General features: G+C 39.1%; 1 protein-coding gene across 1 annotated transcript; it reads right to left on the bottom strand.

The window, feature by feature from the left end:
* Nucleotides 1-15,178: 15,178 nt before the first annotated feature.
* TMEM123 (transmembrane protein 123) lies at nucleotides 15,179-65,066 on the bottom strand. Its single transcript, XM_019712672.3, has 6 exons — nucleotides 65,050-65,066; nucleotides 64,276-64,811; nucleotides 59,303-59,359; nucleotides 21,172-21,528; nucleotides 19,863-20,016; nucleotides 15,179-17,705 (listed from the first exon to the last, which is right to left on the bottom strand). The coding sequence occupies exons 1-6, from the start codon at nucleotides 65,064-65,066 to the stop codon at nucleotides 17,681-17,683; spliced, it is 1,146 nt and encodes a 381-aa protein (XP_019568231.3). The 3' UTR covers nucleotides 15,179-17,680.
* Between the last annotated feature and the right edge of the window lie 4,840 nt (nucleotides 65,067-69,906).

Here is a 69,906-nt window from a genome sequence, read left to right as displayed (position 1 = left end):
TAAATCTGCAGTGAATTTTTAAAAAATAGTGTAATAGCTTTGTTGCATAGGTGTTGGTGGGATAAGGAGGTGGAATACAGGCAGTGGTAGCTCCTTTTGGGATTCAGTCATATTTGACCTTTCCCAGATCTGAGGCTATGGCAGACTTCTGAGGCCAAGTGGAAAGAAGAGCTAATATTAAAAACTCCATTTTTCTTCTTACTCTACAACTCCTTTAGATCCCTTTAAATAGAGAATACACTGGGAAGAGTGAAAATTTATCCTCAGTCTCTTCTCTTGCCTTTATTTCCTTCTTGATGCCCTGATTCATTTATTAAGTCCACAATGCATACATGGGGTGCAAGACCTCATGTAAATGAGGGGAAGTTTCTTCTTGCCATCATAGAAGGAATGTAAAGAGGAAATTCAGTCTTTTTAGAAACTGTTCTCTTTTTTTATATTTGCTTAGTAATAGTATAGATTGAGGATCCACCATGTGCCAGGCACTGTGCTAGATTCTTTCAACAATTAAGATGTGTTAGGGGCTGAATTGCGTCTCTACAAAATTCCTATGTTGAAGTCCTAACCCCTAGGACCTCAGAATGTGACTGTGTTTGGAGGTAGGGTCTTTAAAGAGATAACAGGTAAAATGAGATTATATGAGCCCTATCCAATGTAAATCGTCCTTGTGAGAAGAGATTAGGACCCACACACTCTGTGAGGACCATGTGAAGATTCCAAAAGAAGATGATCATCAAGCCAAGGTGAGAAGCCTCAGAAGAAACCAAATCTTCCAGCATCTTGATCTTGAACTTCTAGCTACCAGAAAATAAATTTCTGTTGTTTAAAGCACCTAGCCTGGTACTTTGTTACAGCAGCCCTCGCTAACTAATACAGGGTGCTAGATACATCAGAACATGTTAGCGCTACTCCTTTCAACAACTGCAAAGTAAAATTTGAACACAATCTGCTTGACTCCTTAGATTGTGCTTTCTGGAACAATTTCCTATTAAGCTATATTCATATTTTTTTTAAATTGCATGGGCTGCATCTAGCATAAGAACTAACTTTTTGAGTTCTGTTCATTTGAGAGTTTATCTTGGTTTTATTCAGCTAGTCAGTTTTAATATTGTACAATAACTGTTTTTTGCATTCAGTAAAAATATTGCATAATATCGAAGTAAATGCTAATGTAATTAATATTTTATCCACTTGCTGAATTCTGTGTACCTAGATTAGAGAGTAAGGTTTGAGTTTCTTATCCTTTACCCTCCTAATGATAATCAGTGTCGTAACAGGTATTCATCATGTTGAACAAATAAATAGATGAATGTCAGATTTTTTGTTAGGTTTATATATTGCCTTATTTAACCCTTAAAGTCCTAGGAGACATGTTATCCCTTTTTTGTAAATGTGGAAATTTAGGCTCAGTGAAATGATACAGATTGCTGGAGATAATTGGTGGTGGATTGTGAAATGTATATATGGTATGTGTGGGTATGACTCCAAAACATTTAACCTTTTTAAGTTTTAATCTGTTGTTAAACCACACTTCAGTTTTTGACTTTCCTACTTATGTTTGGAAATATTTCTCTATTTCTTTTTTTCTTAAGTATCCTTTTCTTAACTATCATTTGTTAGGTCTCTTGCTTCCGCATTCGTAGTTTGCCATGTTCTCTCTGAAGAGAGCACAAGTGCTGGAGTTGAATAGGGTTCTGTCTTCTGCTTCACACTGACAACTTAAGAGGCTCTTGTTGACTGCGATTCCGTAAGTCAAAGGACCGCTGTCTTTCTGCTTTGAAGACAGACTTAAATTTTTTTTCTAGAATTGGGAGATTTCAACCCCACTATAGCAGTATCCCCTACTATATATAAAATAAACCTGTTAGTGCATAGTAGCAGTTCTTAAACATTTTGGTCTCAGAACCCCTTTTACAATCCTAAAAATAATTTTGAGGACCCCAAGAGCTTGTGTTTATGTGGGTTGTACCTATTGATATTTACCATATTAGAAATTAAAATTTAAAAATACGAGTTCATTTAAAAAAATTTGCATGTTTAAAAAATAAAGCAATGCACATTACATGTACCTTAAGGTAGCACAGTAAGGTTAGACTGCTTTTTTATAAAAAATATTTTTAAAACTCAGAATTGCATTGTTTTATGTTTTGGCAAAGCTCTTTGATGTCTGGCTTAATAGAAGTCAGCTGGATTCTCCTATCTGCTTCTGCACCTAATCTTTTATAATATGTTGTTTTGGTTGAAGTATATGAAGACAGTTCAGCCTCTCAGAGTATGTATTTGGCAAAGGAAGATTTTTTTCAGATAATTGTGGATATTCGATGCTACACCAAAACTTGACAAGTGGGTAGTTCCTTAAAGATAGTTGGAGTGTGGAATCGAAAATCATATCGGTGATCTTTTAAGAAAATTAAGTTAAATTTTAAAAATGTATAATTTTATTTTTTAGAGTAATTTTAGGTTCACTGCAAATTGGAGCAGAAGAAACAATGTTCCCATATACACTGTGTGCCTACATGTGAACAACCACCCCCACTACCAACCTCCCTTACCAGAAGAGTATATTTGTTAGAATTGGTGAACCTGCATTGACATGTCATTATCACCCAAAGTCTCAGTTTAAATTAAGGTTTACTCTTGATGTACATTCTTTGGGTTTTGACAGATGTATAATGACATGCACCCACCATTGTAATATACAGAATAGTTTCACTGCCCTAAAAAGTCTCTGCTTTACCTGTTAACCCTTCTCTCCCAGCTAACACTTGTCAACCACTGATCTTTTTACTATTCAGTGAACTCTTTGTTTTCTGTTAGGATATTAAGATCCAATGGTGAATCTTGCACTTGGAATGGATCTTTAACCCATGCATAATGTTGTACCATCATGCATTGGTCATTTGGAAAATATCCATTTACTGAATTATGCAGATTTCCCAAATGTTCACACATTTCATTACTCAGTATCAAAAAAATCACATTTGTTCTCACCACCTATATCATCAGGGCAAGTCTAAATATTGGTAAGGCTCTTAAGCTCACAGCGTTGGATACAATTTCTAAAATTTTAATTTTTGCTGAAAAGCTTGATTTTTATCATTAGCTACAAAGACTGCCAGATTTGTCAGACACTTCTAGAGAATGACTGCCAAGTACTTAAGTCTCTTGAGTATTTTTTCTGAGTTAAAAACAAAAATTAAAAAAAATTACCACTGATATTCAATATATTAGTTTCAGATGTGTAACATAATGGTTAGACATTAATTTATGAAGTGATCCCCCTGAGAAGTCTAGTACCCACCTGGCACCATAGATAGTTATTATATTACTCACTGTGTTCCCTATGCTATACTTTACATCCATCTAGTATCTGTCAGTATTTCTGTCAGTTATTCTTTTACATAAAAGTGCTGTTCCATGAAAAAAGCAATTTCAGATTGCAGTTCAATCACAAGTGATTTTCCTTGAAACAATCATACTTTTGTATGTAGCATAAGCACTTTATGTGTACTTCCCATTTTGTCACATAAATTAAAATGTCTACCCAAGGGTCCAATTTAATAAAAATTTTACTGCTTTATCAAGAACATTCTTACATGCAAGTGGCAATTTTCTTACTGAGAGTATGTGACAGTGATGGATATAGCTACTATTGTACTTGATGCTACTACCTCGATTTATGCAAAGATATCAGCAGTTTTACCACCATTATATTTGCACCATCAGTGAAAATGGTAAATAACATATTAGTATTATTTTTGAATTTTCAGAGCCCCAAAAGTGTCTCAGGGACCCTCAGAGGTTCTTGGACCAGCCTTTAAGAAACAATGGTGCACGGTAACCATTAGTCTTATTCTTCACAAAAATTTAGGAAGAATTGTTTTAAAGGAGAACGTTTAGTCCTATCTTCTGAGGTTTCCTTCAGCATAGAAGGTGTTCTCTTTGCCCCTGCACTTCCCTTCTTGCTGTTTTTGTGGGAGAAACTCGAGTATGCCTAATAACTCAATCGCATCTTTATTCTTCTTCCTTTCTGGGAGCCAGCCTGCCTGAAGAGAGTGTACTATGCTTGTCTGTGATTCGGGCATCACAGGAACCAGCCTTGGTGTTTCAGTATGTCCAATGACAGAGTCGTAACGTTTGTTTCATTCTGGGATTCAGTATTAGGAAATAAGCGTTGTCCTCTAAAGACTTTATCAATAATAAAGGTGGTATCTGTGATGACTTCTTTCACCCTTTATTGGTTCCAAATTTGAGTAAATGAGGTGTTATTCATTGGGTCCTACAAACCCAATGGATTATACTGCCTGATTGGTCTGTTGGAATATGCGTATTTAGCATAGTAGAAATGGAAAATTCGTGATAATGATTGATAATTGTGCTAGGTCCTGTTACACCAGTATTTCTGGTATGATGATGTCCAGACAGGTTTAAGGCAATGAGTCCTTGGTGCTTTTAATCCTTAGCAGCTCTGACAATAAAGGGTAGTAGGTCATTATCTTGTTGAAAACCACATGACTGTTGCTCAGTGTGTTATAGTGAAAAGAGCCCAGAATTTCAAACCCAAAGACTTTGTCTCTAAGCTCAGTTCTACCATTTATAAGGCTTTCTCCAAACCCTTTCTAACTCTGATTCTCAGCTTTTCTATGAAGGTCAATTTCTGTCTTACTTCTTCCTCACAGATTATAAGTAGGTTCTAATGTGGGACTGCACGTAAGAACTGTGTTTTTCTATTAGCAGGCTGTGCTGATGACAATGTCATCCATCTGATCCCGGAGTAGCAAGCATCTCGTTTCCTGTCTGACCTGGACAATCTGAGTCATAGCATTGTGTTCCACTCAGTGTTTTGTTTGTTTGTTTTATTTAAAGGCCAAGTAGAACTTGAATACATACTTGTAAAAGATTTAAACAAGATAAGTGTAAAAAATAAAATAAGTTCTCCTTAATTTCTCCACTACTTTCAGTCTCCTTCCCAGTGATAATCACCATTAAATTGCAATGTATTCAACGCATGTGGGTGTGTAAACATACATGTGCATACATACGTGTGGTTATATGAATGTTTTTCAGGTCATTTTTTCAAAGATTTTTGCCTTGAAGTTTTTATCTTTCTATGTCAGTGGGTAAATATCCAATGCTTTTTCTATAAAAATAGACATCATCTCAGTTTCAAAGTTACAAGGAAACTAAAGATTTTTCTCTGTCCTTATCTGGTATATATAATCTTTGTAGCATTTCTGATAATTACACTCATGAGTGCAATCTCTGTTTCCACCAGAATTCACTATCTCTTGAGGAAGCTTATCCATTTTCATACTATTGTGATTGCTAGAGTAATTCACAGTATAGCCTAATTTGGAATAATGGGTATATTTTACAGACACTAAAGGTGAAAAAGCATGGGGGCAAGTATAGAGATTGGTGATTGGTTTAGCACTTGGAAAGGCACAGAGGTACAAAAGAATAAGCATTGTCTGAGAACAGGGAGATGTCCTATAATTTACATATCTGATTTACAGATATGGGATGCTAAGGCTCTGAGATACATCTTAATACAAAGTAGAGAATAATCGCCATAAGAGAGATTCATATACAACGCCATGGGGATTTTTTCAAAGAATTTTAGCTAAGGTAGTCATCAACTGGGTATTGAAGGTTAAATAGAATTAAAGTTGAAGAACAGAGGTATTGGGAAGTGTTTTCCAGGCCGAGGGGAAAATATGAAGACAAAAAATGCATGAAGCATTTTTGGAAAAAATGAATTATAGTAGGGTCAATGAAGGTGAATTATGGGACACCAGGGTGGAAAGGTTGGATGGGGACCAGGTTTAAGAGGACTACAAATTATGGGCTTTGCTATCTAGATGTCATTCTGTAGGTAAAGAGGAGCTATTGGTTTTTAAGCTGAGGAGTTACATGATCATTGCTGTTATTTATAAAGAATAGTGTAGTAGCAGAATTGAATTTGTATATAAAAGGGGTTTGGGAAGGCTAGGTGATTGGTCTTGAAGTTAAATTCTTAAAACATCATAAGTAATATTGAGAAAACATCAATTGTGTCAAAAACGGAGAAGGGGATGCAGATTATGAGGATGGCTGAAGCTCCCTTAGATAACCAGCAGCCCTGCTGCCATTGGGTGGCACTGGGTATAATGTATGGGGCTGCAGAGGACTAGGAGGGGAGAGCTCTGTAGGGATTTTCAGTCGTTCACTCGATAGTAAATCCATCTTTTCTGGCTTTAATTTCCTGGAACCGTTATTAACCTGAGAAAGGCTTTTGGATTATTCCCCTTGCCCCCTTTTAAAACTTAAGATAAAATTCACATAATATAAAATGAACCATTTTAAAGTGTATCATTCTATACCATGTAGTACATTCACAATGTTCTACAATCACCACTTTGCTCAAGTTCCAAAACATTTTCATAACCCAAAAGGAAATCCTGCATCCTTTAAGTAGGCAGTCCTCACCCCTCTTCCCCCTTGCCTCTGCCAAACACCATTTGCTTTCTGTCTCAATGGATTTATCTGTTTTGGATATTTCATATAAATGTAATCATACAATATGTGGCTTTGTGTCTGGCTTCTTTCTCTTAGCATGTTTTTGAGGTTCATCAAATTGTAGCATGCACCAGTACTTCATTCCTTTTTATGAATGAGTAATATTCCATTGTATGTATATACCATTTTGTTTATCCATTCATTCACTGATGGACTAAGATAGTTTCTACCGTTTGACTATTGTGAATAGTGCTACTATGAGTGTTCCTGTACAAGTATTTGTTTGAGTTCCCATTTCACTTCTTTTGGGTATATACTTAGGAATGGAATTGCTGGGTCATATGGTAATTCTATTTAACTTACTGAGGAACTGCCAGACTGTTTTCAACAGCGGCTGCACCATTTTATATTCCCACCAGCAACACACAAGGGTTCCATTTCTCCACATTCCCTGAAACACTTATTTTCTTTGTTCTCTTTCATTTTAAAATTATAGACATTTAGGGGATGTGAAGTGTTTTTTTATTGTGCTTTCGATTTGCATTTTCCTAATGGCTAATGACATGAACATCTTTTCATGTGCTTTTTGGACATTTGTGTAATTTTGAAAAATGTATATTCAAGCTCTTCGTCCATTTTAAAAATTGGGTTTGTTGTTTTGTAGTTGAGTTGTGGTTGTTCTTTATATATTCTGGATACTAGAACCTTTTCAGATATATGATTTGCAATATTTCCTTGCATACTGTAGGTTATCTTTCCACTTTCTTGATAATGTATTTTCGTGCAGAAGTTTGACTTTTAATTTTGATGAAGTCCAAGTTATCTCATTTTTACTTTGGTTACTCAAGCTTTTTGGTATCTAAGAAACCATTGTCAAATCCAAGGTCATAAGAATTTACCTCCATGTTTAAAGAGTTTTATAGTTTGGCTTTTATGTTTTGGTTATTGATTTTAAGTTAATTTTTGTATATTGTACGAGGTGAGAGTCAAACTCCACAGCATGTTTGTGTTGGAACAACTGGATATTTGTTGCAGAGACTATTCTTTCCCCATTTAATTGCCTTGGGACTCTTGTCAAAAATCAATTGGCAGTTGATGAAACAAGTTGAAGAAAAAAATAAATGGAAAGATATTTTGTGCTTGTGGATTGGAAGAATTAATACTGTTAAATGTTCATAATACCCAAAATGATACACATACAGATCAATGCAATCCCTATCAAAATTCCAATAGCATTTTCACAGAAATAGAAAAAAAAATTCTAAAATTTATGTGGATCCACAAAAGACCTTGAATAACTGAAGCAATGTTGGGAAAGAACAGAGTTGGAGGCATCACACTTCCTGATTTCAAATTATATTACAAAGCTATACTAATCAAAGCAGTATGGTACTGGCATAAAAACACACAGACCCCAGTGGAACAGAATAGAGAGCCTAGAAATACACCCAAGCATATATGTTCAATTAAGTTTTGACAAGGGTGTCAAGAATACATTATGGGAAAAAAGATAGTCTCTTTGATAAATAGTGTTGGGTAAACTGGACAGCAACATGAAAAATAATGAAATTGGATCCTTATCACACACGATTCAGAAAAATAACTAAAAATGGATTAAAGACTTAAACATGAGACCTGAAACTGTAAAAACTCCTAAAAGAAAAATAGGGAAAAATCTCCTTGACATTGGCCTTGGCTGTGGCACCAAAAACTCAGGCTGCAAAAGTAAAAATAAACAAGTGGGACTGCATCACACTGAAAAGCTTCTGCACAGCAAAAGAAACCATGCACAAAACAAAAAGACAACTTACAGAATGGAAATATTTGCAAACCATATACCTGATAAGCATTTAATGTCCAAAATATGTAAGAAACTCATATGAGGTCTGACAATTAAGTTTGCGAACTCATCCTGGAAAAAGTGCTACATACCTCATTACTGAATATCATTATGGTCACCTTTGAAGTACTCTCCTTGGGAAGCTATGCACCAGCACCTAGTCCACCCTTCAAAGCAATTTTGGAACACTTTTTCTGGAATGGCCATCAGAGCTGTCGTATTACCCTTGATGTCCTGAATGTCATCAAAATGTCTTTCTTTCAATATTTCCTTTATCTTCAGATAAAGAAAGAAGTCATTGGGGACCAGATCAGATGAGTAGGGAGGGTGTTTCAATACAGTTATTTGTTGACTGGCTAGAAACTCCCTCATAGACAGTGAGCTGGTGCATTGATGTGATGCAAGAGCCATGAATTGTTGGCGAAAAGTTATGGTTGTCTAGCTTTTTCACACAGCCTTTTCAGCACTTTCAAATAGTAAACTTGTTTAACTGTCCAGTTGATATGAAGTCCTAATGAATAATCCCTCTGATACCAAAAAAAGGATAGCAATGTTGTTGCAACAAGTTCTTAAACTTAATTGTCAGACCAGATACACCTCAATAGCAGAAAAACAATCCAACCAAAACATGGGCAGAGGAACTGAAGAGATTTTTCCAAAGAAGACATACAAATGGCTAACAGGTGATACGAAAAGGTGCTCGGCATCACTAATCATCAAAGAAATTCAAATCAAAACCGCAATGAGATATTAACCTTATACCTGTTAGGATGGATATTATCAAAAAGACAAGAGATAAGAAGTGCTGGTGAGAATGTGGAGAAAAGGGAACCTATGTATTACTCTTGGGATTGTAAATTAGTACAGCCACTATGGAAAACAGTATGGCAGTTCCTCAAAAAATTAAAAATAGAATTACCATATGATTTAACAATTCCTCTTCTGGGTATCTACCCAGAGGACATGAAATCAGTGCCTTGAAGAGATAGATATCTGCACTCCCATGTTAATTGCAGCATTATTAACAAGCAAGATATGGAAGCAACCTCAGTGTCTATTCATCAGAGAGTGGGTTAAAAACGTGTGTGTGTGTGTGTGTGTGTGTGTGTGTGTGTGTGTGTGTGAATATGAATATTATTTAGTCTTGAAAAAGAAATTACGCTATCGCGACAACATGGTTGAGCCTGGAGGACATAAGTGAGATAAGTCAGACACAGAAGGAAAAAAAGCATGATCTCACTTATATGTGGAATTTAAGAGAGTTAAATACATAGAAGTAAAGAGTAGAACAGTGGGTGCTAGGGGAGGGGAAGTGAAAAAAATGGGGAGATGTTAGTCAAAGAGCACAAAATTGTAGATCTGTAAGATGAAGAAGTCTAGACATCTAATGTGCAACTTGATGACTATGGTAATGTACTGAACACTGGAAATTTGCTAAGGGAATAGAATCAGGTACTCTGATCACACACACACACACAAAATGGTACGTATGTTTTTTATGTAAAAAATAAAGTTAAAAATATCGGGCACTTGCCATCCAGTACACAGCAAAAAACAAACCAAAAGAAAGGTTTATTCCTGGGCTCAATTCAATTCCATTGGTCTCTATGTCAATCTTACGCCAGCACCACGCTCTTTTGATTCCTATAGTAGTTAACTTTTTAAATTGGGATGTGTGATCCTCCAACTTTCTTATTTTTCAAGATTGTTTTGGCTCTTTGGGGCCCCTTGTGATTTCATGTGATTTGGAGGATAAAGCTGTTGGGATTTTGATAGAGATTGCGTTGTATCTGTAAATTGCTTTGGATAAGTATTGCCGTCTTTACAATATTAATTCTTCCAATCCATGAGCACAGAGATTTTTCCATTTAATTTCAATAGTGTTTTGTAGTTTTCAGTGCATACATCTTTCACCTCCTTGGTTAAATTTCTTCCTATATATTATATTCTTTTGGATGTTCAAAATGAGATTGTTTTCTTAATATCCTTTTGGATTGTTCATTGCTAGTATATAAAAGCACAACTTGTTTTTGTGTGTTAATCTCGTACCCTGAGACTTTGTGAATTTTTTTAGCTCTAGATTTCTTGTTGATTTGTTGGGAATTTCTGTATCTAGAATCATGACATCTATAAATAGAGATAGTTTTACTTCTTTTCCAGGTTTGATGCTTTTTTTTCTCACCTAATTGCTTTGGCTAGAACTTTCAGCACAATGTTGAACAGCATTGATGAAAGTGGGCTTCCTTGTCTTGTGCCTGATCTTAGAGGGAAAGCTTTCAGTCTGTTACCATCGAGTACCTTAGCTGTGGGGATTAAAATAAATGCCATTTGCCAAGTTGAGGAAGTCACTTCTATTTCTAGTTTTCTGAGTGTTATCATGAAAGGATGCTGGGTATTGTCAGATACTTTTTCTGTATCAAGGTCACATGTTTTTCCCTCCCTTTGTTTTTATTAATGTGTTATATTACATTGATTTTGTTATGATGAACCACCGTTGCATTCCTGGGATAAATTCCATTTAGTCATTGTGTGTGGGGACAGAGCCCCAGAAAGCAGTTTCCAGGCTCTCGGCCTCACATGGAAAGGTGCTGGCTCAGGTAGTGGATGGCCATCAACTGTGATTGGATGGCCATCAGGTGTGGCTAGTTGGCTGTCAGCTGTAACCAGTGAGCCATTGGCCACTAATATAACTGCTGTGGCTACGCTAGCAGCAAATGGGGGCTAGCAAGAAGATGGTGGCTGAGCCTGCAAACGGTGCAGTGAGGGTTGCGAACAGTGTGGCTCCTGCTTCCTGTGTCTCCAACCCAGCCGCCAGAGAGAATATACTGGTATGACTCCCCCACCTATGGCTCCGAGGGTGTTCCTTTTTGGCCTCACCGTGTCCTGCGTTTTTATGTGGGGAGCGGGAGCAGAGACCCCGCCTGACACCCTGCACGACATGGTGTATAATCCTTTTAATGTTATTGGATTCAATTTGCTAATATTTTGTTGAGGATTTTTGCATTTATATTTGTTAAGGATATATTATTTTGTTTTCTTGTGGTGTTTTTCTGGCTTTGGTATCAGGGTAGTGCTAGCCTCACAGAATGAGTTAGGAAGTGTTCCACCTCAGTTGATTTAAAAAATTTTTTTTTTATCCTTTGGGTGCAGAGCATTTGCGGTTCCCAGAAATTTCCTGCCTGATCCCACAGCAAAAGGACAGGATGACATGTTCTGAGATTCCTTTTGATACATGCTCTTCTCTCAACTTTTTGAAGCAGCAGCAAGCAGAGAACACAGAATAGAAAAAAGAGCAGGCTTGGAGACATGAGAAAAATTCTATATGAAAGAGATGGCGCTTTGATTTTTAAGAAAGGGTTAAAAATTATGATAAATGTTTTATTAATAAAGACAGGCAAGGCCTTTGAATAGTTCAAAGTGATAAATCCAGACACTTTGGGGCAGTAGTCCATCTCTTTCTCAGATGGGAAGGCAACGGGTTAGTTAGGATGGATGGGTGTGTGTAGGGGAAGTAAGTGTGGTGGTGCTGGTGCAGGAAAAGGACAGGAAGTTGAGTATTTTCTATTCCCAGTAGAAATCTTCCAGGACTTAATCTCAGATCTCCAACTAACTTTCTTCTTAGTTGTCAGCTATTTATATCTAGAGATGTCCATTAAATTGTGTTCTCCATGTACTACAAACCTACCAATGAATTTGTAAGATTGCGTTAACAGCGGGCTAGACATAAAATGTTTATATTTATCAAATGTTTCTTTTTACGTATATTTCTTAGTTTAATGTAGTCCTAATTTTGTTGCTTGTGTTTTTGTTGTCATAGCCAAAAATTCATTGCCAAGACCCATGTCAAGGAGCTTTTTTCCCTACGTTTTCCTCTAGGAGTTTTATGGTTTCTGGTCTTACATTTAAGTCTTTAATCCATTTAATTTTTGTGAGTGGAAAAGGATAGGAGTCTAGTTTGATTATTTTACATGTGAATATCCAATTATCCCAGAACCATTTACTGAAGACTGTCTTTTCTCCATGAAGTACTCTTGGCTCTCCTGTCAAATATTAGTTGACCATATATGCATGGGTTTATTTCTGGGCTCTTTTGTTCTATTGGTCTATGTGTGTTTTTATGCCAGTGCCATACTGTTCTGATTACAATATTTTATTTAAATTGTTTTTTTCCCCTATCTCCTCATCACCTCCCCTTTGGCAACCACATATAGCTTTACAATATGGCTTGAAATCAGGAAGTGTAATGCTTTCCACTTTATTTTATTTTTTTCTCAGGATTGCTTTGGTATTTGGGGTCTTTTGTGGTTCCATACAAATTTTAGGATTCTTTTACTTGTTTAAAAAAAATGTCCTTGGAATCTTGGGGATTGCATTGAGTCTGTAGGTGGCTTTTAGTAATATTGACATTTTAACAATATTAATTCTTCCAGTCCATGAACTTGAGATACCTTTCCATTTGTTTCTTCTTTGATTTCTTTCATCTGTCTCTTGTAGTTTTCAGAGTAGAGATCTTTCACCTCTTTGGTTAAATTTATTCCTGTGCATTTTACTGTTTTTAATAGTATTATAAATGGAATTATTTTATTTTTCAGATAATTCATTGTTAGTGTATAGAAATGCTACTGCTTTTTGTAAATTTTGTTATTCTGCATCTTTACTGCATTTGTTTACATCTAACATTTTTTTTTTGGAATCTGTAGGATTTTCTATATATAAAGTCACGTTATCTGCAAATAGAGACAATTTTACTTCTTCCTTTCCAATTCTGATGACTTTTATTTCTTTTTCTTGCCTAACTGCTCCAGCTAGGACTTTTAGTGCTATGTTGAATAGGACTGGTGAGAGTGGGCACTCTTGTCTTATTACTGATCTTAGAGGAAAAACTTTCAACCTTTCATGAGTATGATGTTAGCTATGTTTGTAATATGTGGCCTTTATTATGTTGAGGCACATTCCTTCTATACTTATTTGTTGAGTTTTTATCATGAACAGATGTTGAATTTTGTCAAATGTTTGTGTGGCTATTGAGATGGTCATGATTTTTTTTTTTTTCATTCTATTAATGTGATGTATCACATTGATTTGTGGGTGTTGAACAATCCTTGTGTCCAAGGGATAAATCCCACTTCATCATGGTGAATGATCCTCTTACTAGTGTGTTGCTAAATTTGGTTTGCTGGTATTTTGTTCAGAACTTTTGCATCTAGATTCATCAGGGATATTGGACTGTAGTTTTCTAGTAGTGCCCTTTTCTAGCTTTGGTATTAGGGTAATGCTGGTCTTATAAAATAAGTTTGGGAATGTTCCCTCCTGTTTGATTTTCTTTTTGAAGAATTTTGGAAGGTTTAGCCTTAATTCATCTTTAAATGTTTGGTAAAACTAGTGAAGCCGTCTGGTCCAGGGCTTTTCTTTATTGGAAGATTTTTGATTACTGATTTAATATCTGTACTAGTAATTGATTTGTTCAGGTTTTCTCTTTCTTCCGGATTCAGTCTTGGTAGGTTGTATGTTTCTAATAATTTTTCAATTTCTACTAGTGCTATATTCATCAGTGGGCTGGGCTGCCTCAGCTCCCCTGACCTAACAGGGGTAGAATAGGCTCCAGGGCTGGTAAATCTGCATCCCAAGATATTCCCTGGTCAGACTGCACCACGGACTTGACTACAGATGAGCAAAGCCACTGCTTGGGGTTACTACTTGGGCATTTCAGGTAGGAACTCTGCCAAGTTCTGATTGCAAATGGTTGCAAGCCCTTGCCCCCTTCTCCACTAGATTCCCAGTGGTCAAGCCCCACAGATTTCCGGGGTGAGACAAGAATGGGAGCTCATGAGAAGTGACCCCCAGTTCTGGGGGAGCGGATATCTACCCTGGGCAACCTTTTCCCAATGGGGGAACTGCAGGTTCAAGGGAGACCTCTTGGCATGGTGCTGTGATGGCTTGGGGAAGGGGCAGTGCAGTCAATATGTAGCCGCTCTGACCCTTCTAATGCAGTCTGTCTTGGTCTCTTATCCATGAAAATAGTTTAGTTTTTCTTGTGAGGGAGAGCAAAGTCAGGAATGCCCTATGTTGCTATCTTGGTGACGTTACTCTCTGCATTGTTTTCTATGTATAGCATACTTTAATTTTTAAAAACTATTTAGCTGAAACTTTTTAAGGGGTATTTTTTAAAACAGATACACTACTTATTACATATACTCCCATACCACTGGGTCAAAAGCAACATACCCAAACCTGAAGTTGGTGGGGGCATAAACTGTGCCAGAATGAAGCGAAAGCAAGGGTAAGGAGGAAGAATTGTATACAAATAATACTAGGCCAGGGTACTTTTTATTATATACAGGGTTTCCTGAAGACTCCAACCTCTCGCCTTGATTACCTTATAATAAATATTTGTTATTCTAAGATAAAGTTAAATCATATCCAGTTTTAAAGAAAAAAGAAAACTGTTGAAAACAACCACACTATACATTAATGCATTTGCAGTTGATTTATATAAGGAATGGGAGTTTTTATTTCTACTATGAATATATATTTTTTAAAGGTTCTACCCAGCATAATTAAAGTAGTTTGAAATGAAAATCCTTTGAGCAGTGCTTCTCAAACACTGGTGTTCATCAGATCAGTCACCTGGTAGGACTGTTAAAACAAAATACTGATTCTGTAGGTGCGGGGTGGAGCTCAGGAATGTGCGCTGCCAAATTTCTGGGTGATGCTGAAGCTCCAGGTAACAACAACAGTGTCAATTTAGCCCCAACAACCTGCCTTTTTATTTTGGGTTTTTCCTATCCTGTTAATTCCTCTTGAGTATGATGAAATGAAGCAAAATCACACACATGAAACTCTTGGAGAACAAAATTTTATTCTAAAAATATATCTCAGTAACAATGAAATATCAAAAGCTGGTCATTGTAATAAAAAGGAAAAAGAGCAGTTTGCTTTAAATGTTTTTCTGACGTATACAAAATTATCACTAATATATTGCCAACTCTCATTTATCTGTATTTGAATTATTCATTTTATGGATTAGCCAAGGAAATTTAAAAATCATTGATTAGACTCTGCCTAGTATTTAGATATACATCTGGACTGCTTTTCAAGTAAATACATTCTCAAGGAATGCAAATAAAACTGAACATTTGCTTGAGTAAATATAATTAGGAAGATAAATTTATGTTTAGGAAATGGGCTCCAAAGCTAAATATTGGTTGCATCACTGTTTCTTTCAATTTTTGAACATAACCGAAAAAAAGCTGATCTGCATTGAAGTACTGGTATTTGAAAGTAACAAATTATACAACTTATATACAGAGAAAAGACAACTAAATTATTTCAAACCCAAAGCACAGGAAACTTTAAAGGCATATAATGACATTTAAAACTTTAAAAAAAAAAGTGGTTGTTTTAACTTCAAAGTGCTAAAGAAACAAGTATTCAAGAAAATTTCAAGCCTATCTACAAAGTTCTGACTGATTTGAAGTACTGAAATATAAAGAATGCAAGGGACAAAACAAGTTATATTTAAAAGGTGCCCATTACTATAAAATGTATCTTAAGTATATTTTTCAAAGATACAAAAGCAGTAGTTGAAAGACCAGTTAGGGCGAAGTTAGTAACATACAACTTACCTATCAGCCCCATCTTTTTTCAAACTAATATAAACACATGTTTCATAATAATTCTTCCACTCTGTGTGTGTCAATACATCCTGTCATATTCATACTTTAGATAATTTATCATCCATATTCATCCCATCAATTGGCCACAATGCACAGTAAGTAGAAATGCTTCTTTTATATAAAAATTCTTGATACATGACATTCTCTGTAAACCAAAAGCTGATCACAGAAGTTATATTTAATTCCTATTAAATGTTGGTGCATGTTCATTAGGACATCTTAGCTCATTTTAGACTATTAATTGGTGTGATTTACTTTGAGCATTCTGAGATAGAAATATTATCTTAGTATTTACATTTAGTTGACTAAATATATCTTTTGTCAAAACTGGACCCTGAGTTTTGAGTGCTGGCATATAAACTGTAAAACTGAAACCCTCCCAAACCCGCTGGCTAATATTGGTGTCCCTGCAGTGCTGTGCTTTTTCTCTCCATTAACGTAGTACATATGAAAAGTGCCTCGTCTTCAGCAAAGGAGGAAGAAGAGTGGTCTGAAGAATTCCCAAATAAGGCAGCAATAAGTTTCCTGTCTTAAAATTTTCTGTTTTAAAACTTCATGAGCATTTATTCCAAAATACATTGGTGTTCTGGTGTGAAAATGTTGTTTCCCCCCAAGTTTTGAGTGAAATAAGCAGCGCAGGAAAAGGCAGACTTTCATCCTGTAGGTTTAGTAGCCCAAGGCGAGCTCCACAATCCCTGGCCTGATAAACAGCATTCACCTCTAGTTGTGACTATACAGAGCTCTAAATGTGGTTTCGGAATTCAGAAGGGGCTTTTTTTTTTTTTTTTAAGTTAGGTGTGTTTACACTACATTAAACATTTCTAGTTATTGAAAGTAGCTCTACATACATCTCAAAAATAGTCACTAAATATATAATAGCTGAATATAAAATAAAGCAGTTTCCAGTGGTGATGATATCCTCACAGTAGCAAATAATCTAACTTCTTATTTAATACTAAGAACTAACTCTTTAAAACATTATCATGTTAAACATTGAAATTTGCTGAAATTACAGAGGAAAAAAGATAGTTATATCAACTGCCATTGAAAGCGCAAAAGAAATTATTAATAAAAACACAGGCTCTCCAACAGGGCTAACAAAGCCCAGGTATTGTTTCTGCTGGTTTTTTTTTCGGGGTGAGGTGGGGTGGTACATTTTGTTTCTAAACCAAGTACTAAGCTTTCAAACATTAAAATATTGATGCTTTCTGAAGAGACACTTAAACTAAAATTATGCATAAGATCTGGTTTACTCATAAAACTTCCGTCGTGTGGCATTGGTAATTAGGATATACCCAGCCCTGAACAGCATGGAAGTTCTCTGTGTGAACCACTGTGTGTGCGGAGATGGCATTGTGCCCTTTAGTGGTGTCTTCCAATTACTGGTCCTGTGAGACCAATGCCACAAACAAATGGGACAGGACATGTTTGTCTTACATATTTTCTAGAAGCGAACGTAACCATTGCATTAACTGTATGCTCCAAATGTTCATTAAAAACCCAAAGCAAGCCCTTTTTACCTTTAGTAATCATGAGGCACCTTTACATATTTATATATTATACATTATATGCATGGCCTGTTTGTACTGTTTTCAAAAAGAGAATATCGTCTTAAACTAATTGATAGGGTTGCATCAATCTTCTCTCCATTGGTCCTTGGATTTCCTTAAATGATGGCATCATGTTCATCGCTGTAATATAGCAAAAGTTAAAGTTACTTTGTTTTGTATTTGTCAAAACTACTTATATATTTATAATTTTAAGTAAAGTAACAACTTCAAGTTTTAGGATCAAAATTAATTGTGATTGCTTGTGTAAAGGTTCTTAAATCAAAGTATCTGGTGTACAGTACTGGCTAAGGATTCAAACTGTGGTTCAGGTTGTCAAACAGACCTGCACTCAAATCTTTGCTCTGCATTTTGGTAGGTGTGTGACTTTTCACCAGTTAGCTATTATAACCCTCTTTAAAAAGAAAACCACCATTATTTCTTGAGCATTTACTATGTGCCAGATTAATACTGTAGACTTACATCCTTAACTCAGTTAATTATCACAGTAGCCCTGTGTAGAGGGCACTTTTATTTATTTGCTTTATTTATTCATTATCCCATTTTGCAGATCAGAGATGATCAGAAGCTAATCCAGCACGTGAACTCTCGACTTGACCACTATCCACTATGCGCCTCATTTACATAAGCATGGAAGGCACCCAGCTAGTCAGCAGTCAACTGGACTCAAAACTAAGTCTGTCTGCCCTAGACCCCATCTCTGAACTATTTCACTCCACTGTCTCTCCATGCAACTGCAAGAAACATAGGAGCTAACATTTTAATCAGTTATTACCCAATACATGAAAACTAGAAAGGCTCATTATTACTAGACATAGAAGGTCTCAGTTTCTTTAACAGGACAAACATTAACTCCTTACTTATGGAATGTCATGATTTTTTATAACTTCAAAGGAACTACTAGCTTTAAAATCCACTATTTTTTTAGTAGCACTAAGAAAAACACAGCCAATTAAACTACAACACAGTGCTTTCTCATCGCATAAACTCTAAGATATATTCTAATTTCAGAGGGGTTAAAATGTGGAAAAAAACAAAATTGTGTACATAGACTCAACTAAACATGGTATTTTCACCATCTACTTTTCCTATATGAAAATAAGAGTCCTATTAAGAGTCAAATTCTGCTTCTGCCAGCACAGTTCCCTTAACAGCAATGGGGATTCTGGACTCTGACTTATTCCACAGGTATGCAGCATGTGGTCACATATATATGGAAAAAAAAATTAGCCCATAATGCTAAAATTCCATACTTTGTAGTTAAGGCAGTTTAAAAGGAAAATCGCACATCTTAATTTAACTGCTTCACTATTTTATAGCCTCAACTATATCAATAAATACTGATGGCATAGAAAAATGTGGCATTTAATTTACTATAATCAAAATATGCCTTCTGGTTAACTGATTAAATTTACCAAGAAAACAGATGATAAATATTTCTAGGAACATGTAGTGTTTTTAAAGAAACACTGCAAATTTTAACGCTTAATCAGTATTTCTCAAATGTTTCTGACATGAAAAGTCTCTGTGAGATGCATATGGGTACAAAAACTTAAAGAACAAATTCTGGAAAATTGTCATCTATTCTATGGTATTTATATATACTAACAATCAAATGAATGAATTGGTGGTATTTGTACATGTAAGACGTAAAAGAAAAAAACAAAAAGATGTTGTTGGAGTAAGAAAAGCCGGGAGAGAATACCTCTAAAAATCATTAAGACCTACAGAATTATAAGAAGGCTCAACATGGTTTGGTTATCAGGACTTGATAAAACTCACCTAAAAAAGATAGTTTTACTACAGATAAAATAACGTATATTATACTAATAACTTATTTGATAGAGTAAATTATCAGGGAAAATGTGGCTGTCAGAAGAATTCCTTTAGTTGCTTTCTTTGTCATAGAAAGCAAAAACCATGTTTTTAGTGCTACTGACAAACATAAGACATGCTAGTTCAACAGCCACATGATAAGGTATTTCTTAACCATTAGAGCTATAAGCAAGTGAAAAGGGTTGACTTAACCTGGTGTCTGCTAAAAAAAAAAATGTATGACAATAAAATACAAACATTTTGATAGGTATATATGTCTATTTTTGTTTGTAAATAATTATCATCAGAAGCTGTACATAAACAATTTACTTTGATGGGAACATAACTCATAAATGTATAAATTATCCCCGAGATGAACACTGCCCCTACTCTGATATTTTGTCATGATATTTAAAGAAATACAGAAATAATAATAAAAAAAAGTCTTGGCCAATCAAAACTCACATGGTTCTATACCGAATGCCTCTTCTTGAATAGTATGTTTTACATCCAATGTAAAGAACAGACAAAATTCCCAGTGTTAATGCAATACCACCAACAAAGCTGCCAATATCAAATTTTGATCCTTTATTGTCTTTAGAATTTACAGTTGCTGTGACTAGAAGAAAACAGAACAAAATAGGCTTTAGTGCTTTTTAAAAACATTGTAATAAGCTAAAACTTTCTGAATTTCTGTATCAATGAATGCTGAATTGGGGACAAGAGGGACTGTAAGCACAGAAAGTTCCTCTCCAGTATGTCTAGTGACTTGCCTCGCTCTAGTTTTCTTGTTTATCCAACACATTTCTTAAAGAAAAACCCCTAGTATCTGCAACCCCAAGATCTTAAGGTGTTTGATGGTGTCGGACTTGGACAGTCTACCAAAACCTCAGAGGCAGCAGGATTTTGGGAATATTTTTCCTTAGGAATCCTCTTAAGAGTTCATGCCTTAACAAAATAGGTCTGGGTAACACAGCTGTAATCTTGTAACTGGATCCAATTTGAAGAAATGTTTCTGAGATTTCTCCTTTTTGAATAAATTGGGAATTTAAACTTTGGTTTTATCATGGCAAGCGTCCCTGAGACATTAAAGTTGATTTCCATATGTAAATTGTACTAATAAAGAAAATAAACTAGATGGAGTAAAATAAACACACACAAAAGAAACCATAGTCTGCTATTTGTTCTGATAAATTGAATCACTAGCTTTCAAACAGAACTTCAATGTTGGATAACTAAAAAGACAATCTTAGGGTTTCGGAACTCATCGTTTCACAGGTATTATATTTTTAAAAATGCAAAAAATAGAGTGCTGAGGCTCTTGATACTACATACGTGATTATATCTAATACCATGTAAAAATATCTTTATGGCACAAATGAATTAAAACCAAAGTTCACCATGATTTTGGTTCAGAAATCATGTAGATTGAACCTGCCTAATTCCTTCCTATAATGAGGGGGAGAGAGAGAAAGGTGTAACAAATTCTCAAACAATGTAAAATAAAATCCAGTTAGGATAAATTATTTATTCACAGATGACCCTTATAAAGTCATTATTTGGCATGATTAAGTTGGAATCCTTTTTTTTTTTTTTTTAAGGGACAAGAACACTAAGTCAATTGACTCTTTTCCTGATCTCTACCACTAATTTATTTACTAGGAAATCATTGTCTAAATTCCTGTATTTATTTTACAGAATGGAATTGTGATGTAAAGGTGGCATTTAACAACTATCTTCAGCATGGGAAACACAGGTCAGTTTTAATACATACTTGTTCCTGATGAAGCAGCAGATGTCACCGAACTATTGTGGGTTGTGGTCATCGTGGATGTTGACATCTGGGTTGTGTTTTGGGAAAGACTTGTTACTTTGGTCGTAGACTTTAAGGTGGTAGAAGTCACATTTGTTGAGACCTGTGTTGTTGTCTTTTTGGATGTTACGGGTTTCAAGGTGGTGACTGTCCCATTTTTTGAGGCTGAGGAAACTGAAGTTGTTGATGGTTTTGTTGTGGGTTTTGAGGTGGTGACTGTCCCATTTTTTGAGACGGAGGAAACTGGAATTGTAGATGGTTTCACAGTGCTTTTGAAAGATTCATCTGTATGGCTCGCAGGCACATGTGTGGTATTCCCTATAAGAATAGCAAGAAACATTAAAACTGGAGCTATAACTTAGGGAATTAAGATCCCACATCACTGTGACTTTCATGGTCACATGTAAAGGAAGAGGTCTAACAAATACAGTGGAATGAAAGATACCTGGTCCATTAATACTTTGCACTATATAGCAATAAAATCTCTTAAAGTAGTAAAATACTCAATAGGAACCAAGCCTAGATTTACATAAAGTTAGGAATTTTTGTGAAGATATGAAAAAAGTAATTGAGTTCCAGAGGACTGAGTTCCTTCGATACAGTAATAATCTCTTGACCATCTCTGTCTGAACATCTTGCCATACTTCCTGTCACAGATATTAGTTGAATAGATGAATAAATTAATGGGTGTAAGGGTTTTTAAAGTTTAAAGTTTCTCTACCAGATCCTTCCAAGGAGTTTTGAGCATGTTTCAAATTCCTGTTACATTTTCTCAACTTTGAGTCTCTCTGTTGTGTGGTCTATTTGGGTCTCTCATACTCTTGCACTGAGTATTATCTAATATTTTTAAAAGGCGAAAAGGAATGAATACTTTTGTACTATATAGACCAATAAGTTATAATTTTCAAGTTGATGATACAAATGCTATGAAGTTGAACTAATCTTTTATTATTCAATTCTGAATGCTCTGCGTAAATACACTTTAGCATGGAAATAATCACCTTTTATTTAAAACTAGTGAATGAATTCTATTGCAGTGCAATTAAATACAGCAAGGAACCAGCGTTTATACCATATCTTTAGAACAGAATGATCTTTGCAGAGTACAACGATGAACAGTGCTGCTTTGGGATTCAGCACACACACAGCCCACTCCCTTTTCCCTGCCCAAATCAGAAATTCTTCTGATACTACACAAAGTCACATGGGCAAAAGTAGGGAGTTATAAATAACAGGTTAGTTCTCCACGAAGAAAGTCCAAATATGTTAAAGAAACAAAGCCACTGAAAATATCTACAAATTGACAAAACAGGCAAGTAAGTTTTGTATTAGGCTGTGTTTCATGATGTTTAAGTGTGCAAACTGCAATGCGAGGATGCTCTCCTCAAGGTCAGAACTCACATCTGGTGACCCAACTCCCTGTCTGTAATGTAAGTAAAGGTTATTCATGCTGCTCCACAAATGATACCATCCCACCATGGAAGTCCGGATGTCTCCCTTCTCCCTTAACTGTTCAGTTCTGCCTAGTACACCTGCAGGAGTTGGCAGAGTTAGCACCTGCAAAGGGTTGCGCCTGACCAGACTTTGCCAGGCAGTCAGCCATTCAGTCTCCTCCAGCCTCTAAGCAGAAGTTGTAAAGGCATGGGGGTGCGTGAAATGGGTGAAGGGGTTAAAAGGCACAAACTTTCAGTTATAAAATAAATACAAGTCAGTCACCGGAATGTAATGTATAGATGGAGACTGTATTTGAAAGTTGCTAAGAGAGTAGATCTTAAAAGTTTTCATCACAAGGAAAAATATTTGTAATTACATATGGTGATGGATGTTAACTAAACTTATTTTGGTTGATCATTTCACAAATATGGAATCATCATGTTGTGTATCTGAATCTAATGTCACATGTCAATTATATCTCAATAAAATGAAAAAGTACTAAAAACAAAATACAAAAAAACTAAAAAAAGTTGTAAAGGCCGGGAGAGGGTAAGTTACTGGAGGGTGTCACTGATGTATGTCCACTCCCGCCTCACCCATGGAGGAAAAGAGGTGAGCACCAACCCTCATTTCAAACTAAGCTGGAAAGGCTCCAAGGGAACCACTTCAAGGGCAGGACCAGGATTGGATTCCAATCTCCTGGATTGGAAGGGCCACAGACTAGGATTTGACTCAAGCCTGAAAAGTAACAGCTAAAGGTGAGATGGTGTGGCTGAGCTGTCTCTCTACCTGTCAGGAGAGTTTAAAACGCTGAACTGGGAGCAGACTATTTCCACTAACAGCCAAGGTGCTTGTTTCTCATGAACTAACTCAGGCCCCATGGCGTTGCCTTAAAAGAAGCCTCCCGAGAGTTCTTCAGAGGGTCAGCTGGGCGTGGGGGGATGGGAGGCCCCACTGCAGCATCAGGGGAACTAAAGCGGTGGAGGCCCCACGTGGAGGGTCTCCCAGGAATCTACCTAAAGAACCAAGTCGGCCATGAGGGCACCTATGCCAGCTGAAAACATCCCAGCCTTCACCCAACTGGCTTTCTTCCCTAAACCCCTTGTCTGATCCTGTAAGGGTCAAAACAGCAGAAGTGAGGGAAAAAGGCAGAGCAAGGAAGGAAGCCACCAATGTCAACTTTCCCACTGCAGGCTTCCAATCCGGAAGCAGGCCAGGTCGGTGGAAAGAACTTCCAACTTTGAATCACTGTAGAGTTTTATTACTTTGGTATTATTCTGGAAAGGAGAGGCTCCCTACCAACCTGTTTCCCCGAAAATAAGACCTAGCCGGACAATCAGCTCTAATGCGTCTTTTGGAGCAAAAATTAATGTAAGACTCAGTATTATATTATATTAATTATATTATTATATTATATTATATTATATTATATTATATTATATTATATTATATTATATTATATTATATTATATTATGTATTAAGGACCCAGTCTTATATTATACTAAAATAAGACCGGGTCTTATATTAATTTTTGCTCCAAAAGACGCATTAGAGCTGACTGTCCAGCTAGGTCTTATTTTCGGGGAAACACGGTAAATACAACTCATTCAATAAACTGTACATACTATGGATAGATAACCCCTCAGTGTAGGTGGAAGGGTGGAGTTGCCAGGGACGGGGTGTATGTGACATACAGTTTTTGATGCTTAGAGTTATGGGTTGAACTGTGTACCCCCAAATTCATGTGTAAGTCCTAACCTTCGGATGTTACCTTATTTGGAGATAGGATCTTTACAGAGTAATCAAGTTAAAATGATGTCATGAGGATGGGCCTTATAAGGGGAAATGGGGGTTAAGTAACACTTATCCTTATAAAATGGGGAAATTTGGAGATAGACACACACACAAGAAGAACGCCACATGAAGATAAGGCACAGATCAGGGTGATGCTTCCATAAGCCAAGGAACGCCAAAGATTGCCAGCAAACCACTAGAAACTAGGCAAGAGGCATGGAGCGGATTCTCTCTCACGGCCCTCAGGAGGAAGCAGCCCTGCTGACAATGCGATCTTGGATTCTAGCCTCCAGAGCTGTGAGACAATAAATACCTGTTGTTTAAGCCACACAATTTGTGGTCCTTTGTTATGGCAGCCCTAATAAACTAACACACTCAGGTGCACAGTTTTCTCATTTCTAACAAAATGTGTCTGTTGGCAGCTGTATGACACTCAGTAGTGACTGTGCTGCTGGTTCCTTTCACAGATCTTTGAAACTAATCACTGTGGGATGAACTAAGTCAGTCAATACTTGTCAAGTCACTCTCAAAACTTGTTTTGAAATCATCTATAGATTTCAGAGAATTTCTCAGTCTTAACTCCTAATTACTAACGTAATTACAGAGAAATGAAAGGGCTGTAATAACGGTATCTGTGCCCTTCTTTCCCCACAATTGCAGTGCTCAGGAGGAAAAGAACAAGATAAAGAACGTACGTATGGATATGGGTGATGTTTTGTCACTTCTGTAAAAATACAATAGTCCAATTAGCTCTCCATTTTTGTTTTGCGATAAGAGAACTATTTCTCGTGCATGATTTCTCTATGATAGAATTAACTCTTCTCTTGATCAGGTGTCGGTGATGTTTTCCAGACACGGTGGGTATGAGCTCAAGCTCTGGATCAGCTCAGCCATTTACTTGGCTGGGTTACCTTAGACAAGCTACTTAACCTCTCTGAGATTCACTCTCTTTCCCCATTTATAAGAAGGGATATCACAAGTATTTGGAAGAAACTGAGATAATTTGCACCGAGCACTTAGTACAGTGCCTGCTACAGAGAACATGCACAAAGAATGTTCTTGGTTTAGCATTAGTTTTATTAAATCTATCTCCCCTACAGAGCTACACTATAAAGTTCCCTACAGAAGTCTAAAGAGTAGGCCTGGCCAGATAGAGCCCCTATTTCCATGGTTATCATTGCTGCCATCTGAATAACATTATATTGAAGAGGAGATTTTCAGTTCATCGATGTAAATATCCAAGAAAGAAAAAAAGTGATGCCCCAGGCTTTTTGTTCTATTAATACCTATTGGCCACCTTCTTATTACAGCAAGGCCAAGGACAGTAGAAAGCAGCCTGCATTTTCTAGTACACGTAAAAGTACTAGAAAAAAGTACTCATCCTCTTCAAAGTCTGCATTTATTCCAACTATCTTTGTATAACGCTGTTGTGCTGAAATTACTTTCCTTTGTCCTATACCTTTGAGTCCAAAAAAACCTAAGTGCCATATTTTTCCCTTTAAATGTTTCAAACTTAACGGTGACAATTTGTTTGCATCAAGGCATGAAATACACACTGAAACCAGAGCTGAAAATACATCTCCAATTTTTTAAAATTTCAGTTATTTTAAAATGGCATAGTAGTAGCTTTTTCCCCCCTATTACAGTTGCTCCAAATACTAAGCTATTTAAGACATGGGCCATAAATTTCTAGTATCAGAGTTATTTTGAGGAGTCTGTGACTCTAAGCACAGTCTGCAGCTTGAGCAAATTAAAAAATAATTAGTCTTGTGTGTGGCTCTGGGAATATTTTTAAACTCTGATAATAACCCTGAGAACCTCTTTCCTAACTAAATATCAGTGTGGTCCTTGAAATATTCATTATTTAGGAAGCAAAGAAGCCAGCATACGATGTCAACAGACTCATTCGAAAACATTCTTCTGAATTCAAATTACCTGCAGACCAAAAATCCACAGAACTGAAAAATCTAGATGAAAGAATCTAATAAGAAAATTGGGCTTAAAAAAAAATAGTGTCATCATAAAGAACTGTTCATTTTTCTGAAAATCAATATATTTTTACAAGTTCCTAAATTTACACTTTTAAATTCCAAAAAGGAAAACAACTGTATATGCATGAACACAGAACAATAACAGCTGGAATGTTTTAAGTAAGTTATAGTATATCTGCAATAAATTTTATTTCCACATTTCAGTTACACTATCTTTCACTCTACCTAAATCTCTTACTAATATAAACAGGATGTTTGTTTACTCTGGCAAGAACTGAAAGAGGTATTTTTAGTCAACGTAATTATCTGCCTAAGGACAGTGGGAGCTAACAACTGTGAGATGCAGTTCAGGTTTGTTAAAGGAAATTCAGTCTGATGGGCGATCCTGTTCATTCCCAGAGCAATATGGAATAAAGCAGCAGAGCAGAGAGGGTCAGAAAAGCAGCAAGGTTTCTCAAGGCTGTCAGACTGCCAAGAGATTAGGCCGGAGTTGGCTGGGGCTATGTAGACAATGTCCAGGTTTTATTATGTTTTTGCCACAGGTATCATGCATTCTATTCCATTACCATAGTCTCAACCTGCAATTAGTAACCCTGCTAATTACAAACAAAAAAACAGGAATCACAGTCACAAGGGCATCAGACAAGACTGATAGTATTTTTCCTCTGTTTCTGCTCAAAACCTTGCAAGCTTCTCATCCTGGCAATCTTCACTCACCACACAACAGAATAAACTGATTGTTCTTCTCTCCCAACACACTCCAGGTAAGCCTAGCTTCTCACTACTCAAGAACCAGCCACTCTCATTCCTCCCACACTTGTCTAGGACCTACTCCATACCAAGAACTATGCTAGGAGGCTCTGCAGACACAGAAAAGATGCAATCCTTACCTGAAAGAGGTCATGGATGAGTAAGAAAGACAACGAAACAATAATGTTACAGTATGGTGTATCAGAGGCCATTTCCATTTTGACCTCCTTCCCATGCGTCTCCCTTTTGATTGAACAACTATTTTTCATTTTTTGAATTCTTAATTGTATTATTATTACTACCATAAAAATTAATGTCTTGTTTTGTCTTTTCAATAGAATTAGCTGGTTATTAATTGCAAGAACTATATCTTGTATTTTCATTTTGTTCTGCAAAAGTACCATGCAGTTTTGAGAGAATTTGATCATTTCTAGCATGTGTTCCAAACTGTGGAAGGAATAGAGGTAAGACCAAAAAGGTGCTAAACTCGTCACCATGACAGACAAGGCCCACGTTTCCTCCGCTGCCTAATCTTCTGCCACTTCTTTTGCCCCAGCAGATATAATTACTCAACTTTACCCTGGCATGGAGTTCATTTCTATGTTTCTGTTGCTTTGTCATATTTTAATTCCTCTGTCTGGAATGTTTCCCACCCATTTTCAGCATGGTGAAATTCTATTAACGTTCAAGGCCTAGTCTAGAAATCACACTAAAGCTACATTAAATGGACTAAACAGGTCCCTTAAAAGATAAAGATCATCAGATTGGATAAAAGAAAAACAAAAACAGTTTACAAATGATATATCTTAAACATAAAATACAAAAAAGATGAAGTGTTGAGTAATTCTTATTCAAGATGATGGCAGGAAGATTCTAAACTCACCTCTTCCCATAAATACACCAAATCTACAGCCACATTTGGTAAAATTTCCTCTGTTGGGGGGGGAACCCTCAAAAATTAGCTAGGTTAACATTCACATTATACAGTTCCCAGAAAGAGAAAAGGGGACAGAAAACTTACTGGAAAAATAATGGCTAAAAACTTCCCTAGTCTGGGGGAGGACAGGCATCCAGATCCAGAAAGCCCAGGAAGTTCCAAATAAGATGAACCCATAGAGACTCATACACATTATAATTAATGTGTCAAAAGTTAAAGACAAGGAAAGAATCTTAAAAGCAGCAAAAAAACTTGTTATGTGCAAGCCCCTCCCCCACCCTTCAATAAGACTATCAGCAGATATTCATCAGCTCCAGCTCGTTGTCCTTCAATCTAGTTGTGGAGGGCCCAGCTCACTGGTCCATGTGGGAATCGAATCGGCAACTTTGTTTTTCAGAGCTCACACTCTAACCAACTGAGCCATTCCATCCGGATGCTCCTATCAGCAGATATTCAGCAGACACTTTGCGGGCCAGAAAGGAGTGGTGTGATATATTCAAAGTGCTGAAAGAAAAACTTCCAACCAAGAATATTCTAATTGGCAAAGTTGTTTTTCAGAATTGATGTACCGTTTTCCAGAAAAGCAAGTTAAAGGAGTTCATCACCACTAGACCAGCCTTACAAGAAATGTTAAGAGACTTCTTTACACTGACATGAAAGGGCATGAACTAGTAACAGAAAAACACATGAAAGAATAAATTCACTGGTAAAGGTAAAATTCAGAATGATCTAATGTTCTAAAGGTGGTGGTCGGAAGCTAATATGAAGGTTAAAAAACAAAACTAGTAAAAACACAACTATAATAATTAGTTTAGGATTACAAAACATAAAAGATACATGTAACACCAAAAACAAAATCTGGGGGGAGAGTAAAAATGCAGAGCTTTAGAATGCATTCAAACTTAACTTGTTATCAACCTGAAATAACTATTATAAATATAGGTTGTTATATGCAAACCTCATGGTAACCACAAAGCAAAAATGTATTGTAGATAGATAAAAGATACAGGAATCTAAGCATACCATTAAACAAAATCATCAAACCACAAAAGAGAGCATGAGAAGAAAAAAGAACAGAATTACAAAAAGCCATAAAAAAATTAACAAAATGGCAATAAGTCCATACCTATCAGTAATTACATTAAATGTAGTTGGACTCAATTTTCCAATCAAAGACAGAGTGGCTGAATGGAAAAAAATCAAGACCTATCTATATCCTGTCTACAAGACATTCACTTCAGATGTAAGTACACACACAGACTGAAAATAACGGGATGGAAAAAGATATCGCATGGAAATGGAAACCAAAAGAAAGCTGGAGTAGCTATACTTACATCAGACGAAATAAACTTTAAAACTGTAGTTTTAAAGGCTGTAGTAAGAGACAAACAAGGACATTATGTAATGACAAAGGGGTCAATCAAAGAGGATATAACATTTGTATATATTTATGCACCCAACATAGGAACACCTAAATATATAAAGCAAATAGTAAAAGACTTAAAGAGAGAAATAGACAGCAATACGATATCAGCAAGGAACTTTAATACTCCACTTGCATCCATAGATAGATCATTCAGACAGAAAATCAGTAAGGAAATATCAGCCTTAAGCCACGTTAGAGCAGATGGACTTAAGATATATACAGAACATTTCATATAAAAGTAACAAAATACACATTCTTCTCAAGTATACATGGAACATTCTCTAGGACAGATCATATGTTAGGGTACAAAATAAGTCTTAACAAGTTTAAGAATAATGAAATTATATCAGGTATCTCTTCTGTACAGTGGTATGAAACCACAAATTAATTATAAGAAGAAAACTGGAAAATTCACTAATAGGTATAGATTAAACAACATGCTACTGAACAACCAATGGGTCAATGAAGAAATCAAAAAATACCTTGAAACAAATGAAAACTGAAATACAACATACCAAAAATTATGGGATGCAGCAAAGCAGTTCTAAGAAGGAAGTTTGTAGGGATGAATGCTTACCTCAAGAAACAAGAAAAATCCCAAATAAGTAAAATTATACCTCAAGAAACTAGCAAAAGAAGAAGCAACTAAGCCCAAAGTTAGCAGAGGAAGGAAATAAAGATCAGAAAAGAAATAAATGGAATAGAAACTAAAAAGAAAATAGAAAAGATCAGTGAAACCAAAAGCTGGTTCTTTGAAAAGATAAACAAAATTGACAAACCTTTAGCTAAATTCACACACACACACACACACACACACGGACTCAAAATAAAAAAATGAAGGAGGAGATATTACACATCGTACTACAGAAATACAAAAGAGACTACTATGAACAATTATGTGCCAACAAATTGGTAACTCAGAAGGAAGGATAAGTTCCTAGAAACACACAATCTTTCAAGACTGAATCATGAAAAAATATAAAATCTCACCGGACTGACTAGTAAGGAGATTGAATCAGTAACCGTAGACCTACCAACAAACTAAAGTTCAGGACTAGATGGTTTCACTGGTGAATTCTACCAAATTAATACCAGTCCTTCTCAAACTCTTCCAAAAGTTGAAGAGGATGGAACACTTCCAAACTTATGAGTTATTACCCAAATACCAAAACCAGAGACCACAAAAGAAAACTTATATGCCAATATCACTGATGAACATAATCCTCAACAGAATACTAGCAAACCAAATTCAGTAGCACATTTAAAGAATCCATTCACCATGATCAAGTGGGGTTTATTCTAGGGATATAGGATGGTTCAACATCCATAAGTCAATCAATATTATACACCACATTAACAAAATGAAGGCTAAAAGTCATATGATCATCTTAATAGATGAAGAAAAAGCATTTGACAAAATTCAACATTTATATATGATAAAAACTCTCAACAAAATGGGTATAGATAAAACATACCTCAACATAATAAAGGCTATACAGACAAACCCACAGCCAATATATACTCAATGGTGAAAAGCGGAAAGCTTTTTCCTCTAAGATCAACAAGACAAGGGTGTCATTATCACGACTTCTATTCAACACAATATTGAAAGCCTTAGCCACAGCAATCAGACAAGAAATAAAAAATATCCGAATTGGAAAGGAAGAAGTCAAACTCTAAAGATTTCCAGATGACATGATACTACTATATATAGAAAACCTAAAGATTCCACCAAAAAACTATTAGAATAAATGAATTCAGTAAAGTTGTAGGATACAAAATCAATATACAGAAATCTGTTGCCTTTCTATACACCAATAATGAATTATAAGGAGGAAAAATTAAAAAAAAATCCCATTTACAATTGCATCAAAAAAGGAATAAATTTATAGCTAGAAGTAAATTTAATTAAAGAGGTGAAAGACCTGTATTCTGAAAACTATAAGATACTGAGATCAAAGTAAATCAAAGTAAATGCAAATAAATGGAACAATATACCATGCTTATGGATTAGAAGGATTAATACTGTTGAAATGTTCTTACTACCTACTGCAGTATACAGATTCAATGCAATCCCTATCAAAATACCAACTGCATTCTTCTCAGAACTACAACAACTAATCCTAAAATGTATGTAAAACTACAAAAGATTCCAAGTGGCCAAAGAAACCTTGAGAAAAAACAAAGTGGGCAGTATTATGCTCCCTGATTTCAGACTATACTACAAATCTACAATAATCAAAACAGTATGGTACTGGCATAAAAACATATATATATATATATATATATATCTCAATGGAATAGAATAAAGTGCCCAGAAATCCTTGCTTATATGGTCAACTAATCTGTGACAAAGGAGGCAAGGACATACAATGGGGTAAAGACAGTCTCTTCAATAAGTGATGCTGAAAAAACTGGATAGATACATGCAACGAAATGAAATGGGATCAATTTATTACACCATATACAAAAATATACTCAAAATGTATTAAGGACTTAAATATAAGACTTGAAACCATAAAACTCCTAGAAGAAAACACAGGCAGTACACTCTTTAACATCGATTGGTCTTAGCAATATCCTTTCCGATAGTTCTCCTTGGGCTAAAGCAACAAAATAATAAAATAAGCAAATGAGGCGATATCGAACAAAGTTTTTGCACAGCGAAGGAAACAATCAACAAAATGAAAAGATGACCCACTGAATGGGAGAAGATATTTGCAAATGATCAATCCAATAAGGGGTTAATATCCCAAATACATAAGGAACTTATACAACTTAATATAAAAAAATCCAATTAAGAAATGGACAGAGAATCTGAATAGACGTTTTTCCAAAGAAAACGTACAGATGGCCAACAGGTAAATGAAAAGATGCTCAGAATCACTAATCATCAGGGAAATGCAAATCAAAACCACAATGAGCTATTACCTCACACCTGTTAGAATGGCTATAATCAAGATGAGATAACAAGTACTGCCGAAGATGTGGAGGAAAGGGAACTCTTCTGCACTTTGGTGGGAAAGTACACTTTGGTGGGAATGTAATTTGGTGCAGCCACAATGGAAATCAGTGTGGAAATTCCTCAAAAAATTAAACATAGCTATTATATGATCCAACAATTCCATCTCTGGGTATTCATGCAAAGGAAATGAAAACACTAATTCGAAAAGATACCCACACCTCCACGTTCACTGAATCATCATTTACAATAGCGCAGACATGGAAACAACCTAAGTGTCCAACGAAGGATGAAGGATTAAAGAAAATGTAGTATAGACTCGCAATAAAATACTATTCAGTCATAAAATGAAGGAAATATGGCCATTTGTGACAACACCGATGGACCTTGAGGGCTTTACGCTAAGTGAAATAAATATGCAGAGAAAGAAAAATACTCTGTGATCTCACTTATATGTGGAATCTTAAAAAAAAAAAAAAAAAGTTCATAGGTACAGAGAACAGACTGATGGTTGCCAGAAGTGTGCGGTGGGAAGTGAGTGAAATGGGGTCAAAAGGTATAAACTTACAATTATAATAAATAAGTCCTGGGGATATGTACACCAGCACGGTGACTACTCAATAATACTCCAAATGTGTTGTACATTTGGAAGTTTCTCAGAGGGTAGATCTTGTAAGTTATCACAAAAAAAATTTTTTTAACTGTGTGGTGACAGATGTCAACTAGACCTATTGTGATCATTTTGTAATATATACAAAAATCAAATCATTATGCTGTACACTTGAAATAATGTTATATATGTCAATTATCTGTCAATAAAAGAATTACCTTTGCATATTTTTAAATTAAGTTTTATACAGTATGTTTATGCAACAAAGTAAAACAGATTCCATACTCCCCCTACCAAATTTGCCACTTAAAAACATGCTCAAGATTGTAAGATAATTCTAAAGCTTGATTTATTTATTTATTTATTTATTTATTTATTTATTTATTTAGAGGTTTCTAGCAAGTTCAAAGCAAGAAAAGCTATAAATGCAGGCAGAAAATAGTTGTGATATATTAAAGGAATAATTAATAAGTACCTGCCATGAATAAAAAAGGAAAAGAAACAGATGAGACAATGATAATATCAGCCAGATTATGACTGTAAATAAATTTTACCTGGAACGCAGTCATGCATGCATTTACATATTGCTTATGGCTGTTGTCACGCAACGACAGAATTGAGGATAGCTACAGCTGAGACGCTATGGGCCCCAAAGTCAAAAATAGTCTACCTGCCACTTCACAGAAAAAGCTTGCTGACTCCTGATAAAGGTTGTTGGTCTATTTAATAATTGTTAATCGTCTGTAAAGGTTCCTGTGAGGATCAAACATATAAAAATTACGCACTACTAACAGACTCTTCCCTAACAAGAACTTGTGGTTTCACACCCTAAACCATTATTGCAATAATTTTAGCCTAGAAAAGACGCGTGTTGGCCATAAACGTTTTTTCTTGGGGAAGTACCCACAGCACAAATAGCTTAGATAACGTCTGGTATTCTATCCAAGATAAACTCGTTGCAAAAGGTACTCCTAGGTCTCTAGATGGGGAAACATACTGTATGGCAGCGGTTCTCAGCTCCAGCTGCACATTAGAGCCACCTGGGTAGGTAACACCCAACACTCATTTAACTACTCCAGGGTGGAGCCAGTGTTGAGAACATTGCTGTACAGGATTACTAGTTACAGTAAACCAATTTATAAATTGGGAAGCATCTACAGAAGTGATTACTTTGGTTTTGAAACCATTTATATTTGCAGCTGTTCATTCTGACAGATCCAGTTATATACTACGACCACTCTAACATAATGATGACAAAACGATGCCATCTACCTAAAAGAGTTCTTATGTATTTATTCTAATGGGAAGGATGCATCTAATTCCTCCCCACAAGTATTAAATTATAAAAAAATACAATTTAAACAGAAAGGGGCAAAGGTGAAGACAGGACAAGAGATACACACTTATGTTACTCAACTGCAAATTACTGTCTCAACCATATATATATGGCATCAAAAGATCTCATTTAGCTCTAGCTCTTGCATTAATATTAAGACACATTGTAAGCATCTCAGGCAATACAGCCCATACTGTCTTTCCTAACCAGAGACAAAGGCTAAAAAAGTCCAAACAATCTGTAAATGTTCTGCATTGTCCCTGAGTTTTTCTACAAGGTGGTACAGGCGACAACAGTGGTCAATGTCTACTCTTGGAGTAAAATATTCATTTGAAAGGTCCAGTCCTGTAAGAAATGGGCATATGTCTTAGACAGAATCTATACTGTATAGTAAAACTAAAGGATCTATAATTTAGGGAGGGTAAAAGGGTTGTGCTTTTAAAAAATGGGATACACAGTGATCCAAAACCACCCCCCTTCAGAAATGATAAAGGTAAAGAAACTAGAAAGGGTGAGTGCCTCCACTGGAGTGGCTGTGGAGTTGGGACATCTTCCTTGGGCGATCTAGTGGGCTTAAGTTTAACAAACAAGAATTCAATAGGAGGGAGAGTTTTTAGATCCAGAGCCTTGCCTAAGACCAACTTGGGTTCCAGACCATCTTAGTTTCCTTTTGCTGTGTAACAAATTACCACAAACCTGGTGGCTTAAAACACCACCATTTATTAGCTCCCAGTTGTAGAGGTCAGAAGTACAGACACATGGGCTCAGCTGGGTCTCTGCTCGCATCTTACAAAGGTTAAAATCCAGGTATGGCTGAGCTGGGCTCTTACCTGAAGTCTCTCGGAAACAATCTGCTTCCAAGATCATTCAGGCTGATGGCAGTAGCCTGATGGTCCTTGAGCCTGTGGAGCTGGGGTCCCCATCTTCTTGCTGGATGTCAGCTGGGCCACTCTATGCACCCAACCCCACCTGCATTCAAGTTGCCCCCTCCATCTTCAAAGCCAGCCACAGCATATCCTTCCTCAGCCTTCAAATCTCTCCGATTTCCCCTTCTGCCACCAGCCAGAGAAAACTCTGCTTTTCAAGGGCTCATATGATTATGTTAGGCTCATCCAATAATCTATCTTAAGGTAAGCTGATTAATAACCTTAATTATATTTGCAAAATCTCTTTTGCTAGGTAAGACAACATAATCACAGGAATGATGTCTCATCATTGTCATGCAGGGTGTCATGTGGGGTCTCAGCTCCCGTTCCCCACATAAGAACTCAGGATATGGTGAGGCCAAAAAGGAACACCCACGGAGCCATAGGTAGGGGAGTCATACCACTATATTCTTGCTGGCGGCTGGGTTGGAGACACAGGAAGCAAGAGCCACACTATCCGCAACCTGCCGTCCACTTCTCTCTGCCAACCAACCTCACTTGCTAGCTTCAATCCGTCATGCTAACTGCAATCTCCGCTTGTAGCTCCGCCCCCATCTTCTTGCTAGCCCCATTTGCTGCCAGCGTAGCCACAGCAGTTATATTAGTGGCCAGTGGCTCACTGGTTACAGCTGACGGCCAACTAGCCACAGCTGATGGCCATCCAATCACAGCTGATGGCCATTTACTACCCGAGTGAGCACCTTTCCACATGAGGGCGAGAGCCTGGAAGCTGTACTCCTGGCTCTGTCCCCACCATCATGTTCTCACAAGGGAGGGAATTATGCAAAGAGTCACCAGAGGGTCATCTTAGAATTCAGCCTACCACACAGAGTTCTGGGCCAAGTTGATCTTTCTTTGTAAATGTGGTAAAATGAAATTCCTAGCTGTCAAATGGGAGAGAGCATAAGTAATCTCTCACTAAATTCAAAGGTTTGAAAGTCAGGAAAACAGAACTGGCCACCAACCATAGGCAGGCTAAAGTTCTCCTACGTGAATTTACTGAACATACTTTTTTTGTGTTTCGGAGGCTACAAAACCTTCCCAATAGACTTTGAATTTCATAAAAGCCATGTTTTCTCATGTCCTGAATTAGCTACCAAGAGCTACTTGTCCAACCAGAGTTAATCGTGTCCCTTGTGTATCTGGACACAGACAATCCAACGGTGTGAGGCAAGAGCGCATCATTCTCAAGGCTGCAGGGGAGGGATTTTAAATGGTCTTCCAGCAACAAATCACAAAGAGAACAGACAGCCCCTCATCCACCACCTCTTAGCCACCTCAACTCCCCGGGGCAGCTCTGTGCCTGGACTATTAGACAATGGTCTCTTTTTAAGCATTCTTTCACCTACTTTTCTTATTCAGTATACACTGTATTACATACCAGCATTACCTTCCCTTGAAGAATATTCGAGTGGGCTCAGTGGGGCTGTACTAGAACAATGAGATGACTGATTTAGGAATAGATTTATGAGTCTAAACAGAGAATTCAATTTAGTTATAAACAGAAATTATTGGTGCAAATTAGAAAAACTTGGTATAAAGATTGGGGGAGGGCAATTCTGCCTTCATTTCTCACCCCCTCCTTCTTCTGCCTCCCTCCCCCAACTCCGGTTCAAGCTGTTTCTCAGTCTAGTTGTGTAGGACACAGCTCCCTGGCCCATGCTGGTATTATGAGCCTTGCACTCCCCCTGCCCCTGGTTGAGGCAGTAGGTTGCCGGTGAGAGCAGCTCACAGCAGCGGCAGCAGCTCACGGCAGTGGCAGCAGCTCTCGCCGGCTGCCGGCCACTCAGGTTGGCCACCAACCATTCATGGCGGCACATGGTAGCCCACGGCAGCACATAGCAGCTCGCGTCTGCCTTCACTTCTAAGTGGCAGGTAGCATTATGAATCCTGTCCATCAGCTTTTTTAACACTTCCTACCATGCTTGGAATGGCTTATCTGGATTAGATAGAAAATGAACTGTTTCACCCTTGTTTTAAGTCTTGGAATGGTAATTCTGGAAATATGTTTTAAGTGACTGTGAGAATTTTATTTTCATTGTAGTTACATGCTGAGACCAAATTTCTTTCTGTAGACACCTAAAAAATATATTGGAAGATAATGAAAAAGAATGGTTTTTATGTAGCAATATGCACATATATACATATTACAAGTACACTATATATAAATATGCACTAAGACACTCTATCTTAGAAACTGATGGATACTTTGTTTGTCCCTCCAGATCCCTTCCCTCCCTTGTCCTGCTTGGTAATTGGAGAGGGGATCCTTATGAATTGCACTGATAGGCTCCCTAGCCCCCTAGGCTTCTGGTTTGTTTTGGCCCAAGGAAAAGCATTCTTAGTTAATGCTTTAGATTCCTCCTTAGTCTTATTAGCTTGCATAACTAATCTGATTGAAAGTGCAGTGTCTTTTACTGTTTGGGGATAGATCCAACCAGGAACGAGCTCACAGAGCTAAGCCAAGTCCTGTGTGCACTGTAGCTGTCTGTCCACACGTATTTATTTAATGAATACTTCAATAATATTCATTTGGAGCCAGACACTGCTCTAAATATCTTATAAATATTACAATTTTTGTAATTATCTTAGGAGGTAAATGTTATGGTCATCCCCATTTGACAGATTAAACTAACACATGGAAAGGTTGGTAACTTGAGCACAAGCTAGTAAGGGGAGGAGACAGGATTTGAACTTTGGATCAAGAGTCTGTTCTTACTCACTATGTTAGGTTGCCAGTCCAAAAAGTAGTGTGTTGCGAGGGGCAGCCTGCGGGGTCTCAAGCTATAGTCTCACTGGAGGCTGGAGCCACATGACCTGCAACCTGCTGTCCGCTTTTCTGCCTGCCAACCAACCAACTCTCCAACCAGCACAGCCGCGGCAGTTATATCAGGGGCTAACTGGCTAACTGGTTACAGCTGATGGCCAACTAGCCACAGCTGACGGCCATCTACTACCCAAGCCAGCACCTTTCCACGTGAGGCCGAGAGCCTGGAAACTGCTCTCTGGGACTCTGTCCCCACACTCCACCCTTACAGGGTCACATCTCACAATCTACACAACAAGCGTCTTCCACGAGGGTCCCTGTGCAAGGAGCCTGGAGGTGAACACAGTATGCTGGACACAGCCAGGGTTTCTCAGAGCACCACCAGTCCTTCTGGGCACAGCCAGATTTCCTGGGCTTCTTAGCGTACCACCAGTCTCCTCCTGCCCTCCTGGCAGGTGTTACTGTAGCACTGTAACCACGCATCGGGGCTGCGGCAACACTTGAGGAGGGTGGTGAGCATGCCCGCGTGTCACCGCTTTCACCACCCGGATCCGGAGACGGAACTCTCCTACCGATGTCTGTAAGCTGAGGCCATGTAGCACGTCCACCCCTAGAATATACTCCGGAACGGGGGAGACATAAATCTTGTAGGTACCAGGGGGAAGCCTTCCTATACCCAGTGGTAAGGAAATGGCTTTTACAGTCACAGTCTTCCCCCCCGTATCCATCCATGCAGATTGCTGGTCCGGGGAACACAGTGCCACCAAGTCAAAAAGGTTCAGATGGGATGGGTGAGTGATTGTTTCACTGCCCCACTGTTGACCTTCAACATATTGCTGGATAAAGACAAGCTAGTAAATGGATTTTAGGCAGAAAAAATAAACATTCTCAGCATTACTCCAAGTATTTAACAAGCCTCAGCTGGGTATGTACCGAATACTCTTGATGTTCATGTTCTACAAACTTACATACAGGAAATACTGCCAGTCTGTCTGCATTATAAAATACACATAAAACAGTAACAACAACTTCTCATCCCCTGAAATATCATTTCATTGGTATTTAGCAGGGCTAAAATGTGTGACAAAACAAGTCTGAAATATTCTGAAATAACATTATTAGAACTGTATTTGCAACCTTAAAAGGCTGTGTGGGTGGTGCTGTCACTCAGGTGCAGAAGATTTACGGCCAAAACATGAGAATAAGCGTGTACAATGTGCAGCTGCCACATAAGAATTTGGTCATTAATAAGCTCAAAGCACCACAACAAAGAGATATTCAGTCAGCAGAAAAAACCTGTCTGCTCAAATGTCAGCAAAAAGAAATCCCTAGAGATGACAGCTCTACAGTTTAGTAGCCACTACGTAGTAAATAATTTTAATTCATCATGTAAAGGTATTAGAAAATTTAATATTTAATACTGAACATTTTTCCTGCACAACCAAAGAAAAATGCAAACTTTGCAATTCCTAAAAATACACGCTTAAAATGCTAGAAATGTCCCAGAGTCAAGATGGCAATAATCTGTGGGAATATGAAGAAAATACTGAACATCTGCTGTGTGCTAGTCACTGTACTAGATGCTTTTCATATTTCAGTTTTTAAAAAATGTCATGTGATCTGTATAACAGCACTGAGAAATAGGTTTGCTCCCTACAACCTACAGAGAAGAAAACTGTGACTCAGAAGGTTAAGTAAACATTCTACTAAATTGCTCGCTGTAAGAAGGTGGTCAGCAGACCTGAACACAGGTTGTTGGATTCCTCCAGGTTAGGGATTTTTCCATGTATTTGCTGTTTCCTGATGAAAATCCACCTGAATTCCAGAGCTTCTTGTATTTATTTTGGGTACAATTTTACCATTGACTAGCTTCATTGCACTAAAATCACCATCAAAAAACAAATGTATACACTTAATATCAAAAGTTAAAGCTAAAATAAGAGTTTCTAAGATTTTTAAAAATTTAAATTTAAAAATTAAGAGCCTCATGTAATTTTCATTAAGCAATACTGAAGACTTACAAAAAGGTACAAAGAATACAAACATCTGAGTTCTCACTATTGTGATTAAGAAATAAAACTTTGGGGGCCGGCCCGGTGGCTCAGGTGGTTGGAGCTCCGTGTTCCTAGCTCCGAGGGCTGCCGGTTCGATTCCCACATGGGCCAGTGGGCTCTCAACCACAAGGTTGCCAGCTCAATTCCTCGAGTCCCTCAAGGGATGGTGGGCAGCGCCCCCTGCAACTAAAAATTGAACACGGCACCTTGAGCTGAGCTGCCTCCCGGATGGCTCAGTTGTTGGTTGGAGTGCGGGCTCTCAACCACAAGGTTGCCAGTTCAATTCCTCGACTCCCGCAAGGGATGGTGGGCAGCGCCCCCTGCAACTAAAAATTGAACACGGCACCTTGAGCTGAGCTGCCGCTGAGCTCCCGGATGGCTCAGTTGGTTGGAGTATGTCCTCTCAACAACAAGGTTGCCGGTTTCGACTCCCGCAAGGGATGGTGGGCCGTGCCCCCTGCAACTAGCAACGGCAACTGGAGCTGAGCTGCGCCCTCCACAACTAAGACTGAAAGAACAACTTGAAGCTGAACAGAACCCTCCACAACTAAGATTGAAAGCACAACAACTTGACTTGGAAAATAAATAAATAAATTAAAAAAAAAAAAAAAAAAGAAAAAAAAAAAAGAAATAAAACTTTGCCAATTAAGAAATCCCTGTGGGTGACTGGTTAGCGCAGTTGGTTAGAGCGCAGTGCTGATTACACCAAGGTTGCCAGTTCGATCCCCGCATGGGTCACTGTGAGCTGTACCCTCTTTAAAAAATAAACAAATAAATGAACGAGAGAAAGAGAATTATAAAAAAAAGAGAAATCCCCCAAAGGTGTACCCCGCCTCAATCACAGTACTGTCAGAGTAACCACTATCCTGAATTTATCAGATTTCTTTATATTTTTACTTTACACTGTTTCTAAGCAAAATACTGATTTTCGCATGTTTAGATTTTTATATAACTAGCATCATGTAAGAAGTATTTTGCTTTTGCTTTTTGTATTCAACGTTATGTTCATGAGCATTATTCATGCTGACATCTATACTTCTAGTTCATTTCTCATAGTATTTAAATTTTTTTATTCTGAGAATTATGTTTTGAGATGTTTTCTGTTTCTATGAAACTGATTCCATGCAATGACTAACTCCAAATACCTTTCTAAACAATCTATCCAGGACACAGCTGAATGGAAAAACATGTTTGTATAAGTTCAGGCTCTCTAGTTACAAGAGATCTATCCCCTTGGGCCCTCACTCAGACCCCAACAACTACTGACATAATAATTCCACTTCTAGGAATCTAGCTAAAGTTTGTAAAGGTATATATGTGTGTTCACTGCAGCACTGTTTAGAAGAGTAACAATATCAATTAATTGGGGCGCAGTCAAGAAAATTATGGTACATCCACATTACAGAATATAATACAAACATGGAAATGATTCAGAGGGAGCTATACATACCATGGTGGTTTTAAAAAATATCCACAAATTCTTCGATATATCTCTCTTCAAAAGGTGAAGCCTAATTCCACTTCCCTTGTATGTGGACCTGAGTGACTTGCTTGGAATCTCTAGGATTGCTCACTCTTGGGAAGCCTTCCACCATGATGTGAAGATACTCAAGCAGCGCCACCGTGTTTCCCCCAAAATAAGACCGGGTCTTACATTAATTTTTGTTCCAAAAGATGCATTAGGGATTATGTTCAGGGGATGTCATCCTGAAAAATCATGCTAGGGCTTACTTTCCAGTTAGGTCTTATTTTCGGGAAAACACGGTATCCTGTGTGAGGAACGGAGGCTCGCCAATTGCCAGCCTGTGAGTTATTTCACTTCCAAAGTGAGTCCTTCAGCCTCACTCAAGCCTTCACGACTGCAACTTCACAGACGACCTCCAGCTAAGTACCCAGCGAAGCCAGCATGAACTCACCCGCAGGAACCGTGAGATAATAAATACAATTTTAAACCACTAAGTTCTGGGGCTCTGTTATATAGCAATAACCTATAACGTACTAACACAAAAAAAATCAGTATTTCATAGTTCAGTCAAAAAAAAGTAACCAAGTTAAAGAACATTATGTATATGCCCATTTTGTATATTCTTACCAGCAAACAGAATTATATCTAAAGATTTATTGCGAAGGGAAAGGGAAAGCAGATCAGATTCTTTTTTCATTTTATATGCTCTTGCATTGCTCGAAAGATTAAGCACATTCATTATTAATGTCTACAATTTTTTAAGCCTATAAAGACTTAAAAACATGAAAACATTTTAAACCAATAGCGATAAAAAAATCCCTTAACCCTTGTTAAAGAACAAAATTACCTTAATTTTAGACACATTGCTAAGAAGTTCTATTATGTGGTTTCCTAGTTGATTGTTGATTAAAAGCAGCATATTGAATGAAGAGTGGGCTATTAGAGGGAGACATAATGTTAATACAAAGACATGACAGTTGAGTCTGTTAGTAAAAAGGGGACAAAAGCTAAAATAAGCCATCTGACACCACTCAAGCGTAGGAACAAAGACCCTTATGTATCTAGAAGCCTCTGAGGGTATAACTCTCACAATAATATAATTATAAAAACAATATTTATAAAGCAGTGAATAATTTATAAATTATTCCACACACAGAATTTTATTTTATCCCACAATAAATCTTGAGGCATACAGAAGTATTTTTACTGCCATTTTACAGGTTTGGAAACAAACCCCTGGAGTGAGTAGAGCCAAGGCACAAAACACCCTGAATTCCACTCTAAGATCAAATATGAAAACAGGTATGATATCATTTATCTGATACTGAAAAGAAAGAGGGTTAAGCTTATAGATGTGGGTCTCCAAGTCACTACAGCCACAGTTAGTATTCCTTCCAGAGCAACCAATTCTGTACTGACTGCGAGCTCAAGTAACCTTTTCAGAAATAGTCTAAACACATGTACTTGGTATCAGGGGTTTCTGGGAAATGCTGGCAGAGGCAGAAAATCTTTGTTGAAAAAGTAGAAGTAGGAAGGAAGAAAATTCTAACTTGTATCAATTTCTTTTTTCCAGATGGTAGCATATGTGTCTAATTATCTGCCAATCAATCACCTGACATTCTGAAGAGAGGGCCGGGTACAGAACGGGGGGCAACCACTCCTGTGCTTAAAGGTTACACAGTCACTTTCTATCTGTACAACTTTTTCTCATTTTTAAAATAGGGAAAATAATACTTAACTCATATGGTTATTTTGTGGAATTCAAAAACAAGGGCTAAATACCTGTATAGTGCTTGGCAGCAGCATCATGTTCAACCCGTGGTTACTATGGTTACTACACCACCACCACCACCACCACCATTTTACAATAGGGTAAATGTGCAAATAAAGATGCCTTGGGCCTTCTTTCTAGCAAAGACAGACCATTTCTTTCTCCCACACCTTTCTTCATGGTGCGTCCTCCAATGATATGTATGTGTTTCCTCATTCCATCTCTGAATTTCACATCCAATCAAACCTAGTTCATGCTATTTCCTCTAAGATTTTTCTAACTGAAAGTAATCTCTCCCTCTTGAGTGCTCAATGATGTGTTCTGCACTTTTATTATTACACTTAGCATACTGGTCTTTTATCATAGCTATTTTTATACTTATTACCTTTTCAATTAAATTGTAAGCATCCTAAGAGCAGTATCTATGTCCAGTTACATCTCTAGCTCGCACAGTACCTGGCACAATGCCCAACGCATATTCGGTTCAAAATGAACATTTGTTGAGTGGATATAACAAAGGAATATCAGAGGCTTATGTAGCAGAATTATTATTAAACTTCGATAGGAAGGTCAGCTGGATTTTTGTAGCTTTGAATCTAAGTAACAATAGTAACCTATTAGAAATCTGACTTCTCCACCCTTGACCACTATATTTGGATCACTGACAGTAATAATAGTTAATGCATACATAGCATGTAATATGTTCTAAGGGCTTTACCTATATTAACTCATTTCATCCTCACAACAACCCTATAAAGTAACGGAACTAAGGCACAGAGATTTTAAGGTCGTATCATAATTCCATTCTAACTGTATAAGAAAAAAGGCTAAAGAAAACTCGAATCAGTCAAAATAGATGCCAACAATTCTTTTTTTTTTTGATGCCAACAATTCTTAAAAGCTATAATGGCCAAAAAGAATTCATTGAGCTTTCTAAGAGTCTATAAAGTTTAACTCAATCTTCACAAAAGTCTTGTGGGTTGAAAATCAGTTATATGTTTTATCTTCCATCCTTTCCCTATTCATATTTTAATGGATATTAATGCTTATGCTTTTTTCTCCAAGGTAAAAGAAGTTTCTACTATCATCTATAATCAATTTCCACAGATCTACCAAAACACTTTTAGTTACCTGTAACTAAACAGTGTAAAAGTCGAGCAAAATGATCTCCCTATCTGTAGGCCCTGGACTACCACAGGAACTTACTTTGCCTGAGGTCAACTGCTTTGCAACTAACCAGTAGATTGACCAAGCATGTATAATCAGATATTTTAAAAACAAAAAAAGTTTATCTAAATAAAACCCTTGAGTGGAAAATTACCTAGGACCAATCTTTTTTTTTTTACAATAATTTATCTCTACTTAATGAGGTTGCTACATAAGTTTTAGCTATCTAAAGGAAAATATAAAAATTGTCTTTAACTTCATAATAGAAAAACCCAGAAAATTTACAGTCAAATAATATATGCAAGGATTTTGGTATACCTTTTATTGCTGTTAACAGTGAAAGCAAATTTACTTACCAGAATAAAGACTGAATGAACATGTGGTTTAAGGTTTAAAAAGGCTGTTTTATTCCCTACCTATTGATCAAAATCCATGACAGGCTAATACATTCACAATTAGAAAAGTTCTATTTGGGTTGGTGACATCCTGACTACTGTAGAATATCAAAATAACTGATGTATATGCCCAAACACAAAACTTGTTTATTAACTGCATAGTAGTTGTGGATAAAGTTCTTTATCTGGGCATATATATCAGTTATTTGATATTCTATTGTAGCAGGGACATAACTTTAAATCAAAAGCTAGATATAATTAAGCTTAGTGAGTAAGGCACTAAGCCAAGGCCCAAAATTTGGCCTCTTGTAAACAAACAAAAGCAAAGCTGTGAATACAATAGAAAAATTCTTGAAAAAAATTCAAAGTACTGCTCCAGTGAACACACAAATGATGAGACAGCAAAACTGCCTACTGTTGATACAGAGAAAGTTTTAATGGTTTGAATGTTGCGGGAAAAACGGCAGAGACCAAGAAACTCAAGTGGCACGCAGAGATCAGGGAGAACACAGCTTTATTTCGCCGGCAGGCTCAGTGGGATCGTTCCCAAAAAGACTGAGCCCACCGGCGAAATAAAGCTGTGTTCTCCCTGATCTCTGCGTGCAGCTTGAGTTTCTTGGTCTCTGCCGTTTTTCCGCAACATTTGATTCCCTGACCAGGAAACCCAACCGTGCTGACCCCTTGCGCCACCGGTGTGGGGTGAGAGGAGGGCCGTGGAGCGACAGGGAACCTGAGAAGGGTGTAGGCGCACCCCGCCGATTTTGGTGGACCCGAACCAGGCCTTCCCCTGGTGACCGTGACCCGTGTTTCCCCAGCTGGACCTGCAAAAGAGACCGGGGACAACCAGCCAGATCCTCCTGTTGGACCAGGTAAGCTCCAGGGCCATTATCCGAGTCAGTCCTGTCGCACGTGACAGAAGGGGGGCCTGATCACCTCCCGGTAGGTTCTTATAACTGACCCAGGCAGGGATGCCCTTGGGAGGGTGTCTATCCGGTATAATTGTGTGAATGCCTGATTGTGTGCTTGTTTGTTTGGTTCCACCGCTTTTAGCTATGGAACCTGAGTGGGCTGCACCCTGATTCTCGCACAGAGCCCTCCTCGAACCTATGCAGGTTTTATGGTCGAAAGTCCCTCTGCTGGGACGTCGCTGACAGCTACCTGGACTCCCCTGTCCACACACAAATAGGTGTTAGGGGACCTGTCATAATTCCCTGGACCCTTCCCCCTGTCACCCCAATTCCCCGGGTCGTCTACTGGGGCCTTAACCTCACCTCTTTATGCTGACCACCACTCCTAAACTCCCCAGACTTCACTCAACAGCTCCTCAATACATCTTAACAGCTTTGGCTCAACTCCACTCCTCTCCCCAACGGTTCCCCCTGTTGGATTTGTCTGCCCCTTATCCGTTCAGCTTTTTTTGGAATACCCGTTCCGCCCAACTGGCCCCTCCGCAACTCCACCAATATTTCCGCCTCAATAGTCACTGAACCCATCGGTGATCCCGTCCCGCTGGCTCCGGCCATAAACCTCACCTGTTACCTACCCGCTGGCCTCACCCAGGCTCCCGACCCCCGCTGCCAGAGCTTCTGCACTCCTCCCGGCATATTTCTCTTCTGTGACGGAGGCTACCCTTACAGGTGTCGGGACACACGTCATAATGAAAGTGACTGCATCCTCACTTTCATTTCTCCTTCTGCCACCATTTTCACTGATGTGGAATTCCAGTTGCAGGTCTCCCCTTCCCTTCACACCCGTTGGGCAGGCTTTCCTCCCTTTCCTCATAGGTGCTGGCATCTTTACAGGGGTCGCCGCTGGTGCCTCAGGCCTTGGGACTTCCATCAGTTTTTACTACAAACTTTCTCAAGAACTCAATGATGACATGGAGCGGGTCACAGACTCACTTACATCACTCCAGACCCAACTCTCCAGCCTGGCGGTGGTCGCCCTCCAGAACTGGCGAGCCCTAGATCTGCTCACGGCCAAAAAAGGTGGGACCTGTCTCTTCCTCCAAGAAGAATGTTGCTACTATATAAACCAGTCTGGAATCATCGCCACCAAAGTCCGCGAGCTCCAAGATTGCATACAGCGCAGCTGTGAGGAGCTTGCCTCCTGGGGGTTTGGCTCTCAGTCCTGGACTTCCTGGCTCCTCCCTTTGGCGGGTCCTTATTCTCCATTCTCCTCCTTGCTACCACAGGCCTGTGCATCTTCAATGCCCTTGTCGGCTTCATCGAAAATACCGTCTCCTGTCAGACCACCGCCCACATCCTTGCCCTACGGGGCTATCGCCCCCTTGATTTAAATGATGATCTTCAGCGTTCCCCTTCTGATCATCAACAGGGGGGACATGTTGGAGCAGTTTTTATCCTGCGAGCATAGCCCTTAGAGGCTTTCCTGTCAGAGCAGTATAGAGCTATCACAGCTGTTAGGGATGGACCTCCCGGCACCCCGGCCAGCTTTAACCAATCCCTTAGTGCCACAATAGCAATGGCACGAATTCTCCCAAACCCAGAAGCCTAACCCTATAAAACAAAGCGCCCGACCCCAGTAAGTGCTGTCTTTTTGGGAATGATCCTGCTGAGCCCAGCGGCAAAATAAAACTGTGTTCTCCCTGATCGCTGCGTGCCGCTTGAGTTTCTCGGTCTCCGCCGTTTTTCAGCAACATGAATAGAAAATCAAACCAGCCACAACATTCCCTTAAGCCAAAGCTTAAACCAGAGCAAGGCCCTAACTCTCTTCAGATCTATGAAAACTGAGAGGGGTGAGGAAGCTGCAGAGGAAAAGCTTGAAGCTAGTAGAAGTTGGTTCATGAGGATTAATGAAAGAAACTGTCTGTTGCCACACAGCAGCCTACCCATCTGTCTCCTCGTACCTGCCCCTAAAGAAAGGAGAGTCTGTGAGACAGATCCTTTCAGGGACTTTGCTTCACCTTTGTGCTTGCATCTTATGTCTCCCTGTTTGGCCCCAAAATATGGCTGGTCAGCCAATGATGGGTAAGACTCCCCATGGAGGGAGCAACCCAAGCCAGGCGGAGCCGTGTGGGGACCAACAGGAGAACCCACGGGGTCGACAGAGGTGGGCACAGCCCCCACCTTCCCCTGGCTAAGAAGAGCCTCTGCTTCTGTGGCTGCATTCCTTCCCACTACCTGCAGGGGAAGAGATTCAATGATGTGCTCTCCATCTATTCATATGCATAAAGGTTTTGTCCCTTGGGGAAGTACATACATCCTGAGACTTACTGTTCAGCTGCCTGTAGGCAAGGGTGATTGGCTTCAATCAGTTTCCTATTATAATGTATGGGATTCACAGATCTTGAGATTGACAAGCTTTATCTCCTTTACTTCCTCACCTAACTAATAAAACTATGCATTGGCTCAGTCCTTGAGGCTGGAGTCCCTTGGCCCCCGCTTGCACCCTATTCTTGGCTACTGTCTTTCTTAACCCTGTGCCGCCCTCCTCGCTCCCCACACCCTTTGTGGTGCAGGACGCAACAACTATCTCCAAAACAAAAGTGCAAGGTGAAACAGCAGGTACTGATGTAGAAGCTGCAGCAAGTTATCCAGAAGATCTAACTAATTAGTGAAAGTGGGTACACTAAACAACATTCAGATATTCAATGTAGATGAAACAGCCTTATACTGGAAGAAAATGCCATCTAGGACTTTCATAGCTAGAGAGGAAGAGTCAAAGAGAGAAGCTTTAAAGCTTCAAAGCACAGGCTGACTCTGTTTAGGGGCCAATGTAACTTTAAGTTGAAGCTAATGCTCATTTGGCCTTCCATAAATCCTAGGGCCCTTAAGAATTACGCTAAATCTACTCTGTCTGTGCTCTATAAATGGAACAAAGCCAGGATAACCACACATCTGTTTACAGCATGGCTTACTGAATATTTTAATCCCACTGTTGAGACCTACTGCTGAGAAAAAAAAAAAAAAGATTCCTTTCAAAATACTACTCCTCACTGACAAAGCACATGGTCACCCAAGAACTCTGATGGAAATGTACAGAGATTAATTTGTTTTCATGTCTGCTATCACAACATCACAACATCCATTCTGTAGCCCATGGATCAAGGAGTAATTTCGACTTTCATGTTTTATTATTTAAGAAATACACTTCATAATGCAGTAACTGCCACAGACAGTGATTCCTCTGATGGACCTGAGCAACATAAATTGAAAACCTTCTTGAAAGGATTCACCATTCCAGATGCCATTAAGAACTGCGAATGGAAATTGTCACGACAGAGTCACCTATGTCAAGGGAACTAAAATAGAGCCAGGAGGTCATGAAGAAGTTGCCTTACACTTATCCCACCTGTGAACTTCTGAACCAGCTGTGAGGCCACATCCTTAACCTCACCATGGCAACGAGACCATCTGTACTCTTCATCCTGAAAGGAGCCAATCTAGATCACCAGTCAGAATCTTTCATTTGCATGGGGGACCTAAATGAGGCTTGAACTCTTGGACTTTTCATGCTTGCCATAGAGGCACATCTTAGAACCTGCTTACTTCAGAACCTCACCACCTGGACCTAACCAATCCTTTTTAACTCATCACACCATGCTAGACAGCCAACAGGAAAAGTTTCCTTTGTTACAAACCTTGTGGTTTATGCCTTTACAAACCCTACCTTTCTTTGTTCCCTCTGGAGTGGTTTGAGTTGCTACCCGAATCTGCATTTCCCAGATTCCATTCCTACAAGACCCCAAATAAACTTTTGGTCAACAGAACATCTGTTATTTATGGGTGAGGTCAAACTATCAACATTAACAGGAGTCTGAAAGAAGTTGATTCCAACACTCATGGGTGACTTGGAGGGGTTCAGACGGCAGTGGAGGGAGTAACTGCAGATGCGGTAGAAATAGCAAGAGAAGTAGAATTAGAAGTGGAGCCCGAAGATGTGACTGAACTGCTCCAATCTCCCCAGGATAAAACTTTGATGAGGAGCTGCTTCCCATAATGGAGAAAATAGAATAAGCATTGCGGACAGAGTCACTTAAAATGGAATTGGAAGAACACTGAGGAAATGGGGCCAATGTACCTCTCATTCCGGAGATGTTACTAAGTTGCTCAGAGTTTAGCTGTTACTAAACTCTGCTCAAGGCCAAGCCATAAACATCCTGGAACAACTGCTGCATGGACATATATGGACTTCACTGTCTCCTTATAGTATTTGCCTCCCTTTTGTATTGGAACTCACCAATCCCTGTTAACCTAGCCAGCCAGCATCCTTCATTTGCATAGAGAACCTAAACAGAAACTGCACTTGTGGTTTTTGCGTTTATAAACCCAGCCTTTCTTTGTCCTTTGGAGTTCATTTTGGGTTGCTACCTGAATCTACATCTCCTGGACTGCAATCCTTTTTGCTCAAATGCTTTTTGTTCTTTATTATGGCCTAAACCTATTCTTTGGTTAACATCTCTTATGGATGAGCAAAGAAAGTCATTTCTTGAGATGGAATCTACTCCTGGTGAAGATGCTGTGAAGAATGTCAAAATGACAAGGATTTAGAATATTACATAAACTTAGTTGATAAAGCAATGGCAGGGTTTTAAATGATTGACTCCAATTCTGAAAGATGTTCCAGTGTGAGTAAAACACTATGAAATAGCATCGCAAGCCACAGAGAAATCATTCGTGAAACCAAGAGTCAACCAATGTGGCAAACCTCATTGTTGTCTCATTTTAAGAAACTGCCACCCCAACTTTCAGCAACCAGCACTGTAATCAGTCAGCAGCCATCACCATTGTAGCAAGACCCTCTACCAGCAAAAAGATTATGATTTGTTAAAGGTTCAGATGATGGTTAGCATTTTTTAGCAATAAAGTATTTTTAAATTAGGATATGTACTTTCTTTACAGACAATGCTACTGCACACTTAAAAGACTACAGTATAAACATGATTTTTATATGTACTGGGAAACCAAAAAAATCGTGAATTACTGTTTTGTGGTGGTCTGGAACTGAACTCTCAATACTTGTATCTCTGAGGTATGCCTGTACACGTTGATGAAAAATAATTCAAAGAGCAGTGGCTGCATATTTGCATATATTAAGAAATTACTGAGCATAATGTCAACGAGGTGGTGATTTAAGACATTCCTGACTTTGATCCCCCACAAGATCAACTAACAAGTATTCACGGACAAGACACCACTGAGAGAATCCTAGAACACAAGGTTAAGGCTAAAGCACTCCCTGCATCACAGAGCCCAAGACAGACCACATTGTAGCTGAGTGAGACGAGGGCTGCCGGAGTCTCAGTAAGTCCTCCTAAAAGGCCCACACACAGACTTACTCACTGACAGACTCACTGGCTCTGAGATCCAGTGCTGGGGCAGCAGCTCAAAAGGCACCAGGAACATACAGGGAGGGACTGAATTGTCTGGCTTCAGAGCAAGGGCTGGAGGGGAAGCTTTCTCCCAGATGGATGAGCTGCTGGAAGCCATTGTTTCTTTGTTGACTTCTCTCCCCTCCCAGCATGCAGATACAGGCAGCTGCCATATCTGAGTCTCCATCAATCTAACACCATTCATTTGCCCCCACCCTGATGACTCCCTGAGACCCTGCCCCACCCACTCTCAGATACACCCAAGCTGCTTCCAGTGGGTTTTCTATACAAACAGCCTGTCTTGGCTGATGTCATGGTCTTTCCTAAAGTCTCTCAAAGGTTCACAAAACTCAAACAAGCAGCATTTGGCTTCAGCATACCCTGTACCTCTGGCTGAGAGGCCCTAAGCCCAGCACTAGCGACAGACAGCCTCGGATCCTGACTTGGCCTCTTGAGGCACTTCCAAGCCCAGCATGGGCAGCAGCCATCCACAAATTGTTCTGTGGCTCATACCAGGTGGCCCCGAGCAGGGCACAGACTATGGCTGAACTTGGCCTGTGACACGGCCCCTTCTAGGAGGCCCTGGGGGTTACATGCACCGTGGCCAACTTCAGAATGAGCCGTAGCATCACCCAGCCACTTCCAAGGATGATACACCCAAAGCACAGACTGGGCAGGCACCAGAGCCCTGATAAAGTGAATCCTGCTCTGTAGGGTCACTCTTGCACAACAGCTCCTCCTCCATAATCATGGAGAGTTCTCCCAGCCAATCAGCCTGATGGTCAATCCCCCCATTGACATGCAAACAGCAACAAAGGCTCAACTACAACAGGAGTGCACACACAACCCACACAAGGGATACATCTGCAGTACCCAGCAAAGGTGTCCAAGGAGACTACACCACTGGGCCCCCCATAGGACACCCACTACTACTAAGATCACTCTACTAAGACTGGGAGGCACAGTAGCCCTTCCTAATACATAGAAACAAACATAGGGAGGCAGCCAAAATGGGGAGACAAAGTAACATGTCCCAAATAAAAGAACAAAGCTCCAGGAAAAGAACTAAACAAACGGAGGCAATCTACCAAATGCAGAATTCCAAACACTGGTTATGAGGATGCTCAATCACCTCAGGGAGAACTTCAACAAAGAGATAGAAAACATGAAAATGGACATAGAAAACTTAAAAAAGGAACCCATCAGAAATAATACAATAACTGAAATAAAGAATATATTAAAGGGAATCAATAGATTAGATAAAGCAAAGGACTGAATCAGCGATTGAGAAGGTAGCAGGAAACACCAACACAGAAAAGCAAAAAGGAAAAAAAAAATTAAAAACATGAGGATAGTTTAAGTGGCCTCTGGTACAACATCAAGTGTACCAGCATTCGCATAATAGGGGTAGCAGAAGGAGAGAGAGAACAAGGAATTGAAAACCTATTTGAAAAAAATGACAGAAAACTTCCCTAACCTGATGAAGAAAATAGACATACTCAGAAGTGCAGAGTTCCAAACAAAAGAGGCCCACACCAAGACACATCATAATTAAAATGCCAAAGGTTAAATACAAAGATTCTTAAAAGCAACAAAAGAAAAGCAGTTAGTTATGTACAAGGGAGCTCCCATAAGACTATAAGCAGATTTTTCAACAGAAACTTTGCAGGCCAGAAGGGAGTGACATGAAATACTCAAAGTGATAAAAAGCAAGAACCCACAACCAAGATTACTCCACCCACCAAAGCTACCATTTAGACCTGAAGGACAGATAAAGAGCTTCCTAGACAAGAAAAAAACTAAAGGAGTTCATCACCGCCAAACCAGTATTACAAGGAAAGCTAGAGGAACTTCTTCAAAATGAAAAAAAGATAAAAAATATGAATAACAAAATGACAATAACTCCATATCTATCAACAATTACTTTAAATGTAAATGGATTAAATGCTTCAATCAAAAGATAGGGTGGCTGAATGAATAAGAAAACATGCCCCTTCCATATGCTGCCTATAAGAGACTCACTTCAGATTGAAAGACAAACACAGACTGAAAGTAAAGGGATGGGTAAAGATCTTTCATGGAAATGGAAACGACAAAAAAAAGCTGGGTTGACAATACTTATACCAGACAAAATGATTTTAAAACAAAGGCTATAACGAGAGACAAAGAAGGACCCAGTAATCCTACTTCTGGGTATTTATCTGAAGAAACCCAAATGATATTTCGAGGGCACGTGTGCAACCTATGTTTACTGCAGAACTGTTTAAAATGGCCAAGATATGAAGGCAACCTGGGTGTCCATCGATGGATGAATGGATAAAGAGCAGATGATATACATACATACATACATACATATGTGAGTTCTTGCCTTCTGCAGCAGCTTAGATGAGCCTGGAGGGTACTGTGTTGAGTGGAGTATGTCAGACAGAGAAAAACAGGTGCAAGGTGATTTCGCCTATATGTGGAATCTAAAGAACTAAATAAACAAAACAGAAAAACTCACAGATAGAACATTTTGATGGTTGCCAGACAGGAGGGGGTTTGGAGGAGTGAGTGAAAAAGGGGAAAGGATTAAGAAGTACAAATTGGTTGTTACACAGTAGTCATGGGGATGTAGGGTGTAGCATCGGGAATATAGTCAATAATACTGCAATAACTATGTATCATGTCAGATGGGTACTAGATTTATCAGGGGGATTGACTAGAAAGGGGTTAAAGGCAGGGTAAAAAAAGTGAAGGGATTAAGAAGTACAAATTGGCAGTTACAAAATAGTTACGGGGATGTAAAGTAAAGCATAGGGGATATACTCAGTAATGTGGTAATAACTATGTACAGTGCCAGGTGGGTACTGGACTGGTCAGAGCAATCGCTTCTTAAATTATATAGATATCTAACCACTATGGTGTACACCTGAAATATAATACTGAATGTCAACTGTAGTTGAAAAATTAAAAAGGAGGGGAAAAAAGGGAAGGGGAATAAGAAGTCCAAAATTCCAGATATAAAACAAATAAGTCATGAGGATGTAACATACAGCATAGGGAATATAGTCAATAATATTGTGGTAGCATGGTGTGGTGTCAGATGGTTGCTGGACTTATGGTGATCATTTCTTTGGGTATATAAATGTTGAATAACTATGGTGTATATCTAAAACTAATATAATATTATATGTTAGCTATATTTTAATAAAAATCTTTAAAAAAATAGCATGAGAGTAATTGGGAAAAAAAAAGGGTCACTCTGGCCGCAGTGCAAAGAAAAACACATTTAATTTTCACTTGTGCCAGGGGCTCTTTTAAAGTCAGCTGCTTTACATGTTCTTTCATTTATCCTATGAGATGGCTATATTACTTCATCAGCTCAATTTTACAGAGGTAACTGAGGTACAGAGAGGGTAAGGAACTTGCCCAAATTTACTTAACAGCAATGCAAATTTTCCCTTTTTAATCATCCCCAAAATACAACAAAGCAATGAATATTAAAACTAGTGAATCAAATTCATTGTGGAGGAAAAAAAAAGCAAACAAAAAGCAGTCAAACTAGTTCGTACTGATTAGGTAATAAACTAAAATTGTCACTTTTCAACTAGTTGTTTTCATGTCATAAGATGTAACCATAATGAAATGTTTTGTAACAGAAGGTTAGTTCTCATTTTAAGAAACTGCACTTACGTAGTTAAGTTTGAGCTTAAAAAAACTAAAAATACTTCGTGAAAGTAATCTGAATAATGATTTAAAAAAGACTTTGCTATAGTTTCCAAAATTGCCATAAAAACTATACACTATTTTTATAATCAGAAATGAATAAAAAGACACAGACAAGCTAACAAAATGATAAGCTAGTAAATGAGAAACCTAATTAAAAAATGGGCAAAGGACTTGAATGGACATTTCTCAAAAGAAAACATACAAATGACCAATAAGCATATGAAAGAACTCATCAAAAAAGCACATCTTTACTCATCAAAATGTAAATCAAAACCACAATGAGACACCCACTAGGGTGCCTAGAATAAAAAACGTTAAATAACAAATGTAGATGAGGATGTGGAGAAATTAGAATCCTCATACCCTGCTGTAGGAATGTAAAACAGTGCAGCCAACAGTCTGGCGGTTCATTAAGCATAGAGATACCACATGAGCCAGCAATTCCACTGCTAGGTATATACCCAAGAAAAATGAAAACACGTCCACATAAATGTTTATTAGCAGCATTATTTATAATAGCCAAGAGGTGGAAACAACCCAAATGCCCTTCAGTGATGGATAACCAAAATGGCGCATAGACACACAATGGAGTATTATTCAGCCCTAAAAGGAAATGAAATACTGATACATGCTACAACTTGACGAACCTTGAAAACATATTAAGTGAAAGAAGCCAGTCACAAAAGACAACATACTACATGACTCCATTTATAGGAAAGTCCAGAATAAGGAAATCTAGAAACAGAAAGTACATTAGTGGTTGCTAAGCGGTGGAGGTGGGGTAGCGGATAAGGCAATGATAGCTAAAGGGCATTGGGTTTCTTTTTGAGGTGATGACAATGTCCTAAAATTGACTTGTTGTACATATCTATGAATATATCCTTTCTTAAAATGTGTTTACCTGGTTTTGAAAACAAAAATGTATTTAAAAAATGTTTCAGTCTTTAATTTTTCTCTTATTTCTGTTGCTGTTTCGTATTTCTCAAGAGTTTCTGGGACTGACCTGTACAGCTGAAAGGAATTAATTGTATGATTTCCTAATTATATCTCAATAAAACTGTTTAAAAAAAGAACAAAAAATCTCCAAAATCAATATGAAAATATTCTCCACTCATAATTAAGGAAATGTAACACCAAACAGTGAGACTTTATAACTCACATCTCAGATTGGCAAGTATTAAAATGTTTGGTATTTCCCAGTGCTGTCACGGTTGTAGGAAACAGGTACCTTTAATACTGACAGTGGGAATAAAACGGTAACGGTATAATCTTCTTGGCAGAAAATTTAGCAATATATCACCAATTAAAATGCATACACCGTTGACTCAGCAATTTCACCATTAGAAAAAGCACCACAGGTGCCCCGGCAGAAGCATTCCGAAACTGACCAGGAAGGATGCTCACTGCAGCACTGCTTGAAATAGCAAAGACTGCAAATAACCTCAATGTCCATGAATAGGGAACTGGGTGAATGAGTTATGCTGCATCCCTACCAGGGAATACCATGAAGCCATTACGAAGGATGAGGTGTAAGTGAGACCAACTAGGCAGAGAACAGTGTGCTGAGCATTATCCACTTATGATAATAAAAAACATATATACTATATATGGATTGTGCTGGGGAAGGATGCATGTGAAACTGGTAACCATTTCCGGCCTGAGACACTATAGGAATGGTGGTTACAAGTGAGGTGAGATAAGAAATACAACAGCAGATCTTCAGGTGGAAATAATGAGTCTGGCTTTTAACTGTTAAAGTACATTTGGGAAAAGGACTGCATGGGGCTCAATAAAGAAAAGAAGACTGGTATTGTGCATTTTACTATTTTCACATACGTAATGTTTAGACTTTTTTATCACGTGGTTTTATTTTACACAAAACTGCATATTAAGAAAAAAAGTGACAAGCAAAATGATGAAGAGCCAAAGAGTTAATGCTGATATTAATTACTATTTAATGATAATCAGTACCTCAGACAAAGTCTCTTCCTAAGAACTTTATACATGAGGGAGAGTGACTCTTGCGAAATCTGTATGCAGTTCCTACTCATCATGATGAGGTAAGTCTGAATTTTAGTTTCAAAGAAGTCATGAGAGTCCGGAGCTAGCCTGCCAGCTTTCTGTGAAAAAGGAGTATTTAACGGAAAAGATAACAAAAAGAAGTGTCATCTATTCAATCCGAGTTGAGTGCATTCTCCTATTCACACTAGAATTCAGAGTCAACCAGGACCCACTGTGTCCCCAATGTGTACTGGACCCTTCACAGGTTTTATAGAAAGACAAGAGGAACCAAGAGTCAGGTAGCTGGCTTTTCTGCCCTAGGCCTACTTATCCAGGGGGAGATGGGGGCGGCTACGGTTTATCTTCTATACATCTTTTGTTTTACCTGGTTTTGAAAACAAAAAACGTATTTAAAAAATGCTTCAGTCTTTAATTTTTCTCTTATTTCTGTTGCTGTTTTGTATTTCTCAAGAGTTTCTGGGACTTTTGCATGTTTTCTCAGTTCACATACTTCCCCCACTGTTTATCTTTCCACTCATCACGACCTCCTCTTCCCACCCACCTCCACAAAACTAAGCCAACATTCACAGTTTTCTGGGTTTTCCCAGAACTCATACAACAGGCTGGTGACTCAGCCTCCTATCTCTAACCCTTAAAATGACTTAAAATGTTAAATCTTCTTGTTTATAGTTCACATCATAACAAAGTACAGCAGCAGTTCTTGGTCTGAATCGGAAGCATTTTGTTGGGCTCTTAATTACGACTTCAGGATAGAGGCGTACTTCAGGAAAGAAAACACCAGGGCAGTTCCATTATATTATTATACTGCTGTCTTGGGGATACAGAGAACATGCAGGTACATAGTGGTTAACGAAGTTGCCAGAATCCACGTTTCCGGCCTCCTCTTCTAGAGCCTGCTCTACTATGTTTTTTATGTCTCAAAATATAACTTTTAGATCTTAAATACTGTATTTGTTTCCTAATTTCCTTTATGTATATATAATAATGTAACTAAAGTCTGGACCCACTACTGCGTGCCAGCCACAGCGACCTGCCTGTGTTCCTTGGACACAAGAGGCTCACTTTCAGGGTACCTGCATCAATTATGCCTCGGCCTGGAATGCTTTTCCCTCCGGTATCTGTAGGGCTGTATCCTGTCAGTCAGGTCTCAGCACAGATGACCCCACCTCAGAGAGGTCCTCCCTGCCCACCCAATCAGAAGCAGCCCTTCAAGGTTACTCTCTACCACATTCCCATATACCGGGGGTGCCAAAAAAATGTATACTCGTACACATTTTAAGAGACGTTACCTATGCTCAAAGCAGTTCTCCATGATCAGAAGTGTCTGGACGGCGATAGTAACCTCTTTGAGCACCTCTTGTAAATGCAGGAGTCAAACGTGACTTGTATTTATCTGTTGTTATTGGTATATATCGAGTATTACAATTTTAATACTGTTTTCCTTTCTTAAAATGTGTATACAGTTTTTTGGTATCCTCTATATGTATGTGTGTGTATACATATATATATATATATATATACCCTTTATATGTATATATACATAATATATATTTATATTTAAATCCTGTTTATGTATTTTAAAATCATGATTCCAACCAGTCAACTCTGAAGAATAAAGACAGTAAGAAGATAACCTAAATATTGTTTACAAGAAACATGCTCTAATGGTTTACTACTGATATTTATGACATCAACCTGGTTCCTATATCTTTCCATGCTACTAAACTCAGAATTCCAAGTACGAAATCTATTTGTTCCAAACTAAAAGCACAGGGAAAATGTCTCAGAAAGCAAGATGGTGGGGTTGAAGTCTGACTGACTATTGAAATGTAAGCAGGGTCTACTTAGAGTCTGCCAAGGCAAATTAAGGCTGCCACGGCTGACCAGCTTGGTGTGAATTGTTTCACCAGCAGATTTGCGTATTCACATTTCATATCTATAGGCAGAGTGCAAGACCATTATACCTAAAAACGTGCTTCAAAACTCAGTATGAACTTCTAATATGCTTTCAGTTTTAGACTGTATTCACATCTTTGCTAGGCTAAGAAAGGCTGTCCACCCAGTGGACTACCATTAATTGACGGCAGCCCTTGAGGAAAGCTTCAGGGATTCATGGATGGATGAATAACTGATGGTTAAAACAGGTCAGTATACCAGCTTTCATGTACTTTCCTGGCTGATATTACTTTATGTATCCTAGACAGATGAAAATCCATTTCTTCAACTTTTTTAAACTTACCTGTTGGTTCAGTAGTGGGGTTTTCAACTAGTACGGAAGGATTTCCGCTTGAGGATCCTATAAAAATAAAGAAATACCTTATGATCAAAGCACATTTAATATTTAACTGAGAACTCTGGCAACATATTGTGGTGGTGTTATGGGGGAGGGTAGATTATTCCACAGGAAGTTCTACTTTTGCCACTGTTGCTATGAAACATAAAACTGCCCAAATACCACATGATCTCACTTATATATGTGGAATCTAAAGAATAGAACAAATGAACACACTGATCAGAAACAGTTTCAGAGATATAGACAAAAAACTGAGGGTTGCTAGACGAGAATGGGGTGGGGATGAGGGAGAAGGTGAGGGGATTAGAAAGCACAATCGGTAACCACAAGATTGCCATGGGGATACGAAAGACAGTTTGTGGAATATAATCAATAAAGTTGTAAAGATTTTATAGGGTATCTGCTGGACACTTGTCTTATTAGGGAGACCACTTCAGGGATGGTGTAGATGCCTGATCACTACACTGTACACCTGAAGCTGAATAATACTGAACGTCAACTATAATTTAATGTATATATATAGTCACAGGAAGTGTAGTATAGTATAAGGAATAGAGACAGTGGAAATGTAATGGCTGTGTGTGATGTCAGAGGGGTAGTAGATGGGAGGAGGAAGGTTATTACTTTGTAAGGGGTATAAATGTCTAACTATTACATTGTTTTGTACACCTGAAACTAATAATTAAAAAAAACAACACACAAAACTGTCAGTAAATCTGGAACTGTATTACTGTTTTTTTTTCAAGACAAACACATGGTATTTACTATGTGCCAGCCACTGGCAATTTATACAATAGCTTGGCCAAAATTTTCATTCAACCCCACGAGGACACAGTGATTGGCGAGAGAGAAACTGATTTCTGCTACTATAACTCTGCTCTTCTGAGTGGAGTGGATCATCACGGGAGGGCCCCTAGGTCTTGTACCACCAACACCCCTAACTTCCCACAATGGAAAGATGAACTTCATACAATGGGGAGAAGATGAATTTACTTTTAATTGCAAGCCTTCTCAGTATGCCTCTTAATTTTAATTAGTACCTTAAGATCTGGAAAAGGTTTAGATGAATTTTATGCCTCGGTTAAGCAATTTTTCAGTTGGTTTATTTACCTCGGGTCCTTGCATAATGGAAGATTAAAAACATATACCACATGAGAAGAGAGCAAGTGTATTATCATGTACTTTTCACAAAGATAGCCCTCTCTCACCGTAAAAACAAAAACAAAACAAAACATACACACACCTCAGAGTACAAAAAGTAAGCAATAACAACTTAGAAGGATCTATCTTTACTGCATGTGCAAATTTCTTCCTCTTGATGGAACTATAATCCATTTATCACAAAAGGATCCGATGTGAAGATTAAACTTGAAAAAGATCAAGGTCAGTAGACTATACTATTTAGCAGTAGGTATCAAATAAATGCCAATATTATGAAGAGCTTAGTACATGCCAGGCCTCCTGGGGAGCATGTAACTTGCATTAGCTCATCTAACCTTCCCAGCAATTCTGAGACAGGAATATTGTTTTGCAGTGACAGGAACTGAGCTCCCAGAGGCCACCCAGCTAGTAAGTGGAAAAGTCTGGATCTGCACCAGGCTGTTTGATTCCAAAGCCCATACATGTGAGTGCCAAAATGGAACTGTTGATTTTCTACTATAAACCTGCTTCTCCCCCAGTCTTTCCAGTTGTTGCATTACCAGTTTTTCAACCCCCAAACCAAGCAGTCATTCTTTGATTCCTCCTCTTCCTCACTCCACTATCCAATCCATTAGCAAGTGATTTCAATTTCCCCCTCTCCCTCAATAGATCTAGAATCCGTGTACATAATCTCCACACCATGCACCATTATCTTTTGCCTGGACTACTGCAAGAGTCTTCTGTTTTTATATCTCCCTTCTGTTGTCACTCTTATGAGGGATGATTTCCTGGCAACCAATCTTTTATTATTTTTCATTTTTTGCTTGAGAAAGAAGACAGAATTTTTCTAGCTTTACTAACTTTTCTTCTTTTTTCAATACTTATTAAGCACCTGCTGTGGGCAGGCACTGTTTTTGTATCCTAAGAGACAAAGAATGTCACGGACAACCCTAAGTACACGGAGTTCATTGTTTTACTTGACAGAAAGACCAAGTATTCAATTGTATAATGCACTGAGTGGAAAAAAATAGGAAGTTCAATTCATGAAGTGGCATAGACTCACTTAGGAGTAATTTCATTTCCTAATTGGGTACACATTATGGTGGCTTTGGAAGCCTGGGACTCACTTTAGAAAGTTCCTATAATGTGGAGTGTCATATTCTTCCCACCCCAAACCAGTCTGAGAATAGTTTAATTATGGCTTGCCTGAGTTTTGACAGATGTAATCAAAAGAGCCAGAAATGACCATCTCCTGGCAACCTATATGAACTCTTGAATACAGCATTTCTGAAGCCACCTTAATCCTAGCACTTTTTGGTTCAAGAGTCAATAAAGCCTCTTCTTTCCCCAAAGGTTGTTCAAGGTGGGTTTCTGTCACTGGCCACCAAGAGTCCTATATAACAGCCTCCCCCTTCTCTCCTCTTTTATGTCTCCTATTGCAGTACCACAATCTATCCCGTTTGCTGGTTTGCTGACTTGTACATAGTCCCCTTCTCCTCCAACTGAGGATATTTATAAAACTATGCAACAGACTGTGAAGGATATTTTTAAAAGAATTTCAGTAATGTTTTTTATCTTCTCCCACAATATTCTGGACAATGGTAGTATTGTGGACTTAAGCATTATCTACTAGAAAAGCTAGCATCATCTAATATAGCTTAGTGGCAAAATGGTGAATTAAGAGTTTGGATTCTGGTCTCTGAAATCAAACATGTATTAGCTGTTTTACTTTGAATAAGTTGGGTAATTTCCAAGCCTCAGTTTCCTCATAAAATGGGGACAATACTGTGAGGATCCTATGGGATGTGGTATGGACTTCAATTAGCATAGTGTGAGGTATACAGGAAAAGTGCCTAGTGAAAATTAGCTATGAGTATATAAGCTCTAGGATGACTGTTAAAAATCATACTGTTAAAAATCACTGCACTTCATAATGACACTTTACACAGATTACACACTGTACATGAAGACTAGGACATTTACTTGCTTTTTTGAGAAATCCTCTACAGAACCTTCTTTTTTTACACTAGTTTCAAGGTGACATTATAGTCTGTAGAAATGGATTCCAGCTTATGTTGGTTATACTAGTTCATGAAATAAAGGCTTTTGTATAGTAGAGCATTCATTCCAAGTTTTTAAACAGCACTAACCTCTGGTGAGACATTAAGTAACAAACAGAACAGTCAAACAATAAGTATTAAAATAGGGCCAAAAAAAAAAAAAAAAGTGTGTTAGAAAGGCAAAAGAAAGAAAAGCAAGGACACTCAGTTTCTCTAATCAGTAATTCATCAGAGAAACAAAAAGGTTTACTTTCACAAAGTAACAAATAAAAAAATGGAGACCTCTCCCCATAAATATTGGTGCAAAATTAGCACTAAGATATACAGAGGGTGCAAAAAAATGTATACATATTCTAAGAAAGGAGAAAACTATTAAAATTGTAATACTCAGTATATACCGATAACAAAGGATGAATGCAAGTCATGTGTATACATTTTTTGGCACCCCCAGTATTGTGTCATTCCAGATTGTTCACTTTTACAGTAAAACATCGCATAATATTGAAAATATGGACATGATTTACTGAGCCTCCTTTTCTTAAATGATCTCAAAATTGGATCTGCAAAGCCAGTTTGTCACATGTACAATTTAGCAAAACAAACAAAAACATTCATTCAGCAAAACAAACAAAAATTGTTATTGTCTCACCCAGATTATTCTGGCAAAAGCAGGTTTTGCAAACTGCTCTTTCTTTATCACTTGCTGGATAAAACGAATCTAAGGCTAAATACACAGCAGTTGGATAGAATTTGAAGCTATGAAAAACCTGAATCACTTAAAGAATCTTATTCTAGTTTACTACCCAGTGACCCGACTTCTGTAATAGTTCACAGAGAGAAAATGGAATTTAAACAATTCCCAGCTTCCTTCCCTTAGTCAAAAAGAACTTTTTAAAAAGTCCCCAAAGGCTCAAGGGCCTAACTGGAAACCCCCTTCCCTCAAGAAGACAAATGTCAAAATCACTGTTATGACTTTGACGACATTGTGGGCGCCTGACGATCGTCAGCTGTGATCTTCCGGCTGCACAGCTGATGCGCGCCCCGGCGGGTTTCAGGCACACACACACCAGGGGCAGGAGGCGCCCTTCCACGCGGCAGAAACCTCACCTGCGCAGGAGGGCAGGGCGCGCGACCCAAAACCTGCCAACCAGCTACATTGGCCCCGAAGTCTTCACTTGAAGCATCTGGGCACATTAAGAGTATAATTTGTTTGATGCTACACAATTGGACGATAAAACGCCGGGGTAAACTCCTGAAAGGTTCCCCAAAGAACTGGTAGACAATTTCCAAAGGAACCAGTAGACAAATTTTTCAATCCACCTAATCTTGTTTACAAAAGGAAGCTTTAGGTAAACTAACCTCCCAGAAAACATTAACTTCAGGGAAAGGCTGGAACACTAACTTGAGCCCTCCGCTGAAGGCCCGTCCTTCGGGTAACTCAACAGGTTATACGCACTCCTCCAGGCCTGCGAGCGCCGCTTGTGGAAAAACCGAGGGGAACGACCGGACAGTTTCCTCTGCAGGCGGCTCCCGGGCAGGTGGGAGACCAGCAGGAGCCTCAGTTTCCCCTAACCCCATCTAGTCACCTTCAGGTTGGCCCCCTGCGTTCGGCCTAAGACATGCAGAACTTTCCTCCCAACCAGATCCCCACTTGGAAACTCCCGCTGGGTAGCGCGCTTTTTCCCGAAACAGGGGTTGGCGACTCTCGCAGCCACTTACCCCCGGAGTCTTCGCTGTCCACTGCGACCTTCAGCAGCGCTAGCACCAGCAGCGCCCCAACGATGAAAAAGGCCAAGCCACCTCGCGCGCCGAGTCCCATTGTTCTGAGCGCAGGATGCGGCGGCCTCGTGGGTCTCCAACCGTGGTGACGGTTGCGCCAGCGAAAGCAGCCCTTCTGCGCACCCAAACCCGCTGGGAGTCCCCTCCACCGCTCACGCCTCTCCTCCAGCCACCTGCCCCCACTGACCAAATAGGGCGCGGGTGCCGGGCGAGGACCAGGCGTCGCGCACCGAGCGGTGGCGGCAGGACGGGGCGAGGCCGGCACGCGGGGGCGGGGCTTGCGATTCTTGGCGCGGTGACTCCGCTTCCCTCCTCCCCCTCCGAGGCGCGCCTGCGAGCCCAGAACGCTCGAGCGGTTTCCTTTCTTTTCGGAAATGGCAGTTTTTTTCTCTCGGATAAAAGCGAGCACCAGTGCCTCTCCGGATACAGAGCACGCTGGGTTTTGCTCGGCCCGGAAGGATGTCTTTGAAAAGTAGCTTTAGGAGGGGGGATACGGGAGTGCGTGCAGCTCAGAGTGAGAGGGGAAAGTTGCCGGCGAGGGCAGCAAAACGGGGAGGTGAAGGAGAGAAACTCAGAGTGGTGGGATTCCTTCTAGGGGGTCTTGGGCCATCAGCGCTTTCCTTTGGAGTGACCCAGCCTACATGGGGGCGGGGTGGTGATGATCGACAAATTCATTTTTTAAGTTCGTAAGTAAAACATCTATAATCTCTGTACCCCAAGTTGTTCCTCATCCTCTGCCACTGGTACCCTGCATCTATGGATAAAGATACATTTTATGCAGAAAGAGATTAGTGGAGTGGGTAGGGATGGAGGGAACAGAAGAGGTGGTAGCGTTTCACAAGCAAGTATAGTCACCAAGGCTGAAGTTGCACAAATCTAACCTAGTCCCTTCTCTCCTTGGTGTCTGCTGTCCCAGTTCAGATGGAATAACCTGTTTTGAATAGTTTTTGGCTAAGTCCCTCTTAAGCCCTTGGAGCCAATTCTACTCACCTGTCTTGACTTGCAATGCTTCTCAAGCCTGCATCTTGTTTCTGCTAAGAATTCTGAAGTGATCTGCAGCAACCGTGGCTGATGCAGGAGAAATACAAAGATCAGGTTGGGGTGACAAATGCTCAGCTGAGATGGAACAAAAGGATCCAGGGCACTTAAAACTACAGTGAATCTCCCACCTGCAAAGCTCTAAACGGTGCAGATTTTTCACATCTGATCCATATTTTATGACATAAAAGTGATATTGCAGTTAAATTCCCAAAAATATGTTTTTGATCTCAGGTAAGTGTCAATATGGAGATGACATCTGTCGTGCGGGGCAGCCTGTGGGGTCTCTGTTCCCGCTCCCCACATAACGCAGGATATGGCTAGGCCAAAAAGGAACACCCACAGAGCCATAGGTAGGGGAGTCATACCCACTATGGTCTCACTGGAGGCTGGGTTCACACGATGTGCGACTTGCTGTCCATTTTGCTGCCAACCAACCGACTCTCCTCGACTCTCCTCTCAACTCTCCTCCGTAGCCACAGCAGTTATATTAGTGGCCAATGGCTCAATGGTTACAGCTGACGGCCAACCAGCCACAGCTGACGGCCATTTACTACCCGAGCCAGCACCCCTCCACGTGAAGACGAGAGCCTGGAAACTGCTCTCTGGGGCTCTGTCCCCACAACATCTCATAGAGGTTAACTCGGGCAATCTGTCCCAAACATACAGACTTTCATCTGTTGATTCAACCAAACCTCTAGGCATCCACCGTGGGCAAAAATCAAGCACTGCACATTTAGCTTTTGGTTACTCTATTTAATAAGGGAATTTGGTTTAGAAATAAATTATTGGGTGGACGGGTGGCTCAGTTGGTTAGAGTGCGAGCTCTGGGCGACGGGGCTGCCAGTTCGATTGCCACATGGGTCAGAGAGCTGCGCCCTCTGCAACTAGAATGAAGTCAATGAGCTGCCGCTCAGCTCCCAGGTGGCCAGATGGCTCAGTTGGTTGGAGTGCAGCCTCTCAACTACAAGGTTGGTGGTTCGACTCGCACAAGTGATGGTAGGCTGAGTCCCATGCAACTAACAATGGCAACTGGACCTGGAGCTGAGCTGCATCCTCCACAACAAAGATTGAAAGGACAACAACTTGACTTGGGAAAGTCCTGGAAGTACACACTGTTCCCCAATAAAGTCCTGTTCCCCTTCCCCAATAAGGTGGTCCAGCTGAAAAAAAAAAAAAGAAATAAATTGTTCTGATGACTGCTTACCCCATTGTCCAAGCATTTCACAATCCAGGCTCAACCGGTCTTTCCAGCCTTGGTTTGGCTGGCCATGGACAGTAGTGCTTTCTGGTTTCTAGCATTTGCATTCACTCTTCCCTCTTTCTGAAATGCCCTCCTCCTCTTCCATTCTCTTCATCAACCCACATCTTCCTTTAATGTTCAGTGTACATCTGCCCGGGAATCTGGAATGGAATATAAGATGACTACAGAAGAGAAATGAGAAAGTATAGAAGACAAGATGTCTACTTAACAATTTATCCTGGGACTGACCTTGATGGAGGCACACTGAGGTCTTCTTTGCTGGTTTCCCAACCTTAGATGTGAGTGGGTGTGCCCAGCTTTGCTTTGATAATAATAGCACAGAACTGTGGGTTGGCCATTTTTTCTCTAATCTGAGGAGGGTGAAAAGGGCAAGGAACTGTGTCCTTTCTGCCCTCTTAGAAACTCCCATGAACGGTCTGGACTCCCTGGGGGAAGATCTAGTCCCAGTTTTGATTCAGGCTCTGCCCCCATCACTGCCCAACATTTTACTTCGGTGACATGAAAAGTTTAAAGAACAGCATGGAAGCCTTTGGCAGTCTAGTTATCCCCTACTTTTCTAGCCTTGTGTCTAGATCCTTCTCTGTAACCTCACAAGGCTACTGAAAGTTCTGCAAATATGCTAAGACCTTCCACGTCCCTATGTCTTTGCTCCTGCTCTTGCCTTTGTCCAAGATGCCTTCTGATCTCTTCTCCTGGGCAATTTTCACTCATCTCTCAAGATTCCCCTCTTATGTCACTTTCTCCCTAACCATCTGGGCAGATTTCAGTGCTTTGATCCCTCTGTTCATTCTTTGATCAGGTTGGTCTGCCTGCTTCTACCCTTTCCCCCTCTAATCTGTTCTTTATACAGCCGCCAATGTGACCCTTTTAAAAATATGTCAGATTATGCCATTCCACTGCCACCGTTCCTAGTCCAAAATCATGGCCTGCAAGGGGCACTGTCCTTGGCTGCTTGTTCAATATTATTTTCTACCCTCTTTCCGCCTTCACTTACTCAGTTCCGGCCTCCTTGTAGTTTTTTAGAAATGCCAAATCGGCTCCTATCCCAGAGACGTTGTGCTTGCTGCTCCCTCACATCATTTAAGTCTCTGCTCATCTTCTCAGAAAGGTCTTTCCTGAACACCCTGCCTCACAGCTTTATTTGTCTTTGTAGCATCTAGTGCTGTCCATCATTATGCTCATTCATGTTTATTGTTTGTCTCTCCTACAAGGATGTAAGTTCCATAGAAACAAAAGATTATGTCTGAATGCATATCTCTGGTTTAGCTCCTGTCACATATAGCTATAGGACAGTGGACATCTATCATGTTTATGGATACTCATCATCTTTTGAATAGCTTTCCTTTATTTAGAACTCAAAGCCCCAGACTCCTTTGCAGTTGGGCTCTAACATGTGACTGAGGCTCTGCCAATCAGGTTCATTCATGTGAAACTTAAATTCAGGTTTGGACAACCAGTGGAAAGAGGCTCTATATGGAGCTTCCAGTTTTGCTGATATAAATAGCAGCAGAGGTGGCTGGCTTTGCTGGCAGCAGTAGCAGCAATCGCAGTTTCTCAGTGGTTGCAAGACTGAGTTGCTCATGCAAAAGTGGCATTTGTAGGGAGATGCAATGAAGACAGTTTCCTCACTGGACAAGTTCTATAGTGTGTTTTTTTTTTTTTTTTTTTGCATTATCCCTGAGGCTTAGCTTTAGTCGTGATTCTCTACACCTTTCAACAATTCTGAGAGCTACCCAATATCTTTGATACAGGAGAGTTAGCATATCCCTAGATAGACAGGGAGGTCCCTGGTGGAATAAACAAAGGCAGTCATATCCTAAAACTTCAAGTTTTGAAATCACTCCTTTGCTCCAGGACATAATGTAACAAGGCCTTGAGGTTAATCATAAAATTCATTTTGGTCTGACAAATGGAGCAGGTCTGATAGATAAGAGTGGGTTACTTTGCTAATTCCTTTAGGATGGGCAAGCAGAACAAACCTGGTAGACGAATTTCACGAGAAGTCACCAGTTCCCTTCTTTAAACAAGTTCCCTTCTTCAAACAGCTCCAGTTCCCCAAGCAGGCAAGGGAAGGTATAAAACTAAGAGCTTTTGCCTCAGTCATGGGGAATCCCCCATTCGGGACCCCCTCCTGCTCGGGAGCTGTAACCTCTTCTCCTGCCTCTAACAAACTATCCTCTTTTTAAAACTCTTTGCCTCTCCCTGGTCCGTGTTTCCATTCTTCGGCTTCAAGAGACACGATCCCGGCCCGCACTCAGAAACTGCCGGCAGATCCAAGATCACCTACATCATCTTCAACATACTCCTTTTCTGCTACAGCAGCAAGAGTCAGCTTTTCTCACAACTAAGGCTTACAGCTGATTATGTCTTTCCCCCAGGAGGTTGCAATCTCTGTTCGATGATATACCAACTCTTTATTGAGTGCTTACTATGTGATGGACAATGTCCTCAGAGTTTCCAATCTAGTGGCAAGACAGATACATAGATAATTACAGTAGAGTATGATAGATGCTAAAATGTGGTAATGGGAAAGCACACATTGGAACCAGGTCTATGTCTTTATCTTTGTACCCAAGGGAATAACACACTTTTCTATATGGGAAGAATTGCCTATAAATTTTGGATGGAGATAAACAGAACAGCAAAACTGGTGCTCTTCTTCATTAACGATGTTCTTTTTTCATCCATCCTGTATTTCTCATATTTCTGTGTCTGACTTAGGATAACCTGAGGGTGAACCAGAGGTTGGAACCATCATTCATTCATTCACTCATTCATTCAATCAATAGCCCAAAATTTATTGAACACATGGCATGTACCAGGCATTATGCTAGGTGCTAGGAAATAGCAGTGAATAACACAGCCTTACCTGCCTCATAAAATGACAGAACCCCCCAGTGAGTGTTTTAAAAGTGAGTTGATTTCTAGAGAGGAATGGCAGACACTGCTTCTGTTATGACTGAAACTTACTTATATCCCCACAGTAAATTTTTATTCATTTAAAAAGAAAGAGGTGATAGACAAAGGCTCATCTGATTTGATATCCACAGATGATTACCTTCTAGCTGTATAGAAATCAGTCTGTTGGTAAATCAATATTTGCATGAGGAATGAATCGTAATCTGCCTGACTTTGAGACTGTGAGGTAGCTGCAAATAAGGCAAGGCAGTGGGAAGAGTTAACAGAAGAGTGTAAGTTGGCCTGTGGTCATTTCCCTGTTTCTGCCAATTTCCTGTCAACTTCCATTTTAGCAGATTGACAACATGCTA

This window comes from Rhinolophus sinicus, chromosome 14, assembly GCF_057876585.1.
Source record: "Rhinolophus sinicus isolate RSI-liver-muscle chromosome 14, RSI-T2T, whole genome shotgun sequence".
NCBI lineage: Eukaryota > Metazoa > Chordata > Mammalia > Chiroptera > Rhinolophidae > Rhinolophus > Rhinolophus sinicus.
Note: the sequence above shows the minus strand (reverse complement) of the source record. Positions and strands in the feature narration are given on the sequence as shown.

Bases quoted from the DNA above. Each gene is read 5' to 3' on its own strand.
- TMEM123 (XM_019712672.3), bottom strand. The intron at 21,529-59,302 runs GTAAGTTTAAAA...CTATTCTTATAG, and splicing joins CCCCACTACTGAACCAACAG to GGAATACCACACATGTGCCT. The intron at 17,706-19,862 runs GTGAGTTTTGAT...GCTATATTACAG, and splicing joins GGCATTCGGTATAGAACCAT to CGATGAACATGATGCCATCA.